At 34.7% G+C, this 72,089-nt stretch overlaps 5 protein-coding genes across 10 annotated transcripts; 2 read left to right on the forward strand and 3 right to left on the reverse strand.

Moving 5' to 3' along the window:
* Nucleotides 1–4,811: 4,811 nt before the first annotated feature.
* LOC101889683 (zinc finger C4H2 domain-containing protein) lies at nucleotides 4,812–21,479 on the reverse strand. 2 transcript variants are annotated; one of them, XR_009342111.1, is made up of 2 exons: nucleotides 20,124–21,479; nucleotides 4,812–6,163 (listed from the first exon to the last, which is right to left on the reverse strand). XR_009342111.1 is itself a non-coding variant. In XM_059122103.1 (2 exons), the coding sequence occupies exon 1, from the start codon at nucleotides 21,155–21,157 to the stop codon at nucleotides 20,231–20,233; it is 927 nt and encodes a 308-aa protein (XP_058978086.1). In that variant the 5' UTR covers nucleotides 21,158–21,479; the 3' UTR covers nucleotides 4,812–6,163; nucleotides 20,194–20,230. The 2 variants fall into 2 exon arrangements, 1 of the variants encoding a protein (XP_058978086.1); XM_059122103.1 differs by having other exon boundaries at nucleotides 20,194–21,479.
* A 4,649-nt stretch (nucleotides 21,480–26,128) lies between these two features.
* LOC101889856 (cytochrome c-2) lies at nucleotides 26,129–26,740 on the reverse strand. The gene has a single exon (XM_005179748.3). The coding sequence runs from the start codon at nucleotides 26,669–26,671 to the stop codon at nucleotides 26,345–26,347; it is 327 nt and encodes a 108-aa protein (XP_005179805.1). The 5' UTR covers nucleotides 26,672–26,740; the 3' UTR covers nucleotides 26,129–26,344.
* Nucleotides 26,741–28,150: 1,410 nt separating this feature from the next.
* LOC101890306 (intraflagellar transport protein 52 homolog) lies at nucleotides 28,151–30,052 on the forward strand. Its single transcript, XM_005179751.4, has 5 exons — nucleotides 28,151–28,418; nucleotides 28,544–28,761; nucleotides 28,826–29,253; nucleotides 29,310–29,558; nucleotides 29,663–30,052. Exons 1-5 carry the CDS (start codon nucleotides 28,306–28,308, stop codon nucleotides 29,951–29,953), a joined length of 1,299 nt encoding a protein of 432 aa, XP_005179808.3. The 5' UTR covers nucleotides 28,151–28,305; the 3' UTR covers nucleotides 29,954–30,052.
* A 596-nt stretch (nucleotides 30,053–30,648) lies between these two features.
* LOC101890478 (zinc finger protein 439) lies at nucleotides 30,649–33,259 on the forward strand. The gene is made up of 5 exons (XM_005179752.4): nucleotides 30,649–31,397; nucleotides 31,453–31,843; nucleotides 32,235–32,444; nucleotides 32,515–33,064; nucleotides 33,124–33,259. Exons 1-5 carry the CDS (start codon nucleotides 30,903–30,905, stop codon nucleotides 33,257–33,259), a joined length of 1,782 nt encoding a protein of 593 aa, XP_005179809.1. The 5' UTR covers nucleotides 30,649–30,902.
* Nucleotides 33,260–33,617: 358 nt separating this feature from the next.
* On the reverse strand, nucleotides 33,618–35,258 carry LOC101890024 (transcription factor MafK). 5 transcript variants are annotated; one of them, XM_059122104.1, is made up of 3 exons: nucleotides 35,155–35,258; nucleotides 34,816–34,866; nucleotides 33,618–34,192 (listed from the first exon to the last, which is right to left on the reverse strand). In XM_059122104.1, exons 2-3 carry the CDS (start codon nucleotides 34,834–34,836, stop codon nucleotides 33,827–33,829), a joined length of 387 nt encoding a protein of 128 aa, XP_058978087.1. In that variant the 5' UTR covers nucleotides 34,837–34,866; nucleotides 35,155–35,258; the 3' UTR covers nucleotides 33,618–33,826. The 5 variants fall into 5 exon arrangements, with proteins under 5 accessions (XP_058978087.1, XP_005179806.1, XP_011290983.1 ...); XM_005179749.4 differs by having other exon boundaries at nucleotides 34,834–35,103; nucleotides 35,155–35,247; XM_011292681.3 differs by having other exon boundaries at nucleotides 34,816–35,103; nucleotides 35,155–35,247.
* Nucleotides 35,259–72,089: the final 36,831 nt, after the last annotated feature.

A 72,089-nucleotide genomic window follows, 5' to 3' on the forward strand; every position in this document is an offset into this window, starting at 1 on the left:
TTATAAACATAAATACACGCCCAGAGAACCAAATGTCGGACGAGTTACGTCCCGGGCGTTGCCACTTATTTTTTGTTGAATTAAGCATAACACAAAAGTTCCAAATGATATCTAAAACTTTTGTTTTCGTATCCACATTCCCAGACAATCATTCGATGCAGCGTCAGCAACACCCTGTCGCTACATTGAATCACAAAATATTAAAAGCAAGAAATAAAATTCAGCCTTAAGGCCACAACCAAACACAAAACAGGAGTGTTTTAATTCTACAGTGGATAACTAGAGTGTTTTAATTCCACAGCAGATAACTGGCGCAGTCGAGGTGTTTTCATAAAGAACAAAACATAAAAGAACCGTTGAAAAAACTGCAAGAACATTAATAATTAATTAATTCAAAACCTTTTGATGAGTGAAAAATTTTGTTCTAAATAACAAAACATAAAATAACCGTTGAAAAAACTACAAGAGCATTAATAATTAATAAATTCAAAAACATTTTGATAAGTGAAAAGTTTTGTTCTAATGAACAAACCATACAAGAACCGTTGGAAAAACTACAAGAACATTAATAATTAATAAGTGCAAAAACATTTTAATAAGTGAAAAATTTTGTTCTAAAGAACAAAACATAAAATAACCGTTGGAAAAAATACAATAACATTAATAATTAATAAGTGCAAAAACATTTTAATAAGTGAAAAATTTTGTAATAATAAAATAAATGTTAATAAAATAAAAAGAAAGAAAAAATGAAAAAGTACGACATAAAATATATAAACATTTTGAAAGTCTATGTCTACACGCAGAAAAATATATGTTAGAAATATGTTTGGATCCAAACATATATTTGTTTGGGACTGGTTGCAAACAAATATATTTTTGGATGCAAACATAATTTGTTTCGGTGCAAACAAATATTAGTTTGCAACATTTTGTAACATAACTCAATTTTATTTGTTGGGTACCAACATATTTTATATGTTAGAACATATTTTTTTATGGGTGCGGAGAGGATTTTTTTCAAAGAGCTAAACAACAGAGCTCTCGATTACTTTTGAATTGGTGTTATAGGTGACTTAAAAGAAGACAGGAGGGTGAGAAGTCTGTTTTTGCGTTGATGATGTGTTGGCTTGGTTGGCCGCACAACAAAGCAGAACCGAAACATTTTTTGCTCTCTTCCAAATATAACTGTAAATAGAAGTTGTATGTATGCATGAACATTAGTAAGAAGTAACGTCTCAGCAACAACTAGAAAATACACATCGCACAACAACAACAACGAAAAAACTTTTTGCATGTTTTTTCGTTGCTGTTGTGCGGTGTGAATTTTCTAGTTGTTGCTGAGACGTTACTTCTTACTAATGTTCATGCATACATACATACATGCGTTTTTCGCATTAACACCGACATATATACAGAGGAGTCAATTTTTTTGTGTGTTGTTGTTGTAACGTTTTCTTTCTCAAGTAGGCATTTTTTGGTGCATGGACAATAGAAAAGAAATAAACGTCTCAGCAACAGTTTCCATCCCTCTTGCCGCGCACACACCACACATAGTTACAGCAGCGATCGGCAGTGTTTGCTTGGTGAGAGCAAAAGAGCGTAACATTGGCGCGAGTTACCTACAGCCACCAATAAACAACATTATTATTAAGTTCATTATTTTCAACCACAACCTCATTTATTAAAAACATCATTATTGTTAACACCATTATTATTAACATCATTATTATTAACATCATTATTATTAATATCATTATTATTAACATCATTATTAGTTACAACATTGTCATAAGCACCAAAGAGCTAACACCAATATTGTTGACATTATTTCGTCAGCAATAATTCTCCACTTCAACATCACAATAACAACACTAGTAATAAAACTATGACGGAAATAACCCAAAAAGAAATGTTTACTTTTACTGTACCCAATACAAATTTTTAGCTTAAGTATTTTTCTTGATAGCTCTAGATTTTATGTTCCTTTGTTCTTTGTTAACTCTAAGAAAAATCAATAATTGTAAAATCGCTTAAATATAAGAATTTTTTGAATAAAGCATTAGTTGTATTTGGCATCTAAAACAGAATAATTCTTGTTTTCTTATTTGTCGGCGGTACGGAAGTTAACTGGCGCAGTCGTACGGCCATTGTTGGTGCGGTCTTTCTCAAGTGAAAAAATATAATTAAATAAATGTATCCTTAAAAAAAAAAAAAAAAAACCAAAAAAAAAAAAAACAGTGACAAGTTAATTGTGGAAAAAACAGTGAACTATCCTTTAAAGGACATAAAATTTTTTTTTTTTTTGAGAAAAATTTGGTGAAGAAAAAATATATTAAATTAATTAGGCTTGACGGTATATCAAGTAATCCTTAAGGAGAAAAATCGTGCGCCAACAATCGGAAAAAAAAGAACCTACGTCCGTACAACCGAGAAAATCAAGTGCCAATACAATATAGTATTTTGTTGAAGGAATATCAACAATTTACTATAAGAAGAGAAGGAATATCTCTTAAATAAAAATATATATTTAAAATCAAAAATAATATTTTGTTGACGGAATATCAACAAACATAACCATCCAGAGAGAATTAATATCTTTTTGGTTGGAATAAATATTTAATAAAAATTGTTGAAGGAATATCAACAAATTATATCTTAAATAAAAAATATATATAAATTCATAAATAATATTTTGTTGAAGGAATATCAACAAATATTACCATCCGGAGAGAATGAATATCTTTTTGGTTGGAATAAATATTTAATGAAAATCGTTGAAGGAATATCAACAAATAATACGGTCATAGTGGATCAGATCAGAAAAAACAAGAAAAAAACCAACTAACAAAAACAAATAACAATACAGTGAAGATCAAAAAAAAAAAAAAGGAAAATCAACTAAAAATAACAATTAAAAAGTTAATAACATATAACAATAACAACAACCGTAACAAAAACGAAAAAAAAAAAACAACTAAAAAAAAAAAAAAAAAAAAAAAAAAAAAACAAAAACAAGCAACAATTAAAACAACAAACAACAACTACAAGTGAAGAACAAGAAATAGTCCTGAAGCAGTCCATATCTACAAGCAACTTATACAGGTCTCATCGGAGGAAAGAAGCAGATAAAAACCTTGGAAATCAACAATGAAATTATTTATTATGATAATACTAGGGTTCGTACCTGTACAATCCGACGTCACAATAACAAACATAACGCAGACTCAGGGACTTATACCACTACAACTAGGCGATGCTAAATTAATCACAGACTTTCAACATCTAATCCATGTTATTAACCTTAAAACATATAACGACAATATTAACACTATAAAGCAAACTTTGGATCGAATAGAGGAGGCAAGATTTACAGCATCACAACTTAGAACTACGAAACTGAAACTGAATAATCTCTCAGCCAAATTGGATATATTAACCCCAAATTATAGGAAAAAACGGGGACTTGTAAATGCCTTAGGATCAGCAATCAAATTCATAACGGGAAATATGGACTACAAAGATGCAGAAGAACTAAATAAAAACATTGACAATTTAACTAGAGGAAATACCCAAATAAAAACAACGCTTAAAAACCAAATGATGTTAAATAACAAAATGATAACAAGATTCGAAAACATTACCAATCACATAAATGAAGAACAAAACCTAATAGAACGTTCTATAATGATGATTCAAAACCAGACAAGAAATGCCATAAACCCCTCGGTTAATGCAATAATCCAAATGCAAAATTTACTTCAAATCAGTTTTAACATAGATATACTTACCGACCACCTTAATGATATCGCAGAATCAGTAGTATTAGCAAGGCTTAACACCGTCCCAAAATTAATATTAACTACTGACGAACTGAATGAAATACACAACATACTTAACAATGCAACGGACATTATATCACCAGAACATATATATGAATTACTACAACTGACAGCATATTATAACGACACAAACATAATATTTGACATACAAATTCCTATAATTTCTAATGAACTATTTAAATTATTACACATAATCAAAACCCCCATAAATAACACCTTAGAAATAATAACCGGTGAATACGCTTTAATAAACAATGATAACCTTTATCTTTTCGACAACCGATGCAAACAAATAGAACAAAAATTTTACTGCAACTATGAAACTCAATACGAAAGAAATAGAGATTGCCTAAAATCAATTTTGCTTAGAGAAGAAACGGTGGCATGTCACCTTAGAGACATAGGATTAACTACGGACATAATATATCCAGAACCAAATTACCTAGTGCTTATAAACCCTCCAATAGGAAACATAACCACAGTATGTAACAACGTAACTAAGAGTCTACCAATCAAGTCTTCCTCTGTTATTAATTTTAATGAATGCAAAATCTTATTTAATAATGTCTGGTATACAGATAAACCGAATATTCACCAAGAAAACATTAGCACAATAACCTTCCAAACTAGCTTCTCAAACAATATTACAACACTCTCCATAAGAGACGAACTAACATTACCCAAACTAGATCAATACAGATTCCAAAATAAAGCAAATATCGAATTTCTTCAAACAGACTCTGACAATTACAAAACAATTTCTTATTCCGCATTTGGTATAATTAGTTCTATAATCATAATATTATCAATAATATTAGTAATAAGAAAGCCTATAAAATTAATCTACTCCATAACCCACAACAATAATGAAGTTCTGGCCACAAATGATCCGAAGCCCCTTTGGCCCTCACTTCATTCTGGAGAGGGAGGAGTTACCTACAGCCACCAATAAACAACATTATTATTAAGTTCATTATTTTCAACCACAACCTCATTTATTAAAAACATCATTATTGTTAACACCATTATTATTAACATCATTATTATTAACATCATTATTATTAATATCATTATTATTAACATCATTATTAGTTACAACATTGTCATAAGCACCAAAGAGCTAACACCAATATTGTTGACATTATTTCGTCAGCAATAATTCTCCACTTCAACATCACAATAACAACACTAGTAATAAAACTATGACGGAAATAACCCAAAAAGAAATGTTTACTTTTACTGTACCCAATACAAATTTTTAGCTTAAGTATTTTTCTTGATAGCTCTAGATTTTATGTTCCTTTGTTCTTTGTTAACTCTAAGAAAAATCAATAATTGTAAAATCGCTTAAATATAAGAATTTTTTGAATAAAGCATTAGTTGTATTTGGCATCTAAAACAGAATAATTCTTGTTTTCTTATTTGTCGGCGGTACGGAAGTTAACTCGCGTGTCTCAAGTTGAGACACTCAACTTGTGCGCGGCAAGAGGGATGGAAACTGTTGCTGAGACGTTTATTTCTTTTCTATTGTCCATGCACCAAAAAATGCCAACAACAACACACAAAGAGCTGTTTGTATGTTTTTTTTTTGTTGCTGAGACGTTGCTTCTTACTAATGTTCATGCATACACACCGATTTGCTTGATGAGAACAAAAGAGCGTAACATTTGCGCGTGTCTCATGTTGGCATTCTGGTTGTGTTCTTTTTTTATTCTTTTTATTTGTTTTGTGCCTTCGCGTCGTGTCGCAAGTGTTGTAATAAATGTTGATACCAACTGTTTTGGGGGAAGACAAATTATTTGTCGAAGCGCCGGAGCCTTTAAATCTACAAAGCTTTATAAAAGCAGCCAAATTAGAGTTAAAAATTGATGCCTCAAGAAAAATAACAGCCTTAGTGTTTGGTGCAACCATTAAAGAAGACCAGTTTGAAAAAGTAATTCATCAATATATGTCAACGCCTACTTTTCATATTGAGTTGCAATTTGGAGGTAAGTACACTGGATTTACAGTCTGTTTCTTTATGTCGGAACAAAAAAAATTTCGTTTCAAAATAAAGAAACAGGCTGTTAATATTTTTTTCTTTTTTTAAATAATATATTTCTGTTTTTAAATAATATATTTAATTTTCATTTAGAGTCCGTTCGATCAGTGGCATCAGCATCGACAGTTAGTGGCACTCTATCGGAGTGTGAATCCGTAGGTGGTTTTGGGGATCTTACCCCAAAAACAAATGTTATTTCAACTTTAAAGACTGACATAGAGTCCATCAAGTCAATTCCGGCTGTCAACAAAATATGGAGAATTTTTATTGCGAAAAACGCCTGCAAAATAAAGATAGGGTGAATATTTCGAAGGCCCTTATTGACGAATGTCTAAAAGAAGACCCTAACAGATTGTAAGTAGTTTACTTTATTGAAAAAATAGTGATTGTAATAAAAGGAAAAATAATAAATTAATAAATAAAAATAATAACAAATATTAAGAATAATAATAATAAATTAAAAAATTAATATAAAATAAAAATTTTATGAAAACTGGCACGATATAAATTATAAACTTATTAACAAATGTTTATTTTATTTTATCAATAACAACAATATATTATTTATAAAAATTAAAACATAATAAATTAATATTAGAAACATAAGAATAATTTTAAGCATAATAAAAATTGTAATAATTAATATAATATTAATATCAGTAATAAAAAATTGTTAAAAATAATAATATTAAAATAAAAATTCTAATTATAAAAATATTAAAGAAAATAAAAAACTATGTTTCATTATAAATTATTTATTTTCTTTAATATTTTTATAATTAGAATTTTTATTTTAATATTATTATTTTTAACAATTTTTTATTACTGATATTAATATTATATTAATTATTACAATTAATTTTATATTATATATTATAATATGTATGAATTTCTTTTATGTTAAATAAAATGTGAATATCAAAAATTGATTTTAAAACTAGTTTGCATTATGGTTGAATTATATCTGCAGTAAGTATACAAATGGACCCAATCATAAATTTATGTTTGCACCCCAATATATATTATGTTTGGACCCAAACATAAATTATATCTAGGTCCAAACACAACTTATGTTTGCACTCAAACATAAGTTCGTTTCCTGTCAAACATACATTATGTTTGGATCTAAACATATAAGTTAACGGCTCACCCTAATAAACATCAAACTAAATATGCAAACCAACTAGTAAACATTCCCATCATTATGCTGCGCAAGCAGTCCGACAAATCAACAGGAATATGACACCAGGGCAGTCATCCGCCACAAACACGCGCACTAATACCAGCGCACCGCAAGTGATGACTCAGCGTAATAACGAGCACGACCAGGCTGCAGTATAATATTAGTTTTAAGTTGAAGGCATTCTTAATGGTAAATCCAACAAGAGAGGTGCATAGCACCGCAACATAAATGTTAGTAACAAAATAAAGAAACACCATAGCAGTGTGAAATAAACTTTAACTTCTAACATTAACTGGCGCCCAACAACTACAAGGATCAACACATCCTAGAACCCAACAACCACAAGGATTAAAACATCCCAACAGCCGGTACGAGAACCGTTCCTGAGTAGGAGTACGAAAAGGATGTTACGTAAGAACTAGCGGACTACCGGGATATAAGGAAAATGATCAAATTATTATTAGTAAGTTATTATAAATTTAACAAAAGTAAAAAAGAAGAAATGTTAAAATAAAATTAAACAAAATAAGGAATAACACAGAAAGTGAAAGTGTGAAATCTAATTTACAAAAAATCATATTTGTGCTAGAATACGTTTAACAAAAATAACAAAGTAAGAAGAAAGAAATGTTAGAGTAAGGTAAAACAAAAAATAAAGTGTGACATCTAAATTTACAAAAAAAATCATATTTGTGCGAAATTAACAAATGTAAGAAATATGAAATGTTAGATTAAGTTAAACAAAAAAATAGAGTGTGGCATCCAAATTTAAAGAGTCATATCCGTGCTGAAATAAGTTTAAAGAAATTTTGATAATAGATTTGTGACGAGAACTAGGATTTGGTGTTTCTTTTTCTCCTTTTTTTCGAGCGGCCAATGCCGGAAGATTTAAACAACTTAATAACAAGGGTCGAAGCTATGAGTGTTTCAGGACAGACATCTTCGCCTTCTGGGGCAGCTCCCGTAAGGTTTAATCCCTTTACGGAAAGTCAGACTAATGAGGTGAAACGAATAATAAGTGAGACGGTGGCAAACCTTCTCAAACAGGGGGAGGATGTTACCGCCACTAAAGATGTCGACATAGAAGGATCTGGGGATATCTCAGAAGGAGAGAGAATACCAGACATAGTGAAGACGTTAAGGGAATTCTCGGGCAAGCCAGGAGAATTTAGTTCGTGGAGGAAAGCTGTTGATAGGATCATGAACATTTATGAGTCACAAAGGGGAACAACCAAATACTTCACAATTCTACACACTGTTAGGCATAAAATTGTTGGTGAGGCCGACACGGCTTTGGAGTCTTATCGGACCCCATTAAATTGGAAAGCGATAAGAAAGTGTTTAGTGCTTCATTTTTCAGATAAGAGAGATATTTCGACCTTAGAGTATCAAATGACCGTCCTATCTCAGGGTGGGCAAACCATAACAGATTTTTACCAGAAGGTTTACCACCATTTGTCTTTGATTCTGGACAAGATTGATTGTCTGGATATAGGGAACGAGGCTTTGGATGTATTGACCCAAACATATAGGGACAAGGCTTTGGACACCTTTATTCGAGGACTTAATGGTAATCTTCCAAGCTTAATGAGTGTTACAAACCCGACAAGTTTGCCTCAGGCTCTAAATGCCTGTTTAAAATTAGGTAATCTAGGTGTGCGTATTCAACACGCTACCGAGAAAGGATCTAGACCAAACAGGATCCCCCAAACTAACCCTCCTAGACATTTTTACCCACAGCTGACGATTGGTGATAGGAATTTTCAAGGTGACCAAAGGTACAGAGGCCCTACTCAATATCGTTATCAGAATTTCCGAAGTGGAGAACAACAATACGGAGGGCCGGCGAACTTTTCGAATCGACCTCCAGTAGTGAATAATTTTGGACACCCCCAATACGGAGGATACAGACCCCCACTTCCTCCTAAACCTGCTGTACCAATGGACGTGGATCAATCAATACAGACTAGGCAGGTAAACTATCAGAATAGGCCACAGTTGAGTAATGCTTTTAACAATGTTCAGCCTAACTTTAAGAGAAATAATTCAGGAAATATTCATCAGCCGCAAAAGCAGCAGAGAGTGTTTAATGTTGAGGCCCAAATACGTGAAGATGCAGAGCCGGATGAAATGAATGGTTCTGATGAACAGGAATATGAGGTTTCCTATGACGAAGCGTACGAGGAGGATCTAGACGATCAGTTGGCAATTGTAGATGACGTTAATTTTTTAGACTAGCTTCAACGTTGCCATACCTCCCTTTCAGAATGAAAAATGGCAACGAACTTAAATTTCTTATAGACACCGGTTCGAACAAAAATTATATTAATGGCAAATTTATTAGAAACCCTCTAAAGAACCAGAAACCTTTCATGTTAAGTCCGTAGGCGGCATAGTTAGTATAGAGACCCATAGTTTTATTGACATTTTTAATTGCGGGATCGGAAAGTTAGAATTTTACATCCTTCCTGGTCTAGAGACCTTTGATGGGATAATAGGGAATGATACCCTGAAATCTTTGAATGCAGTGATTTACACTTGGAGATCCTATCTCACAATTCTGGATGGAAAGAAATTTCCTTTGAAAGAGCTGCAAATTGATGAGATTAATAACATGAATCTACGTTTAAATCATCTAAATCCCGAAGATGAAAAAGAAGTCAGGAATATTTTGGATGACCATCCAAACCTTTTTGCAGATCCCAATAAAAAACTCACTTATTCAACAATCGTACAAGCTGAAATTAATACGAGTAGTGATAGTCCAGTTTATTCAAAATCCTATCCGTATCCAATGGTACTGAAATCCGAAATTGACAAACAGATAGAAGAACTATTAAGGGACGGGATAATTCGCCCTTCCAGGTCCGCATATAATGCTCCAGTTTGGATAGTACCAAAAAAACCAGATGCTTCAGGTGTGAAAAAATACCGCATGGTTATTGACTATAGGAAACTTAATGAGATAACTAGACCTGACAGATACCCCATACCTGAAATTACAGAAATCTTGGCTAACTTAGGCGAACAGAAATACTTTTCCACCATAGATTTAAAGAGCGGATTCCATCAGATTCCACTTAGGGAATCCGATATTGAGAAAACAGCTTTTTCCGTCAAGAATGGAAAGTTCGAGTTCACAAGACTACCATTTGGACTACGTAACGCGTCTGCAATATTCCAAAGAGCTCTAGATGATATTCTTAGAGAGCATATAGGGAAACGGTGCTACGTCTACATTGATGACATTTTGATATTTGGTAGGACTAAAAAGGAACACATTGAAAATTTGAGGATAATATTCCGCACTTTGGAAGACTCTAATCTGAAAGTTCATTTGGACAAGAGTGAATTCTTAAAGGAAGAAATTGACTTCTTAGGGTTCAATGTAAAGGAAGGAGGTTTTTCTGCAAACCCAGACAGACTTAAGGCCATAGTTAATTTCCCTCAACCCAGAACAGTTCATGACTTGCGATCGTTCCTGGGTTTGACCGGACATTATCGGAGATTCATAAGGGGCTATGCTCAAATAGCCAAACCATTAACTTCCATGATGAGAGGCGATATAGGGAAAACCCCGAGAAACCAGTCAAAAAAAATCAGTGTCAATTTGAATTCCGAACAGATTGAAAGTTTCAAACAGCTCAAGAACTGTTTGGTATCGGAGGAAGTCGTTTTGAACTATCCCGACTTTGATAAGCCCTTTGAACTCACTACTGACGCCTCGAAATACGCTTTAGGAGCAGTTTTATCTCAAGGCAATAGACCTATCACATACCTTTCTAGAACTCTCAGTAGGGCAGAAGAGGAATATGCGACAAATGAGAAAGAAATGCTGGCGATAATTTGGGCTTTAAAGGAATTGAATTGTTACTTGTATGGAGCAAGAAGCATAAAGATATTTACCGACCATCAACCTTTGACATTTGCGCTAAGCAACAAGAACACAAATGTGAAGATGAAGAAGTGGAAGGCACAGTTAGAAGAATATAATTACGAGTTAATTTATAAACCAGGTAGCACGAATGTAGTCGCGGACGCGCTATCGAGACCACCGGTGACAGATGTTAACTCCCTAACGCCCACGGTTCACAGTGCCGAGGACTCATCGGAAGACCTAATTCCTTCCGCTGAGGTGCCAATAAATACCTTCAAAAATCAGATCATTATTGAGGAATCATCAGCTTCCTCATATGAATTTAACATTGTATTTCCCTCCTACCATAGACATATCATTAAAGAAACCAGTCTAGCGGAATCAGATCTGAAAGTCATATTAAAGAGATACTTAAATCCTACAGTAGTCAACGGCATCAAGACCTCAGAGCCAGTTATGCTTATGATTCAAGCACTGTACCCTCATCACTTCAGAAACATTAAAGTACGATTCGCTCGAACAATGGTTGAAGATGTTACTGATGAGGAGAGACAAAAACAAATCATTATTGAGACTCACAACAGAGCACATAGGAATAATGCCGAGAATAGGAGACAAATTTTAGAGAGCTATTACTTCCCTTCCATGACTAGGAAAATAAAGAATGTGATCAATATCTGTAAAGTATGTAAAGAAAATAAGTATGAGCGACATCCGAACGCTCCCAAACTTAATAAGACACCTATGCCAACTTATCCTGGGCATACAATCCACATAGATATCTTCTCTACAGACAAGTTTCGAGTTTTAACCGCAATAGACAAATTTACAAAATTCGCAGTAACCAGAATGATAAATGGCAAAGGCATTGAAGACATTAGGAAACCATTGAGAGAAATAATTTTCTACTTTGGGGTCCCGAAGTCAATTGTATTTGATAACGAGCGATCTTTCAATTCTCAGACCATTCGGTTTATGTTGGAAGACGAACTTGGCATGGAAATTTTTACGGCACCGCCTTATAAGAGCGAGGTTAATGGGCAAATAGAGAGATTCCATTCGACCTTATCGGAAATTATGCGTTGCAGTAAGTGTGAGCGACCCGATTACTCTTTTGAGGAGCTATTGCAAGATAGCGTTAACAAGTACAATCACACAATACATTCGTCAATTGGAAAGAAACCCGTAGATCTATTTTTTGGACGACCGACGACCTTTGGACCAGAGGACTACGAAAGGACTCGCCTTAACAACTACGAAAGACTCTTGAGGAAACAGGAAAATGATTTGGCAAATCATAATCGTATTAGGGAAGAACCAAAAGAATATCAAGAAGGTCAGAAAATATTTGTCAAACAGAACAAGAGATTAGGAACCAAATTATCTAAACGTTTCAAAGAAGAAGTTGTAAAGGAGAATAGGCACTCAACTGTCCTGACTCAATCAGGGAGAATAGTCCATAAGAGTCATATCAGAAACTGACTTACTTATTTACCGGGTTTCCAGTTCTTAATTACAGGTTGCCTAGGGGTCACAGAAATATTGGACTACTCTCAATCAGAAGTGGTTCTTATAGAGAGTGGAATAGGAAAAATACAAACAGGGACATTCAAAATTTTGCATGTTATTAACATCAAGGAATATCATGACACTCTAGAGAGGATCAAGGACGACTTGGCCAAAGGAATTCCAGACAACCACCCACTACTCCCCTTCCTACATAATGACATCACTACCCTATCTCACCTTATAAATCGGCTAATGCCTGAAGAGAGATCTAAAAGATCTCTTGATGAGATTGGAACGGCGTGGAAATGGCTGGCAGGTAGTCCAGACCATGATGACCTTATGCTTTTGAAAAACAAAATCAATGAGTTAACAGACAACAGCAATAACCAGTTAATAATCAACAGAGATCTAATAGAAAGAATGCAGGAGATAACGAATGCGACAAATAGTATTTCAAAAATTTTAAAGACTAGTGAGGACTTCCGTAATACCCTCATATTGCAGGCAAAGTACAAAGTTGAAATTTTAAAGGAGGAAATAACGAATATTAATTCGGCCATTCATTTAACAAAATCCAACATTGTAAACACATTTATTTTATCGGAAATAGAAATTAGGAAAATAGAAGAAATATTTAATCAAGATGAAATCCCGTTTCAAAACATTGAACAAGCTTTAAATTTCGCACGAATAAAAATTGTAAACAATAGTACTAATATAATTTACATTATAAGCATTCCCAAAACTGTAAAAGAAATTTGTAATGTCATAACCATAAGACCTGTAAAAAATCAAAATACTGTTTTAAATCTTGATTATAAGAAAATTGTAAAATGTGAAAGAGCAACATTTGGAATTAAAAGTCCTTGTCAAAAAATAAATGGTATTGAATTATGTCTAGAATCTAATGTAGCCAATATAACAAACAATACATGTATTCCTAAATTAGTAACTAATAGCCCACATAATTGTTCAATAGTAAATGCAGATCACATTAATAATTTAGAGGAAATAGAACCTGGATTAATTTTGATAAATAACATAAAAGAAAATATTGTCATAAATGGAAACGAAAAAAATGTAACAGGAACTTATTTAATAAGATTTAGTAATTCTACAATTAGGATAGGCAACAAAAATTTCACCGTCGAAGAAGCTGCTTACTCCAAACCGTTGCCTGCGCTACTAAAACACTCAGCTAGAAACAACTACACCGAAGAAATACTATCTCTACAACTACTAAAAACGTTGCACGTGAAAAGTAATAAAAGAATCGAGCGTCTAAATACTGAATTCAAGACCAGTTTATGTTTTAACATCAGTCTCATATTAGCATTGGTCATCCTCCTGATGGCAGTAAAAATGAGGCAAAGGCGCAAAACTAGTATGAAAATTATAAAAATGACCCCACATGAAGGAATGTCTAGACCTCAAATAGAAATGACTGTGTCAGAAAGCCAATTGGCAGCCGGCACAACAGAATCTGTTATCAAAACAAAACAACTAGCAAACCACAATATTAACTTGAATCAACGCGGCAGTCTTTATAATCTGCCATATTTCTAAACACATCAATCGAGACGCTTGATAATTCGAGAGGGAGGAGTTAACGGCTCACCCTAATAAACATCAAACTAAATATGCAAACCAACTAGTAAACATTCCCATCATTATGCTGCGCAAGCAGTCCGACAAATCAACAGGAATATGACACCAGGGCAGTCATCCGCCACAAACACGCGCACTAATACCAGCGCACCGCAAGTGATGACTCAGCGTAATAACGAGCACGACCAGGCTGCAGTATAATATTAGTTTTAAGTTGAAGGCATTCTTAATGGTAAATCCAACAAGAGAGGTGCATAGCACCGCAACATAAATGTTAGTAACAAAATAAAGAAACACCATAGCAGTGTGAAATAAACTTTAACTTCTAACATTAACTTATATTATGTTTGGACCCAAACATAAATTATGTTTGCACCCGAACAAAAAATATGTTTGGACCCAAACATTAATTATGTTTGGACCCAAACATTAATTATGTTTGGACCCAAACATTAATTATGTTTGGACCCAAACATTAATTATGTTTGGACCCAAACATTAATTATGTTTGGACCCAAACATAATTTGTTTGCAGCACCCAAACATATGTTATGTTTGGGAATGTTTGCAAACATATATTTGTTTGCTGCAAAATATGTTTGGGACATATGTTAGAGAGGCTTATATTTTTTTGCGTGTAGAAAAGGAAATATCGCATTTGATAAAAATAGAGAAATGGAGGAGGAAATTATCCAACAGTTGCAACAACAAATGGAGCAGCAGCAGCAACAACAATTAGAAGTCCAAATTCAACAACAACCACAAAATGAATGTCCACAGCAGCAACAAAATAATGGGTTAACACTGAATTTGTGTCCGAAAGATCTGCTCGACCAATTTCGCAAATTAACAGCACGAAATAATTACTTAGACTGACAGACCTATTTACTCCAGAATTTATAGATATCCAAAAGTACATGAAGAAGAAATCGAACGTCAAATCAGTGATATGTTGAAACAGGGAATTATAAAGGAGAGTTCATCCCCATATAACAGCCCACTTTGGATTGTACCTAAAAAAAAAGGACGACATGGGAACAAAAAGTGGCGTATAGTTATAGATTATAGGAACTTGAATGATAATACCATCGCCAACAAATATCCAATTCCTAATATAGAAAATATATTAGATAAATTGGGTAAAAGCTCAGTACTTTTATATGGAATAAAAACTTCCCATAAAGGAACAAATAAAAAGATTCATATGTATAAAAAAAAAAGAAATTCAGGAGTATTTCTGGCAAGGGGTGGAGGAGTTACGTCCCGGCCATTGCCACTTATTTTTTGTTGAATTAAGCATAACACAAAAGTTCCAAATGATATTTGAAACTTTTGGTTTTGTATCCACATTCCCAGACAATCATTCGATGCAGCGTCAGCAAAACACTGTCGCTACATTGAATCACAAAATATTAAAAGCAGATAACTGACGTGCGACACGTCTACTCAAAGTCTGAAGACTTTTTTCCCAAGTGTCTGACCGAACTCTGCCAATATGTCGGAAGAAGTTTTTCTCTTGTTGTAGAGTTTTTGTCCTGTGTTTGTGTGGTAACATTTGTTGTAAAGAAGCAAAGCGGAAATAAATGGGGTGAGTTTCTCACTATGCGTTCTTTTTTGTGTTTTTACATTGTGAATAAAATAAATGCGTAATTGTTGTCGTGCCCTATGGGAACGAATGAGCTCGCCAATTAATGTTCAAAGACCGTTGAAGGTTGACGGTGCCAGAAATATTTTTTTTAATCAAGAGAATGTATACACTTTTTTGGTACCAGATTTAAGTAAAATTTTCTGGTAATCTTTATATTTGTATTAAAAGAACATAATTCTATGTGTATATACACATACACAACAGTTATTACTGAAGAATAGTCGACTGTTATTATTACTATTTGCTTTTGTCATTACAGTATGACAGTTCTTGTTAATATTTACATCAGAATTCGCACCGAAAAATATTAGAAGGTCGGAAAACAGAAATGCGCACGATACTATATCCGAGTTCAGTCCGAAATCGTTCCGATCCCATGGATATCAAAGCGAATTTAGTCATACTTCGGTTGGAAATCGGCTAAAACTTCAGACTTTCATCCGACCCTTTAGACGCATGCCAACCACTCCAACCACATTACTTTCGGTCAGAGATCGGACCAAATACTCATTTAAAATCGGGAGTTGCATCCGACTTGCGGTTCGAAGTCGGACGGAACTAGGACAGTTTGGGTGTTTGCATTTATACATCTCGCTGACCCAAGATCCAATCTGGCACAAACACAAATCAACGCACTCTCCAATAAAAAAAGCGAGCTGGTACAATGCAACACATAGACCATGAACACACACACCGACCTGGAAAGCTAGACATAATTGACACACTAACCGACCGTTTGAACCCAAAATGTGGGACCTTGCGCAGACAAGCAAATTAGCTATTCGCTCGCCGTATGAAAGATGGACAGTGTCATTTTATAATCGGTATAACAATAATAAAGATTTAACTAGTAATTACATTTCTGTGAGAGAGACTTACTAGTTAAAACTTTAGGAAATGCTAAACTTCCATGTTAACAAATAAAGTCAGTCTTGAAATAAGAACTCGACGAAACACTTTGTTGTTTAACTTTACTATCGAGGTTCGGACAAACCTCTATCCTCGTAAACCAATCAGGCCCACCGTGCGATCTAACCCACCTCCAAGGTGCGGTCTCTCAAGAGGTCTCATTCCTAAGTGTGAAGTAGTGGCATTTACCGCCAACAGTCATTTTCTAGGCTCTAAATTACCTTGTAATTTAGAACCGATAAAACAGATCCCTCATCCTTGTGGGAAATCTGTACATTGACTATATAACGTAACATCGACATACCTTTGTTTCATTTAACTTGATTGTGAAGAATTTCTAATAGTTTGTTTAAAATGCATTCTAAAAAGATCAATATAATACATTTAATAATGTTTGGCAGACTTAGTGGAATTAAAATGTTGTGGTATGTTTTTTTTCGCAAAATATAAGTTATGTTATAATATGTTGAATAATGTTGAATATCACATAACCAGCAATGGGAAAAAACAATCAGGTTTTCTAGTTGTAATGAATATAATTAGAGGATGGCTCAGCATTTGAGTTTGGGACAGATAGATTCAAAGTTATAAATTTTTACAAATCTCTTTGTAAAACTGAAAGTACATACCGTTTTTTCGCCTACAACTTATACAAGTTTAATTATATGCGTAGATTTTCAAGTAATAATACTCTGATATCTATGTACAGAAGGAGTGCAATAATCAAATCAACTTTTCATGGATGATAATAAGGGGTTGTCTATGTAAAATATATATTACGCTACACTTTCATTATTTATTTATAAATATTTTTAAACGGTTTTATAGAGAGGGATTTTAAGGGTAAAATATTAGGATATTACCATGGAAATATAAAGTGTTTGTTTGGTTACTTAAGGTTCTCCCCTTTAATTATGATCGTATTCCTTGCGTTTTCAGTTTCATCATTATTTAAGATGGTTTAAAACATGCTTTAAAACAACGCGCTATAGAGCATGGTTTAAAATAACTCACATTTATAACATTGCTTTTAGGCCAATCTTTAACCAATTCGCCTTAAACCTATTGTAAGCAAATATGCTACAATATAGGCGATATGTTACGTCCTTCCCGCGTCATTTTCACAAATTGGATATTCAACAAATTCTTCATTTCTGCCACAAAGGCATTATTTTAACCGTTGAGTTTAGAATATGAGCTTTTTATTAAATAATACTATTGCTTTGCAATGCATAAATACCATTCAACTTATTTGCATGCATACACAGAAAGAATTTTTGTCGGTTGTAACATGAACTCATTTTATGGTCTTTGCAATTTCAACAATAAAAAATTTTATTAATGGAATAATCAATTTTATAATATTTTGTCAGATCTATATTGGTTGACGCTAATAGAATTGTGACTTCATAAGATGGAAAAATTTTAATCAGACAACGTATTTGGTCCTACGCAATAACTTTCACATAATGTGGAATAATCAAGCAATAGTATAAACTTCGCACGTCGGACATCCTAAATATATCCAAAATATCTAGTGTTTTACGTTGGGTCTCTTAAAGATATTTTCGTAGAACTTTTCTTCCGTCATATTATTTAATTATTTGTACTTTTGATGACTTTCACTATCCAATATAGTAATTATTTTTTATATAAAAGTACAATGGAGATTATTAAATTTTCAAGTTGGGTCTTATAAATTAATATATCTGCCTGTTTATTTTACACAAATTTTTGTTTTCATCAAATACTTTAAATTTACTTTCCCTTTTCATTTTATTACAATTCATTTCTTTCAGATTAAACATCAAGGGACAAAAAGTTCCCCCAATTGGATAAGTTGTTATAAAGGACATAAACTTTACGGATTATTTCAGTTTTGGCCAATACAACGGCACACAACTTCCTCCAGAGGAGGAGCACTAATTTTTTTAGATACCATATTTTGGTAAATCTTTAACCGAAGATGATTTCGGATACATCGATATTTCGCTTCCAAATAGTGGAATAATATTTTTTGAGTTACGCATGGTTGCAGAGACAAACAAATAATTTTAATCCAGAGATACCTTGGTGATATTAATAATGCTAAAAAATAGCTTCGCCTGAAAATAGGCAATAACAAATTGTCGAAAATGTTGTACAAAAAAACAGTATTGCTCAGACGCTATTTGTGTTTCAAAGCATGAAGTGCGATTCATTTGATTTTTTTCTGATGGGCAAAGGAAGTGTCTAAAGTGGAGTTTCATTTCATTTATAACATCCTCATTATATCGATCATTATCAAGAAATAGTATTTCTAATGTTATGTAATGTCCAAGTTTGAATTGAAGTTACTGCGGATCTTAAAAGAATGCAGGGGGATCCCCCTTGAATCCGGGTGGAAGTGTAAGTTGAAGGAACAATAATGTAGGTAAAGTATCAGGGAAGAGATGCCTGAGTCGTGAGGGTATCGGGCACGTAAAAAGAATCCGAATTGGATTAGTCACAGACATGGAAGAATAAACAAGAAAGTAATAATTTTAATAAATTTTCAACATCTGATAATACGATTTCTACTGAAAATAATGAGATGTTTTCTGCATTAATGATCAGTAACGATTTTCCACCTAGAAACGCTTTTGCAGGCGATTAAACTTATGTGAATAATAAGATATGGTGGCCCTTATATTGTGTATATTGAGACTATACACAAAAATAACTTTAGACAACCTTTAAGCATTGTCTCCCAACATATATACTCATAGGACATTTTCTACTTCCTTTATTAGGTATTTTATTTAAATTTATGTATTCTGTTAATAGTTATAATTGATCTCCTATTTTCTTTTTATGACACTTCATTTCTTTTCGGCTAAACATCAAGGGGCAGGAAAGAACCCAAAATGCATAAGTTACAATACAAAGCATCTACTTTTCGGGTGAATTCAGTTTTTGCCAATACAAAGGCACATAGCTTCTCCAAGGGAGGAACAATAAATTTTTATGTTCCATATTTTGGTAAATCTCCAATCAAATATGTTTTTGGATACTTTGATATTTTACTTCCTAATAATGGAATAATATTTTTTTTTTTTCATTTACAGTTGATGTACAGACAAACATATAACTTCAATCCAGAGATTCCATTGTGTTATGAATAAAACAGTTTCGCCTTAAAATAGGCAACAAAAATTGTCGAAAATGTAGGAAAACACTCTTTTGCTCATACCTATATCCTTTGTTAGATCCTGTGAAATCGCAGCGTGTAAATTTGATTTGTATGTATGTGTTTAAAATATTATGACTAATCCCATTGTCGAGCCAATGCAGACATTTTAGTATTTCATCCCCTTGTTTGGTTGTACATAAAAAGAATGCTTGGCAAGATGTAATGTTAAAAATATTATAACATAGGAAAATATATGAATACTATTTTATATAAAATAAATATAAAAAAACGGCAAGAAAATCGGTAAAATACTTAATAGAAAATTCACATAATTTTTGTTTTCACTTAAGCTTACCTAACAATGCTTTAACCCTTGCTTGTAAAAGGAAAACATTTGCATATACACAGAGACTCAGTCCACTTACATTTGCTTCATTCATGTTATCCTTAAAATACGGCATATTAATTGGTTTTCTTTTTGGGCTTCTTGGGATTGCGAGAACGTGATTTGGCTTTACACAGCGGGCATATGGGAGCATTACGATGAATTTGTTGATGACACGACAGGCAGGACTTCATTGGGGGTGGTTGTTGTCGTAGATTTACATTGAAATCCGAACGAAATGTGGGATGATGACCCAAACCAATAGATGGCGTTTGTTGTAGACGACTCGAGGGCGGGGGAGGAGGTGGAGGAGCTGAAAAATCACTTTTACCAAGGCGTACGGCAGAAGCAGGACTTTGAGCACTTCCCGGTGGAGCTGGTGGCATAAACGCATGACCGCCTGTGGGTGGTGGTGGCCCTGATGTTGGCCCACTTGGCGTCGAGGGTGGCAGTGCTGCTACTGCAGACTCTGGCATCAATGGATGTCTAGGGTGTGGCCTAGCCAGCGCTGAAGACTGTGATGCATTTTGGGCCGCAACTTTTAGGAAATTACTCTGAAACCGGTCCTTTGATATTGGACTACCTTCTTCCTCGTGCAAATCTCTCAATGGACTCAGACCCAAATATTCACGCCGCATGTGGTCTATTTGATACTTCAATGCTAAATAATCTTCATAATGACGATTAGCCATGTCCACCGAACGTGTCTGATTATCCTTGGTCTGTTTTATGATATTTTCCATGTCATTAATATCGGCATGTATCTGTCGCAACTCCTCGACATGCGACATCTTTTCTTCCAACAAATGTTCCAATTCTTTGCGATATTCATCCAGGCACTTTTCTTCATCGTCACTCAACTTCACCTCTCGAATAATGCGTACCTTTAGCTTCTCTAATGATATCGTTTTATCGCGTATATCTTTAATAGCTTCCAACTTTGCATAATAATGGCGTTCATTGGTGCTGGGTGGTAAATCAGTGGATGAGGCTGTGGTGGCCATCTTTTCTGTATGTATATCGCACGATTTTGCTTGATTACTTCGTTTTGTTACACATACACACAAGCTAGAAGGCAGCTAGGTATTTGATGAATATCTTCCTCAGAGGTGGTTTTCTTTTTTAATTTTAAAATTATTTATTTATATTTTCGAATTTTGTGAAACAAATAATTAATTTTGTAAATATTTGATATTATTTTCTTATTATTTGAACAAAATTGCACAATTAGGCAGTAACAACCCCAAGTTAACAATGAATTTATTCGCAGCCTTCTACTGATTGTCTCCTTCTGCTTGCTTTGCGCTGCAAATTCGATAGCAAGTTACACGCCGATAACCATGCATCGATTTCTTACTTATCAAAATAAGTGGCCTGGCGAAACATCATTTTTTTATATGCCTATCTATTTAAGTATTTTTTCTGATAAGAATTTGAGACAATTGCCAGTGTAATTCTATAATAATTTAAAATAATAACAATACATACATTTGTTGTTAAAAAAGTAACACTAATATAATATAAAACCTCTATTATGAATCTAAACAAAGCATAAAAACGCACTATTACCAGATATTTTCAACTTATCAGCTTTGAATAAAATATCTGAAAACAAAAAACATAAATTCTTTGGTTTCAGAGTAAGAAATATTCAGAAAACAGTTAGTTTGCTGCTCTATTTAATTTCATTGCCTTATTAAATTCGTTTGTAATAAAATTCACTTTATTATTACTTTCAACAAATCTTCAGCACTTTCAGTAAGCTTCTAATAATTATACTATTGGTCTGTTCAAGAAACTGGAAGAATCTACTAATTTTGCAATTTTTTTCGACATCATAGGGAAAGTCGATTATCGTAGTAAAAACTTTAACATTCTAGCAGTTCTGGAACAGACAATATGTTAGCCAATATACACAATTTTCTTATCAATTTATAATTATTATTACTTTACTATTACTTTTTGTTAGACACTATTTTAAACAGATAGTGCGATTTAAAGTCTTTATACTTTTTTGTGAGTCCAACATTTTTTTAAAACAAAGAAGGTAAAGTCATTTTAAAAAAGCATTCCCATCCCTGCATTTTCGGTAATTTAAATTGACACATTTCACAACATAAAAACAGGTTCCCATCTCTGATTTGTGTATGTACAAATTTTGGCAATGAGATGTTGTCAAATAAATAATTTTTAAAAAAAAATTGTATACATATGATTGCATGACTTTACATCCTTGATTCTACCATGAATTTTACTAAGTAGATGGACTTTTTGAAGCCCAGTCGAGGTCAACATTTGCATGAAATAACAATATCCTTAAATAAAAAAGCAATATATCAATCGTATTGAAATCAAAATTTAGGTGTTCACATGGCTCAATAAGAAAGGTTGCTCAACTTCAAAGAAACTAGAAAAATGAAACTTTGTGCTTTTAAATATGCAACAGTCGGCTTTGTTTATTTTTAATTTTTTTTATTATCAAAATTCTTATATTGGGTAAAACCCGCGAAATAAGAATGGAATTTCGGGGTTATTCCACGAGATGGAATACAATAGAAAATACAATAATTTGAAATTTCAAATTCGGTTGCAAAATAAATTTATATTTTCCACGTTAATGGGGGCAAAAGATTGTAAAATTTTGAGATAAAACTGTTATAAAACTCCTACTATTTTAGATTCAATTCCATTCCATTCTTGTTTCGCGGGTTTTCCCCAATAGCAGTGCCTTTGATTTAATTTCACCATGGGTGTACATAACTTAAAGTGTCGCACTGCCGCCATTAGTAACAAATGAAAGCTTTCTCTTTGCTCTTCTGCATTCACATAGGCTTAATAGCATTCACTTTCCTTTAAGAGATTTGCCATTATATGATGTAAACAATATTTAAACCGAACTCACCACTATGTGATGTCTTCGTTACGCATGTTATGTGACATGTGTAATATCAGCCAATATATGATGGATTTTGGAGCGATTTGGATGCGATTTGATATTTTAGTCCATCAGAGCTGTAATATGCACTCCATAGCCATCATGTTCCACGAAAGATGTAGGACACAGCCTAGAAATGTCTTGCCAAATAGATCGGTTCAGATTGAATGTAAATGAATTTATGGTTGAATTTCGGATCATAAGTTGTAACAAGGGCAATATACACATAGGATAATTTATTATTTTATATTAAAAATGCAAATAATTGTTTACTCTCTTCCAAAGTACCATGGAAAAGATGCAATCAAAATGTAAAATAGAAGTTGTAACCTTCAATCAGTCGTTATAATTGAACTTTATTTTGGCATCAAACATTTTGCTGGGAATATACATTTTATACTACCCATTAAAATAAGTAACAAAATGTGTAAATATAGAATAATTAACACATCTAATGCGATGAAACAATTGTATTACAAACAATTATTAATAGAAAGCTAAATGCATGACCTTGTACATTATTTGCAAATTAAATTATTGAAATATGACCTATGTGTATATCATAATAGACTTTCTTATTCATTTTTTTACTTTATTTAACACATCATTTTGCAGACTGGTGTTATTATTTGATATTTGTCACCGTAGTCGGCTTCTGCAAAGTTTATCTTATCTATATTTGTTGTAAAATTGTTAGTTGTATTTATATGCCACATTGCAGTATTGGAGAATTGTTTGGTAATCAATGATATAATCATTTGGAAATATTTAGAACATAATTCGTTATAGTTCCATTAAGCTCTATTAAGTTATTAATCCAAAGGTGTTGCCCAATTAGAAAATGAACTTACTTCTGTGTGACAAAAGCAAAAGAAAACACATTTTATGTTTGACTCCAAACAAATTGGAATTGTGTCTTTACTTCGCATTCCCTTTCGTATCGTCATACCAAAAACAGACCCCTAGTTTTTAAAAGTTATGTAGAATACAAACAAAAAAAGTACAAATAACTTCTTTTTGGAGACGCAGGGTTTAAAGAACTAATTAGTATAGCCTTTATGTTAAGAATCAAAAATTATTTCCTACGCGATAAAAGTAAAAAAAATGTTAAGTTCGGGGCAGAATTTTTGGGAAATTAAAAGATTTTAAAATATGACCAAAATTTCAAAAGCCTTTTTTTACCTTCTAAAATTGTTACAATTTTGAATTATATTGCAGCACGGATCGAATACTTTGTGCTAAGATGCAAAATTTCAAGTGGGATGTCAAAATTGAAAAAAATGTAATTCAAAATGAAATTATACCCTTAAAAATACATAAAATCTAGCTCAATGTACCTAAAATCGCGCTGTTAAAGTTGGCGTACACGATCCAAATCGGTAGGAACTGTTAAAAAACCTACAACCGGGTGGTGGCTTTTTATGGGAGCTATGCAAAATTGTGGACCAAAATAACTCATTTTTAGTTTCATAAGCTTGCAGACAAACTTGTAGGCGTTTGGGTCATTGAACGATTTTAATCGATGGACAAGAGAACATGCGTGAATTGTATTATAAAATCTTAAATATATACATACCTATTTCGATGACTTACACACCTATTGACAACTTATTACATGGCGCAGATTGACTGGTCCGATATAAATATAATTTCTGGTGAAAAAGGCTAAAATTGCTTTAATTCTTCAATTTACGTATGGAACCGATGGACAAAAAAACATACATGAATTGTCTTATAAAACATTAAATATATACATGCCTATTTTGATGACTTACAAACGTATTGACAAACATATTATGTGGCGGAGATTGCCTAGTCCGATATAAATATAATTTCTGGTAAAGAAGACTAAAATTGCGTTAATTCTTCAAATTATTTTCTTCCACTCTTAGACGAAAACTTTTTCACATTGAAACCTACAGCTCAATGCGTATTTTGAATGTTTTTTTTCTATATTTATTACAGAGAGATTGACTTATTTAGGGTAAATATATTTTATGATCTAAGAACCATGGATCACAAAGTAGCAAATGTAACTCAAGTATAGATTTTTCAATAATAGTTTCCTTTCTTTTATAGAAAGTAAACATTGTTATTATTTGTAGATTGAATGTAATTTAATTCAAAACATAAAGATTAAAGTCATTATTTCAAAAGTAATGATACAGTTATCTTCGAAATGCTTATATAATTCTTATTTTCAAAATTTTCAAGAATATGCATTCAGCCTTCTGAAAATAAATAATTTACATTCTGAATATAGACGCGCTATATGATGCAATGTCTGGCTAATAAAAGTTTTTCCATGAAAAAGCACATACACACACTAAACCAGATGCTTTCTTTATTGCGCAACTCAGCGAAAAATTTGTTTATACCTACATGTTATCTGGAGGAACCAAATATTCATAGGTATTTCTGACCATATACAAAATCTTTGAGGAAATGGTACTTATGCTTTGCAATTATGAAATAACAAAGGAAATCATGAAATAATGTCATACTTTCTTCCCTCCATCGAGAATTAACGTTAGAACAATGTAAGCGTAAAATATTCCATAACGCTTAGCACCAGTAAGCTTTTTAATCGTGTACGATTTTTTATTGTTGTTGCTTGGCAAACAACTGTATTTGTGAAAATAATCAATAACGACGTCACAACAGCCAGTCACCAGACAATCAACCTTCACTAACAATTTCACCAGTTTAATGAATAAAAATCATACATAATGCCCATGATGCTTCCATTTCATCTAAACTGTTTATGTAAACATCTCGTAGTTTCTTCCAGGTTGTTGTTGTTAGGTCGCCTTCACACGTGACGTTGTATAGTCGTCTATGAATTTGAACTTCAAACTTACGGAAATATTTTTTGATATGCGTTGAGGGTGATAATACATCCATGTGTGTGTGTCTATAACACTTTTTGGAACGAGGGAGGGTAGTCGATAGCGACGGCGGGTAGCGCACCACCACAACACGAGTCACACTTTCATTACGTAAATGTCAAAGATAAGCTAGCAAAATGAAAAACCCCGACTTTTTGTGTTTGGTAAATGTGAGGTAATAATGATTCGTTTTATTCTATTGATTTATGTTGCTAATACATTGCTCTCCAGCATACTTCGTTTCACAATAATTTAAATTTACATTAACTAAAGTAATGTTTATTTAAAATTTAGGTATTAACATAAAGAATTGATTTAGGTTTAGTTATACATAAATTATAATTTGTGGCGATGAAACGGGATGGAAATTAAGCGGTAGCGGATTTCAGGTAGGCAATGAGGTCAGCGCGATCTCCAGGCTTCTTCAAACCAGCAAAGATCATCTTTGTGCCTGGGATGTATTTCTTGGGGTTTTCCAAGTATTCGAACAAGGTATCTTCATTCCAGGTGATGCCCTTGGATTTGTTGGCATCTGTGTAGGCGAATCCAGCGGCTTGACCAGTCTTGCGGCCGAACAAACCATGCAAATTGGGGCCTACTTTGTGTTTACCGCCAGCTTCGACAGTGTGGCATTGAGCACAACGTTGGACGAAGAGTTTCTTGCCCTTTTCAACATCACCAGCTGGAACACCCATGTTTTTGAATTTGATTTAGATTTGCACAGCGCGGACTCTTGAACACAAATGAATGACTAAAAATACTCAGGTACATGTGTATTCTAGGGATAGTTAAGTCGACTTTCGATTAATCGACTTTTAGTACTCAAAGTTCTGTCAGTTGTAGTCGACTATGGACTGTGTTTAAAACCGATTACTTCACTGTTCATAATCGATTATGTGACTTTGATGTAAATAATAGCATGTTTCCATTGGAAACCGAACAACGTTGTTCGCTCTCAGAATTAAGTACACGAATTAACCCGTTCATACGGCACGATTCGTAATTCATAGTAAAATAATTCCTTTTTTCAAAAATTTTGTTTGTTGATTTTAATGGGAATTTATACGAAAATCCATGAAATTCTCACTAATATGAATAGAAGAAATTATTGTTTTCCTCCCAAAGATTTATTATATCATTAATTTTACAATTTTCATTCACGATTTCAACTTTTTGTGTAAATGTTGACATTTTGAACACATTTTTGTGTTTTTCCATTTTTAAATTCTGCTGGAGAGACACTTGTCAAACATTTTTTCTGCCGATAGAAACATTTTGAAAATGTTGCCTCTTTTGTTTGCGTTTTCTGTGGAAATTTTAACTCGTGGACAAAATGCGTACCTCGAATGAGAGAGAAAACAAAATTTACTTTCGTTTGAATGAACATACCCCATTCAACATTGTAGTTTTCATTCATAATTTTCAGTCTTCCCAAAAATTTTTAAAATTTCATCAAATTTTTCTATTTTTAATTTTTAAATGTCATAATTTATTTTTTCGATAAATACTCTCATTTGTTAGGGATGGGACATATTTTTTCGTTGTTCTGAGAGTGATTTGATTTGAACAACGTACAAATATGAGTGTTCGCTCAGGAAATTTTGTGTGAAGAATTAGGTAGTTTTTTCATAGTTAAGGGTCAAACAACGAATAGAGAGCGAATCAAGTGCAGTGGAAACGCCACATAACAGATCAAACTGAATAATCGACACTCATAATGAAATTGGATCTAGATTATTTCTTCCTTTGAAATGTTTACCAAAAAAATAAGTATTGGCTAAAAATACTCAACTACACGTCTTTTTTCTTCACAAGTGACACACCGAAAAAAAAATGGTGCACTTCACATGCTGATATTACAAAATCGTTGCCAGATTCGATGCAATAGGTCGTGTTTACATCAAATGTCTTTAGTTAAAAAAACGAATAATAAAAAAATCTTGTACGTCAAGAACTGGAGGTTAAATTAAGAAGAATGTTTTAAATATTACTGTTTTTATTTTATTTGGATGTAAAACAGATCAATGGATTGATTTTAATTTTGTGGGAGAAATTGACAAAAACTCTGAGCACAAGAATATAATAGTTCTGCAATTTTTCCGATAACATAAAGGGAAAATCGAATATCGTAATAAAAAACTTTTACATGCTTGCAATTCTGGCACAGAGCATTTACTACTTTCAGTTGAGTCGCTAAGCCGTTATTACACAATTCTGGAATTAACCAATGACCGTTGCATAGCAACTGGGTTTTTATGGCATGCGAGAATTTACTGACAAGTGCACATTTACATGAAATTTTCATTAACAATCTTTGTTTATTTACAAAATGTCCTCAAAAAATGTGATTTGTTTTGATATTTCAAAAAATGAACGATTCCAAATAACCGACAACTATAAAATGTTACATCGCAAATTGAAATCGCAATACATTATAGAACAGTGAGTATTAAAGACTATGTTTTTGCTAAAAGACCAGTTCATTGCAATCCATTAAAAATGTTTATTATATTTCTGTTCCCCAGAAAAGAAAGATTTTGTTCATATTGTATTGTTGTTTTTTTCAGGAATGATATGGAATTGAAACCGGAAATCTTGGCCAAAGTGAAAATATTTATTTTGGCTGGGCCCCAAGATCGTTTTACCGAAGAGGAGTTTGAAGTACTAAAGTCCTTTGTGGATAATGGTGGCAGTTTATGGGTACTACTTGGTGAGGGAGGCGAAAATGAATTCAATACAAATGTGAACTTCTTTTTGGAACAATATGGCATATACATAAATAGTGGTAAGAATGATTATAATTCATTACAAAATATCATTCGTTTAATTGAATTGAAATCAATTTTCAGACAATGTTATACGTCCACATTACTACAAGAATTTCCATCCAAAGGAGTGCTCGATTGGAGGTGGTGTGGTCTGCGAATCAATGTGGAGGCATATACTAAAGCAACCGGCCGATAAAGTTGACTATGATTTTAGTGATGAAAAATATAAGCTACATTTCCAATATCCTTATGGGTCAACGCTAAATGTCTCTGATCCGGCAAATGTTTTACTTACAACCGGCCCGGTAGTGTATCCCTTTAATCGGCCATTGGCTGGATATTATTGTAACGAGGCGAAGGGTAAAATTTTGGCCATTGGTTCGGGTTATATGTTTCATGATAAATATTTGACCAGCTATAAGACAAATGATGTCATTTTGGAATACATACTCAAATTGTTGGCTACCAATGACATACAATTTAATCATTTGGATTTTAATGATGTTGAGGTAAGTGGTGTTATCATTTTAAAAAAATATGTTAATACCTCCTATTACGATTCCAGCTAAATGATAACAAAACATTTACGGATATTGGTTTTATTGCCGACTTACCAAAAGCCTGTCTGATTGATTCCATCGGCTCTGAAATACCGGCTGATTTTAAGAAAATGTTCGACATGTCCTTGTGTTCTTTGAGCAATCGTTTGCTCAAGGATGTCATCAATACCTATCAACAGTTAAATGTTAAATATGAACCATTGAAAATTATAAAACCCCAATTTGAAATCCCATTGCCAGCTTTGCAATTGGCGGTATGTTTTTTAAATGCTTTAATTTTATTTAAAACACAATTTAATTGATTAGAAGGATATAATTACAAAAAATTACTAATAATTTACACAATTTTTGATTTTAGACTTTTCCGCCGATTTTTAGTGAACCCGCTGCGCCACCTTTGGAACTCTACGATTTGGATGAGATATTCAGTCCGCCGCGTTCTCAGCTAGCAAATATGACTGGCCAATGTTTACAGGCTCTACAATCGTCCAAGAACCCCCGCAAACCACCAAATCTCAAAGAATTGGAAAATTACATAAAAGAATGTGCTCGCATCACGGCAATTATCAACGAACAACATGATATGTCACCCCGGGAAATTTTAAATGTGGTGGCCCATCAAATCGTCACCTATCGACCATATGAATAGAATTAAGTTAAAATTATTGTTACTGTTTGAATTGGGCATTAGTTTGGATGTGTTAATGAATTATAAATTTAATGAAGAATGGAAATACATCGATTTAAACACCCCAGTCCTACACCTAAATAAATGTTTTCTTGTGATTTGGTGCCTGGTAGGAATCGTTTGTTGGTTCTAAATGAAAAATGTTTAAAATATGAATAAACCTGAAAGTTTTCTAATGAATATGCAATGAAATATGTATTCGAAAGAGATGAATCAAGATTTTCTTATTGATACCTCTTTATGTTACTCAAGTCTGCAGTAGTATGTTTTATTACTATTTCATTTGATCGGAATTATGTCGTAAATTGTTGAAGAATTTTAGGAAAATTTTCGCTAGGAAAAGTAGTGCAGTTGCAAATTTTCAGTAATGCTGCATTCAAGAGCTTGTATAACCTTTTGTTGTAAAGCTTTTGTGGTATGAAGTGGCATGCCAGGGGTTTCTCTTTGCAAATACTTAATGGATATAAATGTGGGACACTACACTTCTACCTACAACTTTGATTACATTTTTGCAGCTATTTGAAATCAGTGTAACTAATGCCCGTATGGATTTTTATATGGCGGCTGCCACCAAACGGGAGTCATCGTAGACAAGGACTAGGCGTATAATCAATGAAATGATCGAAGGAATGGCTTTTGACCTCAATGTCTGTATGGATTGTACAGGCAGAATAGATTGGTTGCTATAGTCAACCTTTTTCTTTGTTTCCAAACTTTTAAACAGCTTTTGCTGCACTGAGTCTTTTTGAAATACTCGTTAAATCAAATGCCTTCATAAATGTAAACAATCCTGGCAAAACACCTGTAAATGGATCCTGCGCACAATATATACCGCATGTTCTTGCATTTATCCCAAGGATACGACACATAAATCTTAAACACAACTTGTTTTTAAATAAACAAATAAAATATGCCACCAGTTAAAAAATATAAAGGGAAATTTTGTCGTGTTTGTCTCAAAGAAATACGTAGCTCCGTTTCGAAAGCCCATCACCTGCTGCAGCCACCAGAACCAGTAATACAATTGAGGAATGGTCTCAAGGCTTCCACATATTTACATTGCTATTACTATTGCATACGTCAGGGTGGCACAACAGATCATTTTAATGCTGACAGCCTTATGGACTATGCCTACATTTGTGTAAAATGCCGAGTGCATTTGTGTCGAACAATTGGGTTTATAGTGCAATCACAAAAAAATGAAGATTTTCTAATGTCAATGTATGAAAATAGTACCCACGATGGCAGTGCCAATGATTTGGATGATGAATTGTGGGCCGACAATAAAACAGCTGATAATACAACAATTGATCTGGAATATGAATTATTTGGCACAACTAAATCCGATGAGGAAGAAAATGATAATGACGATTATAAGCAAAGTAATGTAGGACAGGAAGATGAGGTATTTATTTATAGTTTATATTCAAAATAATAATATTTATATTCCATACTTTTAGAACAATTTGCTTTCGGAATATATGAATCCAAATGATTACACAATGAAGGTTTACCAAGAATCCCTCGATAATTTGTTAGATATTGATTCAGGATCGGATATAAATGCAGTTTTTAATATAACTTCAAATTCCAAAGAAAGTGGAGCAACAAAAGTTAGGTCGACTGAAAAAGATGAAAATAATTTAAAAAAATCTAAAAACATTGTCTTGGATTTCGAAGAGATCCTCATAGAGGTGGAAAATGAAGAAACTACTTCCATAAAGTCTTCTAAGAAGTCAGCCAATCCCAGTAATGGAACAAAAATGATAAGGAAATTTAATTTTAAATGTGAATCATGCTGTAAAGTTTTCAAATTGGAACGTGAGCTACATGATCATTATAACACCCATGGTGAGTAGAGGGACCATAATAGATTTTTGGGAGACCCATATAAGTAAAACTATTTCTAGAAGAACTACTGCGAATATTTGTAAATTGGATCTTCTATGATTAGAAGATGGGTCTATTCTTGTTTTGATATATGACTGGTCGACTTCTGAGAAATAGCTTTCGGAGATCCATATAAGGAAAAATATTTTAAGAAAATCTACTCCTGGTCTTTTACACAAAGATCTTTTTGGTTTTTATTCAATACAGATAAATTCTATGGATCTTCTAGGGATAGAAGATTTTTCCAGGGGTATTTACATACAAAGGGTCAGTTTCCGTTGATACTGTATGAGTCTTGGGACTAAAAATATTATGCCAGCAAATGTTTAAAATGAACTTGTAATATTTTCAGACGTACACGAGTTGAAATTTGCTTGTGACACCTGCAAAACGTACTTTATGTCAGAGGATGCCCTTTTGGTCCATGAGGATGTTGTACATAACAATAAAAACTACGAGGATTGTGAAAAATGTGGAAAATTTATTCCTTCCAGAGATAAACAAACACATGTGGAAAAAGAACACGACAACAAAAAGGCCAAACACGAATGTAAATCTTGTGGTATGATCGGGATAAGCTTTAATTTAATTTTTTTTCCTATGGAAATAAAACATCTCACATTTTCTTTTAGATCGCAGCTTTTTAACAAAGTCCGCCCTTGTTAAACACCAAGAGACTGTACACGGCTCTACCAAATTGAATCGTCATGAATGTCTGGAGTGTGATCGTTTTTTCTTCACAACGAGAAACCTCAAAAAGCACACACAAACTGCTCACAATGCTCAAAATAGAACTCATCTAGACGAGGAGTTTTTATGTGATATTTGTTCAAAAACTTTAACAAGCAAATGGAATTTAAAATTGCACATGCAGAGACATACTGGAGATGTATTGAAATGTTCCTATTGCGACAAAGAATTTGTAACGGCCAAGGATTTGAGAATACATACACGTTTTCATACCAGGGAATTTCCATTTAAATGTGATAAATGCCAGCGTACATTTGCTATTAAAACCCATTTCGATCATCATCGTAAACAACACGAAGGTGTTCGCTACAAGTGTCAAGTATGTGATAAAGATTTCGGTCACATCTTCAGTTTGCGACAGCATTCATTTAAGCACCGTGGTTATCCCTTTAGCTGCAAATTGTGTGAAAAAGGATTTCCGTCAATTTTTAAGTATGACGAATATGAAATTATTTTTTTTCTGTAATCAAACCTATTTTGTTATATTTTAGATTACGAGTTCATTTGAAAACAAGACATCGCAAGATTTTTAATGGGGCATATACAGATGAAAAGGCAGCTGAATATATTACACGAAATAAAATTAAAAAGATGTATCCTCAGGTTGAAATTCCAGCTAGGATTTAGAATGGAAGAAAATATCTAGTTACTAAGACTATTGTATATGATGTAATCGTAAAAATATAGAATGGAAGAAAATATCTAGTTACTAAGACTATTGTATATGATGTAATCGTAAAAATATATTTAGACAGTATGCAGAAAGCTCATAAGCTTGATTATCTCTGGAAGAGTCCAAATATATATATAAAAAAGGCCTATAAATATTGTTTTTTTCTGAAGTAGTTATTTGAGATGTTTATACAAATAATTCGTAAATAACGCGTTTTATAAAGACAGGGCTGCTTTAAATAAGGTCAAAAAATACTAAACTGAAAATCAGGCAATATACACTGTTGTAAAATCCCACACAAAGACACTTTCGTTTGTTTTTAAATTATTGTAGATACAATTATTTTATATATTTTTGTATATAACTTATTTTACAGAGGACGTATACAATGCAAGTGTAGTTGTGCTAACTACACTTTCATTAAAACTAACATTACATTATAGAAATAAAACTATAGGAAAAAACTTGTACTTCAATCACCGCTTCACTGTGGAAGCAACCAAAAAGGAAAATAAAACGGTCTAACACGTTTCCAATTCCTGTGGTATTGGAATATCATTGTGGGCCGCAAATTGTAACAGGGCAGCATATTTCTTTTTCCAATTTTCAATTTCACGACTACATTGTTCATTTTCCTCATGCATTTGTTCCAATTCGGTCCATTCATGACTTTTTTCCGTTTCTAAAACATCTTTTTGCTCGATACGTTTGATGCGACAACTGGCAGCGTAGCCACGGTTTTTAAGAGTACGACGACGTTGTTTCATGCGTACAATCTCTTCACGATTTAATCCGCGCATTTTTAGAGTACGATTTAAATCGCGCACGGAAATGGAAACCAATTCATCATCACTGATATCAGGAATGGGACATGGTGATAGTGGGGCCTGTGTTAAAAAAAGTTAAAGAAAATGAAATGTTAATTAATATTATTGATTAACAAATAGTTTATGGTGCTTGGCAATTTTCTTTGTTTGATTAGAAAAATGTAGAAAATATAGTTTGATTTTTTTTCGATAAAAAATCTCCATAGAAGGTAATTTACAGATCATTTCTAGAGGAATTACCGTTATGGTTTTTTATAAAATACCCAACTAGATGTTATCCTACATTAATTCTGTAGAATAAATTTTCCCCTGAAGATAAAACTTTTGTTGGACTTCAGAGATTTCTTTAGGGACTTAATGGGCAGGTGTTTTGTAGATAAAAGATATCAAAGGGCCTCTATAAATATAAGACCTTAATAGAGGACTTTTACATGTAGATAGAAGACTTTCACCTATGTTTTCATGATATCTAATAGAAAATCTTTCTCAAGATCTCACGTTCAGTGAATCTTCTATATAATGTCTAAACATAAAATAGATTGTATGTTCCATGGAAAATACAAAATTTCACTCGTAATAAACAACAAATTGCCAAACACCTTGTAGTTTAACTACAAAACAAACATGCATTCCTTTATAACGCATTTCATTTGTTACTCGATCGATCAAAATATTGCATTTACATAAAGATCTTCAGTTACCATTGTTGATTGTTTTAGATTGAGACTCCTTGACTGATGTAATTGATCCATTGTGAAAAAGATGCGAAGTCCCAACAAAATGTATGTATAATACAATTACAATTGTTGGGAGAGATACGTTTTGATTTTTTTTTGCAAGTTGTGATGATTTGCCCAATTTTTGTTCCAGAAAATGATACACACATATACGACACAGATTGGGATGTCGTCACCGTTGAGTTGATTGAAGAAGAAAGAGATTAATAATATTTTGTTATTAATCTTTTTTGCCTACGTAATAAATAGTTAATATTTTCTAAATAAAAAATAAATGATAAATACCGTAAAAATGAAGAAAAAACAACGACACAACACTGATTTCACAAAACAATAACACAGAGTTTCTATTACTACGGCAATATGGCGTCAGATTAGTGGTGGTAGTAGTTGTGAAAAATCGATAAAATTATCGATATTTCAACATCGATAGGCAGCGTTGCTTTATTGTATCGAAAAACATGTTGGTAGAAGCAATATGGTACATGGTACAATAAAAAGGTAAGGTAGAGCTACCAGCTGATTACAATTTTTTTCTAAGTGTGCCCAATTTTATCTTTGTATTTAAAATAAAAACAGAATATTTTCAAAATTGTAAGACGCGCATTAAAGCTATTCGCCAGTTTTACTATGGAATTAAAGATAGAACTGTTTAGATCATGTTTTTGATAGGAAATCCAGGCAGTTAATTCATTTTTCTGCTATTTAACTGATTTTAAAAATGAAGAAAAATATTGAATAAATGTAAAATGACAGGAAGCGGGAATACCCTCAGGCCTGTATTTTTGTTATTTTACGTAGCTGTTCTACCTCCTTATTGTACGATGGGCCTATATAAGGTCGGCCAGTAATGCTATGTTCTCATTACAATTTCAATCACGTTGTTCGCTCTCAAAATTAGGTACATGGTAGAAAAATACAAGTAGATGCATCAACGTTTGGGAACATTGATATGTCAAAAAAATTTAAATGTGTTTTCAAATATAAGCAGATTTTTAAATGTTTTCTTATACGACGTCATTCGCAGGTCATTATAATTCGCGGTTTTTCAACAATTTTCACAAATTTAAATAATTTTTCATTCAACATTTTCAATTCCAAATTGTTTTGACAGTTCATTGTCCCAGCAGCTGTGTCGATGCGTCTACCTATATTCTTCTACCATGATTAGGTACACGAATTAACCCGTTCATACGGCACGATTATTAATTCATAGTACAATAATTAATTTTTTCAAAAAATTTGCTTGTGGATTTTAATGGAAATTTATATGAAAGTACATGTTATTCTCACTAATATGAATAGAAGAAATGATTTTTTCCCAAAGATTTTTTATATCATTGATTTTAAAATTTTTATTCGCGTTTTCAATTTTTTGCGTAAATGTTGACATTTTGAACATATTTTTGTATTTTTTTATTTTAAAATTCTGAACATTTTTTTGCCGATAAAAACATTTTGAAAATATTGCCTCTTTTGATTACAGTTTTCTGTGGAAATTTCAACTCGTGGACAAAATGCGTACCTCGAATGAGAGAGAAAACAAAATTTACTTTCGTTTGAATGTACATACGCCATTCAACATTGTAGTTTTTATTCATAATTTTCAGTTTTCCCAAAATTTTTCATTAAATGTTTCTTTTATTTTTTCGATAAATGCTCTCATTTGTTAAGGATGTCATATTTTTTCGTTGTTCTGAGAGTGGTTTGATTCGAACAATGTACAACGAATAGAGAACGAATCAAGTGCAGTGGAAACGCCACATTGTGCTACTTCCGTATATGGAAAGTTGTGTACATGGTAAAATTAAGGAGGTAAAGTCATTTCAATATGTAAACACAGGTTCCCATCTCTGATTTCTGTTTATTCAATGGATTTACAAATATAAATTTTGATAAACGAATAATTTTGAAAGAATTGTAAACAATCATATTTCTTTTTTTAATTCTACCATGATTGTACACTACATATTACATATTACCCAATATAATAATCACAAAACTATTATATTAGGGAAAATCCACAAAACTTGAATGGAATATTGCGGTCTCTTCACAAAATTGAATCCAAGATAGTAGCGCAAAATTGTTTTATCCCGAAATTGCACATTTTGTTGCAGGTTCGGGAACAGACCAACTGTCAACCACAGCATGTTAACTTCGCATAAATATTTGTCTATTCACAAAAGCTCTTATACTATATAATGCGCATATGTATATTCCTAATAATCGGAATTTGCATCGATCATGTTTTTGGCAGTTTTCAGCGTATTGTGAAATAGTACGATAAACTACAATGCGTTGAGATATTATCATAATAAGAGTTGAGCCGACATTTTGTATGATAACATGCATATTGTTATATATAGTTATTTTTAAATACAGTAATAAATCGTGGCACAATCAGAGAGGTAGTTTAATTTCAAAGGAACTACTGCACTACAGTCTTATAATGACAAGGAGACTTTTAAAACACGTTGATTTGTTTATTGGAAAAAACCAAGAAACATGAATGTGTGGGGTTATTCTACAAAATTGAATCCAAGATAGATATTATTGTTTAATCTCAAAATTGTATGCCCATAACGTGGAAAATATTCACTTTGTAACAATCATGGTGCAATGGAAAAAGTAATCTCGTGCAATCATACGACTACAATTTTCCATTTGATGTCCCTTCATTGTCAAATTTATGTTTTCTAGTTATTTCGCACCTAATATCTTGCTATAATCACGATTTTTTTACCCTCCACCATAGTATGGAGGGTATATTAAGTTTGTCATTCGGTTTGTAACACCTCGAAATATACATTTTAGACCCCACAAAGTATATATATATATATATATAGTATATATAAAATGCTATGTCGATTTAGCGATGTCCGTCCGTCTGTAGAAAATACTCTAGCTTCCGAACGGAATGAAGTAGGTTGATAAGATTTTACTCAAATGTATGTTGTCTGCACGACTTTTGGTATTGAAAATAGGCCATGTAGGTTCACGTTTTGGTATAGCACCCATATAACGGTACCTCCCGATATTCGGTATTTTGATGATTTTAGTGACATTATTTGCCGGAAATGTTTCAAATTTGCTAGTTAAAGTTCGTATTGTATACTACAGCATAAGACATTAAATTGCCTGTGCAGCTCCACGTCTTCTTATAGCCCCCATATAACGGAACGTCCCCATATTCGGTATTTTGATGATTTTAGCGACATCATTCACTGGAACTGTTTCAAATTTTGTATTTGAAGTTCGTAATGGATACGACAGCCTAAGACAGAAAAGTGTCTGTGCAGGTCCACGTCTTCGTATAGCCCCCATATAGCGGTACCTCCCAATATTCGGTATTTTAATGCATTCTGTCTGTGCAGGTCCACGTGTTGGTAAAGCCCCCATACAATAGTACCTCTCTATATTCGATTTTTTGATGATGAAGGTCCACGTCCTCGTATAGACCCATATATAATGGCTACATTCGGTATTTTTAAGATTTGAACAGAACTTTCAACGGATTTTATTTTTTGAAAATTGTCAAATTCGTTCCAAATGGTTGACGGTATTCAAGTTTGGCCCGGCCAGACAACGGACATTAAATACAATACAGATATTTTCCTTTTAGTACACAATCCATATAGCAGATATTAGGTGCGTCTGTTTACCCTAAAATTTGTAACAGGAAAAGTAACCAGACACAACTATTGAAAAACTCTTCAGCTCTTGAATCTGGTTGTATGACACACAAAGACTGGCTTAAAATAAAACGTCATTCGAATGCTACACAAGGTCGATTTCGTTGAAAAAGGGTTGCCATATTTGATTTAGCAAATTAGACTACCTCTATTGTTTTTCCATCGTGATGTGATGAAAGTAGATGTAAGTTTAATTGCAAAATTTCACATAAATATATAAATTACACTTTATCTAGATTATTTGTTTACTTCTTTTCCAAATAAAAAATAAAACTATTGTATTGTGTTTGTTTCGTTTTACATAAATTGCATTTATTTGTTGTTTTAATATACTCATACTCATAAGTAGCGGAAAGCTACTTTAACGCTCAGCGTGTATATCGGATACATGTCACCACTATTAGTTCCTGAAGTGTGGAAATATTTAATTCTGCTTTCCTACATGCTTTTAAACTGTCGGATTTTCTCTATGTTCTTATTTAAAGATGATTGCATTCCAAGCTTTATTCTTGGATATTCCATAGTGCTTATTTCCAATTGTTATATATCTGTCGGCGGTTAAGTCCAAAACAGCCAACCATGCCAGATGCCATGTTTTTCACTTTCAAAGCGTTGTAGTAAATCATAGTTAAGTCCACCATATGAATATGTATTCCACTGCTGGGAATCGCATAATTCTTGGGACGTTTCTCCATCATTATTGCACACACCCATCAATGATAAGCCGGGCTTTTTTGTCTGGGCATGCAGCGTCACCAGGCATAAGTAAAATATAAACAAAATGGAAAAATATTTGTATAATTTTTCTATGAATGCCGCGATTTGAAAACGTTCGATTTGATAGCGATATTCTGTCTCCACTTCCATGTTAATTTATTTTCGTTTGTATTTTGTTGAACTTGACTCGAGTCTGTTGTTATTGGTATTGTTTGTGGTACAATTGCCGGCATTTGTATTTATAGGTGGAAGTACACACCATCTAATTATCTCTGTTAGTGGAAAGCTTTGCCGGTTACTGTTTGTCAATGGGCTTTTGCGATTTGTTGTGCTTGTGGGCGATAGCAACAATTATCGCAAAAAGTATTAATACAGCAAATTGAAAATAATTGAATTATAATAATTTTCTCTTTGATCTCATCCTTCTTAGAATTTGGAGTATTTTGCATAAACTCACATAAAGTGGGACCTAAAATGTGTTTCTAATATATGTATATATGAGGTGAGATTTAGACTATCGACATCTTATAACAGAATTTTATAACAAATAATTTTGTAGAATATTTTGACCTGCTACGATCATGATATCATAATAATATATTGAAAAAAGAACCGAAAATACCCCTTTGATCTCTTTCAAGAAATGTGTAAAAATACAGGTAGACGCATGGCTCAATAAGAAAGGTTGCTCAACTCCAAAGAACCAAGAAAAATGCAACTATGTGCTGGAGTCTTATAGTGTGAAGTAGACTTTTAATTTAATTTAATTTTTTTTAACAAAATTCTTATATTGAAAAAAATTGTGTTTAGGGGGTAGCTTTGTTCTACCTTCTGTAATTGTTCCACGAGAAGACGCATCAACGCTTCGGAACATTGATATGTCAAAAAATTTTAAATGTTTTTTTCAAATATAAGTAGATTTTTATATGTTTTCTTATACGGCGTCATTCGGAGGTTATTATAAATCGCGTTTTTTAACATTTTTTATAAATTTAAATAATTTTTCATTCAACATTCTCAATTTCAAAATTGGTTTGACAGTTTATTGTCCCAGCAGCTGTGTCGATGCGTCTACCTATATTCTTCTACCATGGACACTGTCAACACTTTGTCTACAAGTTTTATTTTTCTCAGAATAAGAAGAAGCATAAACAATGACAGCTGATAAACTCTGATTCTTTTAATTGTTTTGACGGCACTGACAAGTCTTTGCATCACAAGAGTGATACAATTTTAAAACAAAAACGTAAACAAGCCAAATTGTAAAGCAAGGTCCATTTATTAGGACGTGTAAAGGGCGAATTGCCTTAAAAACAGCTGTTTTACTTCTTCGAACTGTCAACAGTTCTTCTGCAAAATAGAGTTACTCGAGAGAGGAACTCTTTCACTGAGTGTTTGCAAATTCTTCCTGGACAAATTTCTTCTTGCAATCATTTGCTAATCTTCTCCTTCCGATGCACATTTAAAAAATATTTATTTTAGTAATCAAAAGCCTAATAGTATAGTCTTACGGCTTATTTTAAATTTGTGTGTACTTCATTTCTTTTTATTCCTTCGTTTTTCATAAATCAGCTGAGAATAAAACTCTCAGAATGAAACTACTAGACAATTACTTCAGGAAAATAACCAGACAGGTCTATTGCATAATGACAGCTTGTCATTTTTTTCGGCGAATTCCAAATATAAACAAATGTATTTTGACAGAATGGGTGAAATCAGCTGGGCTAATCGGACGACCTATTTAATGGGCCTTGTTATAAAGGACTTATAAAATAACAACCAGTTTTATACGAAAAAATTATTTAGGAAGGAGCAGAAAACAATTGTGGTGGAAGTCGTGATTCTTATCATGTGGAATACATACTGTGAAGTCTGCTAAAAATGTTGGACAGTCTTTTAAAGATTTTTCGACAATGGAATTTCTTTTGCCGAAATTAGAAAAAAATGTATATTTGAAACAGTATTTTCTCAAAAATGTTGTTAGAAGCTGCTAGCAGTACAAAATGAGGAAGGCCTACAGATGCCTCAATAATATATAAGCTAATTATGAAGTTCTTCCGAAATTTTAAATAAATCTTCTATTTATATCCAGATATTACGTCAACTTTTAGTGAAGCAGTGGGTAAAACATTGAGAACCGAAAAAAACATTGAGAATTGAAAAAAACATTGAGAATTGAAAAAAACATTGAGAATTGAAAAAAGCATTACTTGTCTTTACATGGCCGGTAGTAGTAATTCACCATCGAAGTTTCTTACAGGGTGTGTAAGTAAACATAGCATAGGTCACGAACTCATAAGAAGTTACTGAGAAAAGTCAGATTTGCTCTCTCTCTCTCTTTCTTGAGAGAAAAATTTGCTAAAAGTAACCCAGCAGTCCGCTGGCCATTACAAATTAATACCCATCCAAATGTATGCTATTTTGTCAATATGAAAAAAAGAAATAACAGTGGTTAATAGCACACAAGTAGCATCCGATTTAGATGAGTCGTAGTTGGTCTGTTCCAGAACTGCCAGAATGTAAAAACTTTTACAACGATAACCGATTTTCCCTTTATGATATCGAAAAAATTTCAAACATTTTAAACTCAAAAGAACAAAACAAAATATAATAAAATGTTTCCATCGCATTTGCATCTGAATCGGATGTCGATAGATTTCGACCCATCTAGCCTTCGCTTACAGTACCCAATCAACATTCGCCTACATTGTCGGTATATTTCGGACTCGTGTGACATCCTAGGCCATCGCTGTGTAAATGTAAGTAGAAATTGTATACAGGCTTTGGATGGGAAGATAACAGCTAATCTATCAAAACAACTTTGGGGCCATGAAGTGCATGTTATTATCAAATAAATTCGAATTCGCCGCTATTAAATGTATAAATCAAATATAATAAATAAATATATAAGATCTTCGATGGGCCATGGTGTTAAAGGTGATACAGGCACACGCATAATTTTACGCTCAACTGTTGACACCAAGCCGTTATCTCCATATAAGCATATTTTCCGGCAAAAAAGCTTTCACAAAATATTTCACGACTATGCATGCTCCTAGTATTTTCGTTAATGACAATTGTTTAACCGTTTTCATGGTATTGTGAAATTGTCCAACCACATATATAGAGCACAATGTGTGAAGAAAATGCCAATATATAACAAATACCAAATTTTGTGCTGCTTATCAAGGCTGTCGGCCGAAAGGCGTGCCTTTTGCTTGCAATTGTAAACAAAAAGGTATTCTCTTTGGCTAAAATAAACAACAAAATTAAACATGCAAAATTATGACCGATAAACAATTGTTTGATTTTTTAAGAATATTATTCGGGTACTTTAACAGAGCTTAACAAGTAATTAAGAATTTTTTTCAAGGATCAGATCTATTAACGGGTATTTTTCCTAAAGACTCTCAAATCAAATAAACAAGGCACAATAAAATAAAGGTAACCTCATTACAAATGTGCATCCCCAGCTCTGCATTTTTTGTACTTTACCTTGTCAATTGTCAATGCATAAAAATCTGTTCCCATCTCTAATTTTATGTGTATACAATGGATTTATCAATATAGATTTTGACAATTATATGTTGTCAAATGTATACATTTGAAAAAATTGTAAAGATATGATAAGATGACTTTATCATCTTAGTTCTACCATGGCTTGACAACATCACATTGTCAAAATACAATATATTTATAAATCCACTCTAAATACAGAAATCAGAGATGGAAACCTAGTTTTTGTGCAGTGAAATTTAACAAGGTAAATTACAAAACAAAAAAAAAAAAAAAAAATGCAGAGATAGCTATGCTTATTTGAAATGCATTACCTTCTTAATTTTACCATGCCAAGGCTCAAAAGGTGGATTTTATTAAAGGATTTGCAGATCAAAAGTCTTGGATTTTAAGAGTACCCTTAGATTAATTATCATATATGTTCAAGGGGTCAGTCAGATTTAGACACCTGATTTTTTAGAAAGGCAAAAGTCATGCAATTATATGTTTACAATTTTTTTCAGAATTATTCATTTGAAAACTTCTCATTGTCAAAAGGTGTATTTATAAATCCATTGTATATACAGAGTCAAAGTCAAACGCCATAATTTTTACATTTTCTTTTAATTTTATTGAATGTAAGCAAAAATGTCGGAAATAGCATCAAATTTTAGAATTAGTTAAGATTTGTTCGAATTTGTCACTTTTGGTCACGAATTACTGCCTTCAAACGGCCAATGAAACCGTCACACGCTGCCCGAATGTTGCTCTGCGGTATTTTGTCCCATTCCCGGCGAAGCGCTTGCTTGAGGTGATCGACAATTTTGTATTTTTTAGTGCCAACCTTGCTTTCCAAAATACTCCATACACAATAGTCCAACGGATTGGTATTCGAAGATTTTGGTGGCCATTGTGCGCTGGAAATGAAGTGAGGAACCTCATTTTGTAACCATCCTTGGGTAGCGCGTGCTGAGTGCGATAGTGCTGAGTCCTGTTGAAATGTCCAAGGTCTGCGGCCCAAAATGTTTGCGTGCCCAATGCTTTAATGTGCACCTTCGGTTGGCCACCAGAACTCAAGCTGTGGCCATGGTGATAGTGTGGGCCGCCATGAAGCCGATGGTCGCTGTTATCAGAATAAATGCCGAATATTATAGAATATTTTCGTAATAATATTCGGCATTTATTCTGATGAGAGCGACCATCGGCTGTCAAGGCGGCCCACACTATCACCATGGTGATCGACACAGCTTGAGTTCTGGTGGTCAACCGGAGGTGCACATTTTCAGTTGACTTCTTTGGCAACTAAACAAGATTATTTTGTTTGTTTACTGGACAACGAATGTTTTCTCATCGAAGAAAACCAAATTCGGCAGTTCACCACTTTCGGCCTAGCGAAGCAACTCTTTAGCTCTTTTGAGTCTATTTATACCCTACACCACAAGGTGGTCAGGGTATTATGTCTTTGTGCATTTGTTTGTAACAGGCAAAAGGAAACGAGATAGACCCATAGTTCCTTTTGATTATATGCATAGAATCACATTCTGAGTCGATTTATGCTTGTCTGTCCGTCCCTCTGTCCGTCTGTCCATGTATTTTTGTAAACAAAGTACAGTTCGCATTTATTGCTTTATCCAGATGAAATTTTGCACAAATCATTTGCTTGGCCCAAAGACGAACCCTATTGAAATTGGAGAGAATCGATCAAAATTTAGATATAGCCCCCATATATAACTTCGGCCGATTTTCCTTTTATTGTGCACCAAACGTGTAATATCAGTCCGAATTGTATGGAATTTTGGACGTACAATCAGATTGGACCTGAAAATAAGTATGCCAAATTTGATCGAAATCGGTTCAGATATAGCTATAGCTCCCAAATATAGTCTTCATCCGATTTGCTATTTTTGTCCTCCGCAGCCGTAATATGCACCCTGTAACATCAATATTTGGGGAAATGTATCAAATACAGCTCAGGAATACATTTGCTAAATTTTATCGAGATCGGTTCAGATTTGGATATAGCTCCCATATATAACTTCGTCCGACTTACCTTTGATTGTGCACCAAACGTCTAACATTTGGCCAAATTGCATGAAATTTGGCACTTACGACCGAATTGAGTCTAGAAGCTGGTATGTCAAATTTGGTGAAGATCGGTTCAGTTATAGCTATAGCTCCCATATATACTGTTCATCCGATTTGTCATATTTGTTACCCATAGCCGTAATATGTACTCCAACGAGTGCATACCCACGATATTCAGGGAAATATATCAAATACAGCTCAAAAATATCTTTGCCAAATTTTATCGAGGTCGGTTCCGATTTGGATATAGCTCCCATATATATTTTTATCAGATTTCAAATTAATTGTGCACCAAATGGACAATACAAGTCCGAATTTAAAAGATACAAATGCTTCGGCATATTTAGTTCTTTGAACTTTAAGTTATAATTACAATCAAAGCGTGTATGATTGAATTCACCCAAAAAAAAACTTTTAATTGTTATGCGCAGCTCTACTAATTTAGCAAAGTGGTGTAGGGTATCATAAAGTCGGCCCCGCCCGACTTTAAGACTTTCTCTACTGGTTTCTTTCTGTTGCGGTGTAAGTTCTTGCACTTTTTGGAATTTCAATGACTTTACCTCGAAAGAGTGTAAAACAGAGAGATATTTGCGAAACAGGGATCTTTTTAATACAGCTCAGATAAGAAAATGTGATGAGCAGGCCTTCGAGTCATTAGAAATAAATAATGTAGCATGAACTCTCCCATAGCATGTTTCAGGCATGTCTCTCTTTTACACTTAATGCAAAGTTAGGTTAAGTTATATAATAAGTGGTTCAAAGAAAGACACCACCTCTTTCATTTCATTTTATGAGACCAAACGTCCGGCTTTACAAATCATATATCAAATCATGTATCTCCTAAAGGGTATAAATTTCGGGGGAAGTTTTCTTCAGAAAAGGGCAAATTAAAATCAATAACAAATAGGCCGCTATCATTTAGTCCAAAACTATATGACAGAAAATACTTGTTCGAATTTTATAATTACAGGAGATAGCTACCATCAACCATCGCCTTTGCTGTTCAATGTGTTGAAATATAGATTCCGTGATGTGTTCAAATTACCTTTTGTATTCATTCATATCTAAAAAATGGCGACTTTCCTGGAATTTCAATATAAGCTTTTTTGTTTTTAAAAAGCTTTGAACAATGTTTTGCACAATTCTGCTCAATTGCGATAATTAAGCACGATAAGGGGTGCTGCCAACCAATATTTTTAAAAACAATAATTAAATCAAATATAAAATCAAGCATCTAAATTCCGTCTTGATATTGTCCGAAAATTGTGTCTTAAATTATTTTCTGTTCATAGAATCTAAGACTATTCCAAACTTAGTGAGACCAATTAAGTTGAGATAAATTAAGAATTTTTAATTTTTCAACATGTCTTGGAGGAAAGCACCCCTCAATAACAAAAAGCACCCAATAACAAATATAAATTCTCGACTACTTGTCGGTTGCAAATCAGTTCCAGCGCGCATTTCACCCACAGCAAATACAATTTATTACAAATACGCAACATTCTGATTTGCCAGACCTACCTCAACACAATGGATGTCTCAACAAATCTAATTTTCTTTGTGTTATTATATTTTTGTTGGAATAACTTTCAAATAGCTGCGTTTGGAGTAGAGAGCAATAACACAAGCACATTTTATGTTCAAATTGTTGCTAAAAATTATTGCAGAAATGTGAATGACCCACCGCCTTCGAACGAGCTTTATCGTTTTCACTTGAAACCCCGTCACATGGAATTATCGGATTATTGGCAATACTATGTTAATACATGGCTAATACATATCATCTCTTCCGTGACTTATTTAGGATTGGTTGTCTTTAATTGAAGTACATTTTTCTTTAAAAAGAAAATTAAAATAATAAGTATATTTCTGTGATTAGTTATTTATATTTAGAGAATAAGTTTTGTACAATAAATAAATGAATGTTGAAATTCATGTTTATATGGAAATTAAAAAAAAAAAAAACAGTAAAGAAAGTCTTAAAGTCGGGCGGGGCCGACTTCATGATACCCTACACCACTTTTCAAATTTAGTAGAGCTGCGCATAACAAAAGTTTTTATGGGAGAATTTAATCATACACGCTATGATTATAATTATAATTTAAGGTTCAAAGAACTAAATATGCCGAAGCATTTGTATCTTTTAAATTCGGACTTGTGTTGCACATTTGGTGCACAATTAATTTGAAATCGGATAAACATATATATGGGAGCTATATCTAAATCGGAACCGATCTCGATAAAATTTGACATAGATATTTCTGAGCTGTATTTGATATATTTCCCTGAATATCGTTGTTACGGAGTGCATATTACGGCTGTGGGTAACAAATATGACAAATCGGATGAACAGTATATATGGGAGCTATAGCTATATCTGAACCGATCTTCACCAAATTTGACATACTAGCTTCTAGACTCAATTCGGTCGTAAGTGCCAAATTTCATCCAATTTGGGCAAATATTAGACGTTTGGTGCACAATCCAAGGTAAATCGGACGAAGTTATATATGGGAGCTATATCCAAATCTGAACCTATCTCAATAAAATTTAGCAAATGTATTTCTGAGCTGTATTTGATATTGTTGTTACCGAGTTCATATTACGGCTGCGGAGGACAAAAATAACAAATCGGATGAACAATATATATGGAAGCTATAGCTATATCTGAACCGATTTCTATCAAATGGCATACTTATTTTCAGGTCCAATCTGATTGTACGTGCAAAATTCCATACTATTCGGACTGATATTACACGTTTGGTGCACAATAAATGGCAAATCGGACGAAGATATATATGGGAGCTATATCTAAATTTAGACCGATTATCTCCAATTTCAATAGGGTTCGTCCTTGGGCCAAACAAATGATTTGTGCAAAATTTCATCTGGATAGGGTAATAAATGCGAACTGTACTTTGTTTACAAAAATACATGGACAGACGGACGGACGGACGGACATGCATAAATCGACTCAGAATGTGATTCTATGCAGATCATCAAAAGGAACTATGGGTCTATCTCGTTTCCTTTTGCCTGTTACAAACAAATGCACAAAGACATAATACCCTGACCACCTTGTGGTGTAGGCTATAAAAAAGAAATAGATATAAAAGAAAATAGCCGATGAAACCCCACAATCTTTCCACCGGATCACTCTTAAAATTCTATCCTGCTTTGTCTGTATTCTTATGAAGTTCAATAACAGCAACCTTTCGTTAAAGTTAAGTTTTGCATCCTTAAGAACTTTCAGGCTTCATTCAAGCTTTACGTTTGCCGCTTGTAGTTCCATCATTTACCGCTTTGCTTTATCTAATAACTGGGCATATTTATGACAACAAAATAACAAAAATATATATTCTTTTTTCTTCAACATATTTTATTTATTTCTATATGTACATATTTCTTATGACTACCTTAGGAGCTAATAGAGCGACCGTTAAACTTTATTACCGCTCTGCAACGACTTGGCATTAAATCGACCAAAAATTGGCATCTTTCATTGGGAATACTTTCCCATGCCGCCACAATCCTTTTCAACGGGTCATCAGCAATCGGTGTGTTATTAAGTGTTATTCTAAGCTCCCGCCACATATTCTCCATGGGATTTAAATCTGGTGATTGTGCTGGCCATTTCAGAACCTTTACCTTATTCTCTTCGAACCATTGTTTTGTGTCTTTCGATGTGTGTTTTGGATCATTGTTTTGTTGGAACACCCACTGCAATGGCATATCCCACTTGGCATAGGGCATCATAATGTCATTCAAAATTTTCCTATAAACGCTGGAATCTATTTGACTATCTTCAATTCGAAATATTGGTCCTTTGCCGTAGTAAGAGAAACAACCCCATAAAAAAATGCTTTTGCCATTCTCTAGAGGTATTCTTGTTTCACTTGACCACAAAATTCTCCTCCATCTAATTGCCGGCCAATGGGCGTGTCGTATGGCGAATTCCAATCGTTTCCATTTGTTTCGAGACGAAATACATGAAACTCTGCGGACAACTTTCTTTAGTACGGAAATATCATTTGGCAGGTTGTAGTTCTTAGTTAAACTATGTAAAATTCTACGTTTTAAAATTTGTATCCTTTTAGTTCTAGTCGATAACTTATTTTTCAATTTTTTCGTATAATTCACCATTTTGTGGGGATATATATTTTTTTTGTTGAAAATTAATAACTTTGAAATCGATTTGATTTATTGAGAATTGGTATTTGCCAAGATTGTTGTGATTTTGTTGGCCGGTTATTTTGTGCCGGCTTTTATATTTAGTGAAAGCTACCACTTATTAACTAACAGAATGAAAGCTTTAACATACAGATATATCTGTTCAAAAAAAGTTAACATTAGAATGTTAACTTGTGGCCATACATTTCTGTATTGAAATAAAAGCTTGTAGAGATAATTTTCATGAAGAAACATGCCCGTGCTTGTTTGGCGATTTAATTTGTTTATCAATAATATCATGTATTGGTGTTGAAACTAGCCGACTGTTTTTATACAATGCCGTGTGTCATCCGCTATCTACAAAGTCTCTGTTTGGGGGAATACTTTTGTGACGTTCAAAATACGCTTGGCACCTTCCCTTTATTTAATAAAGGCCAATAAAAATAGTCTGTAATTTAAAAGAATATTTTTTTTCAAAATTTTGGATGTAAAAAAAGACTTATTTTTTTTTTAAAGACCTACAGACTAATAATCGTGGATTTTTTAAGAATATTTTTTTTCAAAGACCAATAAACGTGGATTTTTTTAGGAATATTTTTTCAAAGACCAATATTCGTGGATTTTTTAATAATATTTTTTCAAACACCAATAATCGTTGATTTTTTAAGAATATTTTTTCAAAGACCAATAATCGTGGATTTTTTAGTAATATTTTTTCAAACACCAAAAACCGTGCATTTTTTAGGAATATTTTTTTAAAATTTTTTCAAATATCAAAAATCGTGGAATTTTAAAGAATATTTTTTCAAAGACCAATAATCGTGGATTTTTTAGGAATATTTTTTCAAAGACCAATAATCGTGGATTTTTTTAGGAATATTTTTCATAGACCAATAATTGTAGGTTTTTTAAGAATATTTTTTCAAAGACCAATAATCGTGGATTTTTTACGAATATTATTTCAAATACCAAAAATCTTGGATTTTTAAGAATATTTTTTCAAACACCAATAATCGTGGATTTTTTTAAAAATCTTTTTTTCAAAGACCAATAATCGTGGATTTCTTAAGAATATTTTTTCAAAGACCAATAATCGTGGATTTCTTTAGAATATTTTTTCAAACACCAATAATCGTTCGAATAATCGTGGATTTTTTAAAAATATTTTTTCAAATACCAATATTCGTGGATTTTTTAAGAATATTTTTTCAAACACCAATAATCGTTTTTTTTTCACAGTCAGATAATCGTGGATTTTTTAAGAATATTTTTTCAAACGCCAATAATCGCTTTTTTTCAAAGTCAGATAATCGTGGATTTTTGAAGATTATTTTTTCAAATACCAATAATCGTGGATTTTTTAGGAATATTTTTTCAAAGACCGATAACCGTGGATTTTTTATGAATATTTTTTCAAAGACCAATAATCGTGGATTTTTAAAGAATTATTTTTCAAATACCAATAATCGTGGATTTTTGAAGAATTATTTTTCAAATGCCAATAATCGTGGATTTTTAAAGAATTATTTTTTAAATACCAATAATCGTGGATTTTTAAAGAATTATTTTTCAAATACCAATAATCGTGGATTTTTAAAGAATTATTTTTCAAATACCAATAATCGTGGATTTTTAAAGAATTATTTTTCAAATACCAATAATCGTGGATTTTTAAAGAATTGTTTTTCAAATACCAATAATCGTGGATTTTTAAAGAATTATTTTTCAAATATCAATAATCGTGGATTTTTAAAGAATTATTTTTCAAATACCAATAATCGTGGATTTTTAAAGAATTATTTTTCAAATACCAATAATCGTGGATTTTTAAAGAATTATTATTATTATTATAATTATAATAATCGTGGATTTTTAAAGAATTATTTTTCAAATACCAATAATCGTGGATTTTTAAAGAATTATTTTTCAAATACCAATAATCGTGGATTTTTAAAGAATTTTTTTTCAAATACCAATAATCGTGGATTTTTAAAGAATTCTTTTTCAAATACCAATAATCGTGGATTTTTAAAGAAATATTTTTCAAATACCAATAATCGCGGATTTTTAAAGAAATATTTTTCAAATACCAATAATCTTGGATTTTTAAAGAATTATTTTTCAAATACCAATAATCATGGATTTTTAAAGAATTATTTTTCAAATACCAATTATCGTGCATTTTTAAAGAATTATTTTTCAAACACCAATAATCGTGGATTTTTTAGGATAATTTTTTCAAACACCAATTATCGTGGATTTTTAAAGAATTATTTTTCAAACACCAATAATCGTGGACTTTTAAAGACCAATGATCGTGGATTTTTGAAGAATATTTTTTCAAGGACCAATAATCGTGGATTTTTTAGGAATATTTTTCAAAAAATATAATCGTGGATTTTTTTGAAGAATATTTTTTCAAGGACCAATAATCGTGGATTTTTTAGGAATATTTTTCAAAAAATATAATCGTGGATTTTTTTGGGAATATTTTTTCAAATACCAATAATCGTGGATATTTTAGGAATATTTTTTTAAACACCAATAATCGTGGATTTTTTAGGAATATTTTTTTCCAACACCAACTATCGTAAATTTTTAAAGAATTATTTTTCAAAGACTAATAATCATGAATTTTTAAAAAATACATTTTCAGGAACTCGTAGTTTTTTTAAGAACATATTTTCATGGGCTGGTGGAGTTTTTAATGAATATTTTTAAAGAATTTGTAGTTTTTTAAAGAGTGTATTTTCTCGGACTAGTGGTGTTTTTAAAGAATATTTTTTAAGGAACTCGTCGATTTTTTGAAGAATATATTTTGATGGACAAGTGGAATTTTTAAAGAATATGTTTCCAAAAAATTCTTAAAAAAATCCACTTTTGAAGATCTCCAAAAATTCTTTAAAAAATCCACGTTCGAAAATCTCCAAAAATTCTTTAAAAAATCTACTTTAATGGTCTCCAAAATTTTTTTAAAAAATTCAAATTTGAAAGTCTCCAAAAATTCTTTACAAAGTCCATGGTCTCCAAAAAGTTTATAAAATAATTAACGTTTGAAGATCTTAAAAAAAATCTTTAAAAATCCACGTTTGAATATTTCAAAAAATTCTTTAAAATTCCACGTTTGAAAATCTCCAAAAATTCTTTAAAAAATCCACGTTTCAAGATCTCCAAAAATTCTTTAAAACATCCGCGTTTGAAGATCTCCAAAAATTCTTTAAAAAATCCACGTTTCAAGATCTCCAAAAATTCTTTAAAACATCCGCGTTTGAAGATCTCCAAAAATTCTTTAAAAAATCCACGTTTGAAGATCTCCAAAAATTCTTTAAAAAAAAAAAAACGTTTGAACATCTCAAAAATCAATATTTGGAGGTCTTATAAGGGTCTCCAAAAATTATTTAAAAAATCCAAGCCTCCAATTTCCATCCAATTTTTTACAACATCAATATTTGAAGATCTCGTTTAAAGATCTCTAAAAATGTCATTCTTTTTACAGAGGTCTCCAAAACTCCATTAAAATATCTACGCTCTCCTTCTGGAGACTTAAAAAAATCGTAAAAGCAATTTCCAAAAATTCGAAACAATTTAAAAAAAAACTTAATTAATTTAAAAAAAACTTAAAAAACTTAATAACTTAAACGGATATTTGGAGAAAAATTTGTTATGGATTTGTGGTGTTTTTATAAAAATGTTTGTTAATGGATATATTTTTAAACATAAGAATGAAGAATTTCCAAAGGATAATCAGCGATTTACAGCGTTTTCGACAAGTTGCAAAATATTTAGACAAAAGTATTTCATGTTTAACAAATATAATTTTCAGGAACTTATGTTTTATTTCTCTTTCATGTTGTTTCAGAATATTTAATAACTATATTTTTTTAAATTATATTTACATAGAAATTTCCTATAACTATCTTAGGATGTAATAGAGCGACCGTTGAACTTAATTACCGCCCTGCAACGACTTGGCATTAAATCCACCAAAAATTGACAACTCTCAATTGGAATACTTTCCCATGCCGCCACTATCCTAGACCACGGGTCATCAGTACTAGGTGTGTTATTCAGTGCTATTCTAAGCTCTCGCCACATATTCTCCATGGGATTTAAATCTGGTGATTGGGCGGGCCATTTCAAAACTGTAACATTATTCTGTTCAAACCACTGTTTTACCTCCTTCGAAGTGTGTTTGGGATCATTGGTTTGTTGGAACACCCATCGCGCTGGCATATCATAGTCTGCATAGGGTTTCATGACGTCATTTAAGATATTTTTATAATTTGTCGAATCTATTTGATCAGCCTCGATCCGAAATAAAGGTCCTTTACCGTAGTATGAGAAGCAACCCCATATCAAATTAGTTTCACCATTATCTGGCATTGAAATTTTTGTTTCACTTGACCATAAAATTTTCCTCCACCTGTTGTCTGGCCAATGGGCATGTTCTAAGGCGAATTTCAATCTTCTCCTTTGGTTTCGTGACGAAATTTTTGAACGTTTTCGGGTAATTTTCTTTAGTACAGAAATGTCGGTCATTAGAACGTAGTTCTTTCGTATACCATTTAAAAGTCTGCGTTTTAAAATTCGCAACTTTTCTGTTTTTGTTAATGGCATATTTTTGCGTTGAGTTTTCGACATTCGAACAGAAATAATCGCTTTTATTGGAAAAATAATAAACTCTTTTTGTTGAGGAAAAGTTAATGGAATTTTTTCACTCCGTCCACTCTGCACTATTTTGTACTTGTCCAGGTTGTATTGTTATTTGATTTTGTTAGCCATGTCGGCTTTTATATTTACGGAAAGCTATTAATTATCGCTAACAGAAAGCTAAGTTTAACAGAAGTATAAATGTATCTGAAAGTTTGTGGACGAAAGTTAATGTTGTCTTTCGATACGCAAGCACTCATTTCTATATCTAAAGAAAGCTTCTATAGATTTTTTTGATGAAGAGGCATGCCTATGCATGCTTGTCATTATCAGCAATGAAGTCGCTTATCACCAATTAGATTGTTGTTAATCGTTGCTGACGATTTATTTTTCAACACAGTGTATTATCTATTATCTACCAGGTCACAGTTTTGGGGAATACTTTTGTGACGTAAAAACTTGTTGGTAATGAACGAGGCTAGTTCAGTGTGCATTTTTTTTAAGCTTAACCAGTAAACAAAGTCTTAAAGTCGGGCGGAGCCGACTTTATGATACCTTACACCACTTTGCTAATTTAGTAGATCTGCGCATAACAATTAAAATTTTTTATGGGAGAATTCAATCATACACCCTATGATTATAATTATAATTTAAAGTTCAAAGGACTAAATATGCCGAAGCATTTGTATCTTTTAAATTCGGACTTGTATTGCCCATTTGGTGTTCAATTAATCTGCAATCGGATAATATATATGATAGCTATATCCAAATCGGAACCGATTTCGATAAAATTTGGCAAAGATATTTCTGAGCTGTATTTGATATATTTCCCTGAATATCGTTGTTACGGAGTGCATATTACGGCTGTGGGTAACAAATACGACAAAATGGATGAAAATTATATATGGGTACTATAGCTATATCTGAACCGATCTTCACCAAATTTGACATACTAGCTTCTAGATTCAATTCGGCCGTAAGAGCCAAATTCCATTCCATTTGGACAAATATTAGACGTTTGGTGCACAAAGAAGGGTAAATCGGACGAAGTTGTATATGGGAGCTATATCCAAATCTGAACCGATCTCGATAAAATTTAACAAAGGTATTTCTGAGCTGCATTTGATATATTTCCCCAAATATTGTTGTTACAGAGTGCATATTACGGCTGCGGAGGACAAAAAAAAAAACAAATCGGATGAACAATATATATGGGAGCTATAGCTATATCTGAACCGATTTCGATAAAATTTGGCATACTTATTTTTAGGCCTAATTTGGTTGTATGTGCCTATGTGCCATTCCATACTATTCGGGATAATATTACACGTTTGGTGCACAATAAAAAGCCAATCGGACGAATATATATATGGGAGCTATATCTAAATTTTGACCGATTATCTCCAATTTCAATAGGGTTCGACCTTGGGCCAAACAAATGATATGAGCGAAATTTCATCTGGATAGGGCAATAAATGCGAACTGTACTTTGTTTACAAGAATACATGGACAGACGGACGGACGGACAGACGGACATAAATCAACTCAGAAAGTGATTCTATGCAGATCATCAAAAGGAACTATGGGCCTATCTCGTTTCCTTTTGCCTGTTACAAACAAATGCACAAAGACATAATACCCTGACCACCTTGTGGTGTATGGTATAAAAAGGGGTTTTTATACCCTACAACACTATGTGTTGGGGGTATTATAAGTTTGATTGGGCCAAAAATTATGTGACACCTCGAAATACTCGTTTTACACATAGGAAAGTATATATGGATCTTCCTATCCATCGAACTTCAAATATCAAATTTGAAACGTTTCCGGTGAATTATGTGTCTTAAATCGCCAAAACGCCGAAAATAGGAAGGCACCATTATATGGGGGCTATACCAAAACGTGGACCTACATGGCCTATTTTCAATACCAAAAGTCCTGCAGATATAATATACATTTGAGTAAAATTTTATCAACCTACTTCATTTCGTTCGGAAGCTAGAGAGATTTCCACAGACGAATAGACGGTCGGACAGTGGAAAGCGGAAAGTGGTGAACTATCGAATTAGGTTTTCTCCGATAGGAAAACATTCGTTGTCCAGCATGTCATGACGATGATCACTCTCCGCTCGTATTAATCGACCTTGGCATCAGAATAAATGCCGAATATTATCGCAAAATATTCTGGAGCGCACGCAAACATTTTAGCCGCAGAAATTGGACATTCCAACAGGACTCAGCACCATCGCACTCAGCACGCGCCACCCAAGAATGGTTACAAAATGAGGTTTCTCGCTTCATTTCCAGCGCACCAAAATCTCCGAATACCAATCCGTTGGACTATTGTGTCTGGAGTATTTTGGAAAACAAGGTTGGCACTAAAAAATACCGAAGTGTCGATCACCTCAAGTAAGGGCTTCGCCGGGAATGGGCCAAAATACCGCAGAGCAACATTTGGGCAACGTGTGACGGTTTCATTGGCCGTTTGAAGGCCATAATTCATCCCAAAGGTGACCGGTTCGAACAAATCTAAACTTATTCTAAAATTTGATTCTATTTTCGACAATTTTTGTTTTCATTCAATAAAATTTAAAAATATACATATATAAATATTATGGCATTTGGCTTTGTTGCAGTTTTTTTTATCTCACCCTGTAGATCTGCACTTTTTTGTATTTTTGTTAAATATTTTTATTAAATATCAAGGAAACAAATATTCAAGGAATATATATTTGATTTCTTTGTCGATTAAAACACGTGTCTAAACACCTTTGCTTACAACTGACATTTACAGCATCGTCTACCCCATTCTACAACCTAACATACAATTTGTTTTATGTTTGCATCTCAAATCAAAAATCAGCATCAAAATTTAAAAAAACAAAATTAACTTTGAAAGAAAAAATCAGTTAATATGGTGGGTTACACAGACTAAATAAAACAACAATGCGAATAATCACCACAGACAGTGGCAAAACCACGACCGCCAAAAACTCATTCTCAATCATCCTTGGGGTCACAGATTGAAACATGAAAAACGATACATCCTTCAAAAAAAGGCAGGATTCGAAATACCCATGAAATAAACGACAAAAAATAAATGTCAAAGAATCCAGCCACACATAAATTGGCAGCAGCTAAAAACCAAATACAAAAACAAACAATAACCTCCGTGGCGACTAAGAAAATTTTGCAGCTTTAACAGCGTGAAAAACCAAATTATAACACTTGAACAAATAACTGTCATCCTCATCATTTTTCAGATGGTGTTATGAATATTTAATCGTATCGAAAAATGAAAATTTGAATCGAAAAAGGAAGAAGAGAAACCTGAGATGAGTTCGTGCAGCAAAAACGAGGAAGAGTAGAATTAAATTTGCAAAAGAAATTTAAAACAACAATTTTCATGATAATGTTTAAGGTATTCAAATTGTACGCATAGGATTTTCAATACGACAATTTTATCATTTCTTTTCAATACACTTTAACATGCCTCCTTAGTCCTGAAACTTTCCACTTCAAATTAATCGATTAAATCGATGTAATTTAATGTGAAAATTCTTAAGGATTATTTATGCAGGACATGCTTCCCAATGCTGTCTGTTATTCAATTCATTCAATCACTTTGTTTAACCATTAGACAGAGGTTCGAATTGTTATGATTGGTCGGTCTTCCAAAGCAAAGCATGGAAAAACAGGCACACACACCCACACAATTAAATTATTTTAGACAGATTTTTTCCGTTTGTTCCAAGTCAACTTTCTTGGAACAACAATAAATGAAGTGACATTTATTGACTTATGTTTGTCACGAATAAAAATTAGTGTTAACAAAAAGTGACAGTGCTTTGTCTTAAATAATAGAGAGGGGGGAGAGAAGGTGTTAAATATGTTTTGTATTTGGGTGTACAAAACAAAATAAGGTGTTCTATTGACCATAGAACACCTCGAGGGGTTCTAATGACCATAGACCATCTTGAGGTTTTCTAATGACCATAGAACACCTTGAGGTGTTCTAAAGACCATAGAACACCTTGTGGTGTTCTAAAGACCATAGAACACCTTGTGGTGTTCTAAAGACCATAGAACACCTTGTGGTGTTCTAAAGACCATAGAACACCTTGAGGTGTTCTAAAGACCATAGAACACCTTGAGGTGTTCTAAAGACCATAGAACACCTTGAGGTGTTCTAAAGACCATAGAACACCTTGAGGTGTTCTAAAGACCATAGAACACCTTGAGGTGTTCTAAAGACCATAGAACACCTTGAGGTGTTCTAAAGACCATAGAACACCTTGAGGTATTCTAAAGACCATAGAACACCTTGAGGTGTTCTAAAGACCATACAACACAATGAGTTGTTCTATTGACCATAGAACAGCTTGATGTTTTCTAAACACCTTGAGGTGTTCTAATGACCGTAGAACACCTTGACCATAGAACCCCTAAGGTGTTCTAATGGCCATAGAAACCCTTGAGGTGTTCTAAAGACCATAGAACACCTTGAGGTTTTCTAAAGACCATACAACACAATGAGGTGTTCTATTGACCATAGAACAGCTTGATGTTTTCGAAACACCTAAAGGTGTTCTAAAGCCCATAGAACACCTTGAGGTTTTCTAATGACCTTAGAACACCTTGAGGTTTTCTAATGACCTTAGAACACCTTGATATGTTCTAATGACTATAGAGCACCTTGAGGTGTTCTAATGACCATAGAACAGCTTGAAGTGTTCTAAACACCTTGAGGTGTTCTAATGACCGTAGAACACCTTGACCATACAACCCCTTGAGGTGTTCTAATGGCCATAGAACCCCTTGAGTTGTTCTATGGAGACGACTTCGAACTTGTCGTCTATGGAGACGCCTTCGAACTTGTCGTCTATGGAGACGCCTTCGAACTTGTCGTCTATGGAGACGATTTCGAACTTGTCGTTTATGCAGACGACTTCGAACATGTTGTCTATGCAGACGACTTCGAACATGTCGTCTATGGAGACGACTTCGAACTTGTCGTCTATGGAGACGACTTCGAACTTGTCGTCTATGGAGACGACTTCGAACTTGTTGTCTATGGAGACGACTTCGAACATGTTGTCTATGGAGACGACTTCGAACATGTTGTCCATGGAGACGACTTCGAACATGTCGTCTATGGAGGCGACTTCGAACATGTTGTCTATGGAGACGACTTCGAACATGTCGTCTATGGAGACTTGTCGACTTCGAACTTGTCGTCTATGGAGACTTGTCGACTTCGAACATGTCGTCAATGAAGACGACTTCGAACATGTTGTCTATGGAGACGACTTCGAACATGTCGTCTATGGAGACGACTTCGAACATGTCGTCAATGAAGACGACTTCGAACTTGTTGTCTATGGAGACGAATAAAGCGGTTGTAACGTAATTAATCAAATTTAAATAAAAGTGAATTTATAGTTAAATATAAATAAAAGTGTTCTTTGATTTAACAGGCACCGGGTTAGTGCTTTAAAATATATTTTTTTGAAGTGAACAATTGAAAATCCTTAACTGGCGACTTCGAACTTGTCGTTTATGGAGACGACTTCGAACTTGTTGTCTATGGAGACGACTTCGAACTTGTCGTCTATGGAGACGACTTCGAACTTGATGTCTATGGAGACGACTTCGACCTTGTCGTCTATGAAGACTTGTCTATGGGGACGACTTCGAACTTGTTGTCTATGGAGACGACTTCGAACTTGTCGTCTATGGAGACGACTTCGAACTTGATGTCTATGGAGACGACTTCGACCTTGTCGTCTATGAAGACTTGTCTATGGGGACGACTTCGAACTTGTTGTCTATGCAGACGACTTCGAACATGTTGTCTATGGAGACGACTTCGAACATGTTGTCTATGGAGACGACTTCGAACGTGTCGTCTATGGAGACGACTTCGAACTTGTCGTTTATGGAGACAACTTCGAACTTGTTGTCTATGGAGACGACTTCGAACTTGTTTTCTATGGAGAGGACTTCGAACATGTCGTCTATGGAGACGACTTCGAACTTGTTGTCTATGGAGACGACTTCGAACATGTCGTCAATGGAGACGACTTCGAACTTGTCGTCTATGGAGACGACTTCGAACTTGTCGTCTATGGAGACTACTTCGAACATGTTGTCTATGGAGACGACTTCGAACATGTCGTCTATGGAGACGACTTCGAACTTGTCGTCTATGGAGACGACTTCGAACTTGTCGTCTGTGGAGACGACTTCAAAGTTGTTGTCTATGGAGACGACTTCGATCTTGTTGTCTATGGAGACGACTTCGAACATGTTGTCTATGCAGACGACTTGGAACATGTTGTCTATGGAGACGACTTCGAACATGTCGTCTATGGAGACGACTTCGAACTTGTCGTCAATGTAGACTTATCGACTTCGAACATGTCGCCAATGGAGACGACTTCGAACTTGCTGTCTATGGAGACGACTTCGAACTTGTTGTCTATGGAGACAACTTCGAATTTGTTGTCTATGGAGACGACTTCGAACTTGTCGTCTATGGAGACGTCATCGAACATGTCGTCTATAGTGACGACTTCGAACTTGTCGTCCATGGAGACGATTTTGAACTTGTCGTCTATGGAGACGACTTCGAAATTGTCGTCTGTAGAGACGACTTCGAACATGTCGTCTATAGTGACAACTTCGAACTTGTCGTCCATGGAGACGATTTTGAACTTGTCGTCTATGGAGACGACTTCGAAATTGTCGTCCATGGAGACGACTTCGAACATGTTGTCTATGGAGACGACTTCGAACTTGTCGCCAATGTGGACGACTTCGAACATGTCGTCTATGGAGACGACTTCGAACTTGTCGTCCATGGAGACGACTTTAAACTTGTCGTCCATTGAGACGACTTCGAACTTGTCGTCTATGAAGACGACTTCGAACTTGTTGTCTATGGAGACGACTTCGAACTTGTTGTCTATGGTGACGACTTCGAACTTGTCGTCTATGGAGACGACTTAGAACTTGTCGTTTATGGAGACAACTTAGAACTTGTCGTTTATGGAGACAACTTCGAACTTGTCGTCTGTGGAGACGACTTCGAACTTGTTGTCTATGGAGACGACTTCGAACTTGTTGTTGATGGAGACGACTTCGAATTTGTCGTCTATGAAGACGACTTCGAACTTGTTGTCTTTGGAGACGACTTCGAACTTGTTGTCTATGGAGACGACTTCGAACATGTCGTCTTTGGAGACGACTTCGAACTTGTCGTCCATGGAGACGACTTCGAACTTGTCGTCCATGGAGACGACTTCTAACTTGTCGTCTATGGAGACGACTTCGAACTTGTCGTCTATGTAGACGACTTCGAACTTGTTGTCTATGGAGACGACTTCGCACATGTCGTCAACGGAGACCACTTCGAACTTGTTGTCTATGGAGACTACTTCGAACTTGTCGTCTTGGAGACGACTTCGAACTTGTCGTCTATGGAGACGACTTCGAACATGTCGTCTATGGAGACGACTTTGAACTTGTCGTCCATGGAGACGACTTCGAACTTGTTGTCTATGGAGACGACTTCGAACTTGTTGTCTATGCAGACGTCTTCGAACATGTAGTCGGAGACGTCTTCGAACTTGTTGTCTATGGAGACAACTTCAAACATGTCGTCTGAGGAGACGACTTCGAACTTGTCGTCTGTGGAGACGATTTCGAACTTGTTGTCTATGGAGACGACTTCGAACTTGTTGTCTATGGCGACGACTTCGAACTTGTTGTCTATGGAGACGACTTCGAATATGTCGTCTGTGAAGACGACTTCGAACATGTCGTCTATGGAGACGACTTTGAACTTGTCGTCCATGGAGACGACTTTTAACTTGTCGTCTATGGAGACGACTTCGAACTTGTTGTCTATAATGACGACTTCGAACTTGTCGTCTTGGAGACGACTTCGAACTTGTTGTCTATGAAGACGACTACGAACATGTCGTCTATGGAGACGACTTCAAACTTGTCGTGTGTGGAGACGACTTCGACCATGTTGTCTATTGAGACGACTTCGAACATGTCGTCTATGGAGACGACTTCGAACTTGTCGACTATGGAGACGACTTCGAACTTGTCGTCTGTGGAGACGACTTCGAACTTGTCGCTTATGGAGACGACTTCGAACTTGTCGTCAATGGAGGCGACTTCGAACATGTCGTCTATGGAGACGACTTCGAACTTGTCGTCTATGGAGACGACTTCGAAATTGTTGTCAATGGTGACGTCTTCGAACATGTCGTCAATGTAGACGACTTCGAACATGTCGTCTATGGAGACGACTTCGAACTTGTTGTCTATGGAGACGACTTCGAAAATGTCGTTAATGGAGACGACATCGAACTTGTCGGCAATGGATGCGACTTCGAACATGTCGTCTATGGAGACGACTTCAAACTTGTCGTGTGTGGAGACGACTTCGACCATGTTGTCTATGGAGACGACTTCGAACATGTCTTCTATGGAGACGACTTCGAACTTGTCGACAATGGAGACGACTTCGAACTTGTCGTCTGTGGAGACGACTTCGAACTTGTCGACTATGGAGACGACTTCGAACTTGTCGTCTGTGGAGACGACTTCGAACTTGTCGCTTATGGAGACGACTTCGAACTTGTCGTCTATGGAGACGACTTCGAACTTGTTGTTAATGGAGACGACTTCGAACTTGTCGACTATGGAGACGACTTCGAACTTGTCGTCTGTGGAGACGACTTCGAACTTGTCATCAATGGAGACGACTTCGAACATGTCGTCTATGGAGACGACTTCGAACTTGTCGTCTATGGAGACGACTTCGAACATGTCGTCTATGGAGACGTCTTCGAACATGTCGTCAATGTAGACGACTTCGAACATGTCGTCTATGGAGACGACTTCGAACTTTTCGTCCCTGGAGACGACTTCGAAATTGTCGTCTTTTGAGATTACTCCGAACTTGTCGTCTATGTAGTCAATGGAGACAACTTCGAACATGTCGTCTATGGAGACGACTTCGAACTTGTCGTCTATGGACACGACTTCGAACATGTCCTCTATGGAGACGACTTCGAACTTGTTGTCTATGGAGACGACTTCGAACTTGTTGTCTATGGAGACGACTTCGAACTTGTCGTCTATGGAGACGACTTCGAACATGTCGTTTATCAAGACGACTTCGAACTTGTCGTCTATGGAGACGACTTCGAACTTGTCGTCTATGGAGACGACTTCGAACATGTCGTCTACGGAGACGACTACGAACATGTCGTCTATGGAGACGACTTCGAACTTGTTGTCTATGGAGACGACTTCGAACATGTTGTCCATGGAGACGACTTCGAACTTGTCGGCTGTGAAGACGACTTCGAACTTGTTGTCTATGATGACGACTTCGAACTTGTCGTCTTGGAGACGACTTCGAACTTGTTGTCTATGGAGACGACTTCGAACATGCCGCCTATGTAGACGACTTCGGATTTGTCGTCTATGGAGACGACTTCGAACTTGTTGTCTATGGAGACGACTTCGAACATGTTGTCTATGGAGACGACGTCGAACATGTCGTCTAGGGAGACGACTTCGAACATGTCGTCTTTGGAGACGACTTCGACCATGTTGTCTATGGAGACGACTTCGAACATGTCGTCTATGGAGACAACTTCGAACTTGTCGACTATGGAGACGACTTCGAACTTGTCGTCTGTAGAGACGACTTCGAACTTGTCGTCTATGGAGACGACTTCGAACTTGTCGTCTATGGAGACGACTTCGAACTTGTTGCCTATGGAGACGACTTCGAACATGTCGTCTATGGTGACGACTTCGAACATGTCGTTAATGGAGACGACATCGAACTTGTCGTCAATGGAGACGACTTCGAACATGTCGTCTATGGAGACGACTTCGAACTTGTCGTCTGTGGAGACGACTTGGACCATGTTGTCTATGGAGACGACTTCGAACATGTCGTCTATGGAGACGACTTCGAACATGACGTCCATGGAGACGACTTCGAACATGTTGTCTATGGAGACGACTTCGAACTTGTCGTCCATGGAGACGACTTCGAAAATGTCGTCTATATAGACAACTTCGAACTTGTTGTCTATGGAGACGACTTCGAACTTGTTGTCTGTGGAGACGACTTCGTACATGTCCTCTACGGACGTCTTCGAACTTGTTGTCTATGGAGACGACTTTGAACTTGTCGTCTGTGGAGACGACTTCGAACTTGTTGTCTATGGAGACGACCTCGAAAATGTCGTCTATATAGACAACTTCGATATGTCGTCAATGGAGACGACTTCGAACTTGTCGTCTGTGGAGACGACTTCGAACTTGTTGTCTATGGAGACGACTTCGAACTTGTTGTCGATGGAGACGACTTCGAACATGTCGTCTATGGAGACGACTTCGAACTCTTCGTTTATGGAGACGACTTCGAACTTGTCGTCTGTGGAGACGACTTCGAACTTGTCGTTTATGGAGACGACTTCGAACTTGTTGTCTATGGAGACGACTTCGAACATGTCGTCTATGGAGACGACTTCGAACTTGTTGTCTATGGAGACGACTTCGAACTTGTCGTCTGTGGAGACGACTTCGAACTTGTCGTTTATGGAGACGACTTCGAATATGTCGTCTATGGAGACGACTTCGAACTTGTCGTTTATGGAGACGACTTCGAACTTGTCGTTTTTGGAGACGACTTCGAACTTGTTGTCTATGGAGACGACTTCGAACTTGTTGTCTATGGAGACGACTTCGAACTTGTCTAAATTTTGACCGATGATCTACAAATTCAATAGGATTCGTTGTCGGGCCAAACAAATGACTTGTGCAAAATTTCATCTCAATCGAACAATAAATGCGACCTGCATTTTGTTTACAAAAATACAGGGATGGACGGACAGGCAGACGGACATGCATAAATCGACTTAAAATGTGATTCTATGCTGATCACCAAAAGGAACTAAGGGTCTATCTCGTTTCCTTCTCCATGTTACAAACAAATGCACAAAGACATAATACCCTTACCACAATGTGGTGTAGGGTATAAAAACAAAATAATGATTTTCCTTGGAATTTCCTTATTCCACCCCCTTATGGAGAATGCCCTCCTCTTTCGTGTATTGCCGCAAAGTGAAATTCAAACAAACATTATTGAAATATAATCAAAATTTAATTTATATCTAATTCGTTTTCATATTTCTCTGACTTTCGTTTTTGGCAAACAACAAAATTCGCATTGAAACAAAATATTTGTTTGTTTATAAATTTTCAGCGAAGTTGGCCCTCCTGCTGATGAGTGGGGCCACATTAGGGGCTGCTGCATGCTCTCGGAGCCTAAATATATTTGTAATTCTTATTTTGGTCGGTTGGTTGATTTTGTGCAAACGTCATGACATTTTTCTGTGAACAACGACAGATGCCAAAACCCTACCCACCGAAAAAAAAGCGAAACGAAGCGAGTGAAAGAAAACTGATGCTGGCGTTGGTGCTGGTCTGTTCACTTGTCAGCAACTCTGCTTCTGCTGCTTGCCGCCACCGAGCGAGCGAACGAACGAACACTAACTAATCGCCAAGCAACCAGCAAATTCAAATTTTGGAGACTGCGAACCAAGCGTATAACCTTGGCCTTTTTCCCCATGAATTGTTTTACATAAATTACTGGCTCCTATACGGTTTCATGCTTCATTTCCAATGTTATGCTCTCTTCATTTTTCTGGCAGGTTTTGTTGCTTTGTACGGTTTTCTTCTGCTACGTTTTTTGGGGTCATTTAAAGAAGTGAATGTTCGCTGTTCGGGGGAATCCTTAAAGTGGTTTTATTAAATATTTAATGATTCCATTTCACAATTTACTTTGAATTGATGATGACATAGGGGAGGGTGGGATGTGTAATCCGAAGAGGAATATTGAAATTCATTGAGTTGTTGTAAGTTATTAAACGTTATCCGTTTTGCGATTTCTAATGAAAGTTTCAATATAATACGTTCGATGAAAACCATAATGATTGATTGTTATTCATACGAGCGGGTGTGTAAAAGACTTCGTTGGCTAAATTTTGGGTTGGAGAGGATTGAAAATTAGATATTTAAAGTAAATTTTATTTATTTATCATCAATTCCCCCCTCAAATTAATATATTTTTCAAAAATTCTCTAAATTAAAAAAAAACAATGGTTAAACAAAACTATTCGAAATAAAATAAAAAGTCAACATCAACTGAAAGTTAAATTAGAACACCAAAAAATTTTTTTTTGCCTTTTATCATCAGGCTTATGGCTAACGTAACAATAAAAAAGTGAATGCACTAATCCCCGAAATGCAACAAAAAAATACCAACTGAGAATGACTAAAAAGTTTCCGACAAGTTGCCGCTTTTAATTACCCCGGTATATTTTTTGTGCTGCTGCTACCTCCTGTATGATATGCGTGAGAAACCCAGCAGTTGTTACAAAACTGTGCTGGTGATTAGCTCACAGTTTTATTTTGAATTTTGTTTTTTTTTTTCACTACCGAAAATTATGAAACTAAAATCGATGCCAACAAATTTCAATAATTGGTCATGACGTGAGAAAAATAACATCACAGAAGGTAGTTTTATTGGGGTCATATCGAGGTAATTCTATTCAATTATTAACAAAAATCGATTTGAAAAAGGAGGTGAGGTCGGGATGGGGCAACGATGTTTTTTTTTCATAGGAAACAATTTCTCTATGGAAGTTGGAATACCTCAGGGTATTCTATGGTCCATAGAACACGTCAAGGTGGTCTATCATCAATAGAACACCCCCTGGTGTTCTATGGTAAATTTAACACCTAATGGTGTCTTATGGTCAATGGAACACCTCATGGTGTTCCATGGTCAATAGAACACCTCATGATCAATTGAACACCTCATGGTGTTCTATGGTCAATTGAACACCTCATGGGTTCCATGGTCAATAGAACACCTCATGGGGTTCTATGGTCAATAGAACACCTCATGGTGTTCTATGGTCAATAGAATATTTCAGGGTATTTTATGGTCAATAGAACATTTTAGGGTGTTTTATGGTCAATAGAAAACCTCATGGTGTTCTACGGTCAATAGATAACCTCAGAGTGTTCAATGGAACACTTCATGGTTTTATATGGTTAATAGGGACTTCATGGTGTTATATGGTCCATAGAACACCTCATGGCATTCTATGGTCAATGGAACACCTCATGGTGTTCTGTGGTCTATTGAACACCTCATGGTGTTCTATGGTCAATTGAACATCTCATGGTGTTCTATTGTCAATAGAACACCTCATGGTGTTCTATGGTCAATAGAACACCTCATGTTGTTCTATGGTCAATAGAACACCTCATGTTGTTCTATGGTCAATAGAACACCTCATGTTGTTCTATGGTCAATAGAACACCTCATGTTGTTCTATGGTCAATAGAACACCTCATGTTGTTCTATGGTCAATAGAACACCTCATGGTGTTCTATGATCAATAGAACGCCTCATGGTGTTCTATGGTCAATAGAACACCTCATATTGTTCTATGGTCAATAGAACACCTCATGGTGTTCTATGGTCAATACAACACCTCATGGTGTTCTGTGGTCAATAGAACACCCCATGGTGTTCTATGGTCAATAAAATACCTCATGGTGTTCTACGGTCAATTGAACACCTCATGGTGTTCTACGGTCAATAGAACACCCAATGGTGTTCTATGGTCAATAGAACACCTCATGGTGTTCTATGGTCAATAGAACACCTCATGGTGTTCTATGGTCAATAGAACACCTCATGGTGTTCTATGGTCAATAGAACACCTCATGGTGTTCTATGGTCAATAGAACACCTCATGGTGTTCTATGGTCAATAGAACACCTCATGGTGTTCTATGGTCAATAGAACACCTCATGGTGTTCTATGGTCAATAGAACACCTCATGGTGTTCTATGGTCAATAGAACACCTCATGGTGTTCTATGGTCAATAGAACACCTCATGGTGTTCTATGGTCAATAGAACACCTCATGGTGTTCTATGGTCAATAGAACACCTCATGGTGTTCTATGGTCAATAGAACACCTCATGGTGTTCTATGGTCAATAGAACACCTCATGGTGTTCTATGGTCAATAGAACACCTCATGGTGTTCTATGGTCAATAGAACACCTCATGGTGTTCTATGGTCAATAGAACACCTCATGGTGTTCTATGGTCAATAGAACACCTCATGGTGTTCTATGGTCAATAGAACACCTCATGGTGTTCTATGGTCAATAGAACACCTCATGGTGTTCTATGGTCAATAGAACACCTCATGGTGTTCTATGGTCAATAGAACACCTCATGGTGTTCTATGGTCAATAGAACACCTCATGGTGTTCTATGGTCAATAGAACACCTCATGGTGTTCTATGGTCAATAGAACACCTCATGGTGTTCTATGGTCAATAGAACACCTCATGGTGTTCTATGGTCAATAGAACACCTCATGGTGTTCTATGGTCAATAGAACAATCTCATGGTGTTCTATGGTCAATAGAACACCTCATGGTGTTCTATGGTCAGTAGAACACCTCATGGTGTTCTATGGTCAATTAAACACCTCATGGTTTTCTATAGAACACTTCGTGGTGTTTTATGGTAAATAAAGCATCTCAAGGTGTTCTATGGTCAATAGCACACCTCATGGTGTTCTATGGTCATCAGAACACCTCATGGTGTTCTATGGTCAATAGAACACCTCATGGTGTTCTATGATCAATAGAACGCCTCATGGTGTTCTATGGTCAATAGAACACCTCATATTGTTCTATGGTCAATAGAACACCTCATGGTGTTCTATGGTCAATACAACACCTCATGGTGTTCTGTGGTCAATAGAACACCCCATGGTGTTCTATGGTCAATAAAATACCTCATGGTGTTCTACGGTCAATTGAACACCTCATGGTGTTCTACGGTCAATAGAACACCCCATGGTGTTCTATGGTCAATAGAACACCTCATGGTGTTCTATGGTCAATAGAACACCTCATGGTGTTCTATGGTCAATAGAACACCTCATGGTGTTCTATGGTCAATAGAACACCTCATGGTGTTCTATGGTCAATAGAACACCTCATGGTGTTCTATGGTCAATAGAACACCTCATGGTGTTCTATGGTCAATAGAACACCTCATGGTGTTCTATGGTCAATAGAACACCTCATGGTGTTCTATGGTCAATAGAACACCTCATGGTGTTCTATGGTCAATAGAACACCTCATGGTGTTCTATGGTCAATAGAACACCTCATGGTGTTCTATGGTCAATAGAACACCTCATGGTGTTCTGTGGTCAATAGAACACCTCATGGTGTTCTATGGTCAATAGAACACCTCATGGTGTTCTATGGTCAATAGAACAATCTCATGGTGTTCTATGGTCAATAGAACACCTCATGGTGTTCTATGGTCAATAGAACACCTCATGGTGTTCTATGGTCAATAGAACACCTCATGGTGTTCTATGGTCAATAGAACACCTCAGGTGTTCTATGATCTATAGAACATCTCAGGGTGTTCTACGGTTAGTAGAACATCTCAGAGTTTTCTATGGTCAATAGAACACCTCATGGTGTTCTATGGTCAATAGAACACCTCATGGTGTTCTATGGTCAATAGAACACCTCATGGTGTTTTATGGTCAATAGAACACCTCATGGTGTTCTATGGTCAATAGAACACCTCATGGTGTTCTATGGTCAATAGAACACCTCATGGTGTTCTATGGTCAATAGAACACCTCATGGTGTTCTATGGTCAATAGAACACCTCATGGTGTTCTATGGTCAATAGAACACCTCATGGTGTTCTATGGTCAATAGAACACCTCATGGTGTTCTATGGTCAATAGAACACCTCATGGTGTTCTATGGTCAATAGAACAATCTCATGGTGTTCTATGGTCAATAGAACACCTCATGGTGTTCTATGGTCAGTAGAACACCTCATGGTGTTCTATGGTCAATTAAACACCTCATGGTTTTCTATAGAACACTTCGTGGTGTTTTATGGTAAATAAAGCATCTCAAGGTGTTCTATGGTCAATAGCACACCTCATGGTGTTCTATGGTCATCAGAACACCTCATGGTGTTCTATGGTCAATAGCACACCTCATGGTGTTCTATGGTCATCAGAACACCTCAGGGTGTTCTATGGTCAACAGAACACCTGAGGGTGTTCTATGGTCAATAGAGAACCTCAGGGTGTTCTATGGGTCTCAAGGTGTTCTATTGAAAATATGGTTCTATAACGAGGTGTTCTATGGGTAGTATTACACCTCGTGGTGTTCTATGGGTAATATAAAACCTCGTGGTGTTATATGGGTAATAGAACACCTTATGTTAAATAGAACACCACAGTTTGTTCTATTCTATTGAACCTCATAGTGTTCAAAAGAACACCTCAAGGTGTTCTATGGTCAATAGTTCACCTTAGGGTGTTCTATGTTCAATGGAACACCTTAGGGTGTTCTATCTTAAATGGAACACCTTAGGGTGTTCTATGGTCAATGGAACACTATGAGGTGACAAATTGACCATAGAACACCAAGAGGTGTTGAAAAGTTAAAATTTTTGTAACGCCCTTCGTTAGTTTTTCTTTATGTCTACACACTTTTTTCCTTGAGTGTAAAATTAAATTATTTGGAAAATTTCTTTGCTTGATTTCCTTGCGCAATAACAATCAACAATTCATCCAAAGCCGTTTCATTGCATCCATTTCGCATCCAGTGAATTGGAGGAGAGCTGCCTGCCTCGATGCTTAGCTGGCTGGCTCGCTGAATGACTGACTGACTGACTCCTGGTGCAATTCAAGCGTGTTTATGTTAGTAATTAAAACAAATACCTCAACATCAACGAACATGCTTTGGCACAAAAATGAGAAATAGATTGTAATTAAAATTGAGATTTACCTCACGTTCACTTTTTTTTGCCTTTTTGGCTGCCTCCTCTCCATGGTCTCTCCGCGATGAAACTAGAATGCAAACAGAACTATTCAGGTATGTTAGTGGTTAGTAAGAGGGGCCCGTGCAGAGATCATTTCGCCAGAAATGCAAGAAATTAAAAATGAAATGATGTCGAAATCATCAACGGGGCCAACCCGAAAGAGAACGTGTCTAAAAAGGCATTTCGCAAGGCTAAGACTGGCGATGCTGCTGATGATGAACGGCGGAGCCTGTGTGCGTGAGTGCACTGATGCAAGTAAGCAAAGAATCCGGGGAATCTGATTTTATTTTTATTTGCAAAGCAGACATTTTTCTAACGTTTTTAGTTGTGCCTAGCGAAGCCTTCAGAAGAGAACACACACAGCAAATGACCAAAACGGGATGTTGTTGTATAACTGTGTCCTTTTTCATTTATTTTGTTTTTTTTTCTTTGGTTTGCAATTTTGTATATTTTTTTTTTGTGCTCCAGTACCGGATATGAAGGTTGGGATTTAATGATGCATGTGTGCAAACATGTGGGTGATTCGTGTTGTTGTTGTTGCTGTCGCTGATGCTGCTTGTCACCAATTACATGTAAATTTCATTTTAATGTTTATTTGCATGTCGGCATTACAATTTGCAAGGATTCTGGGAAAATATACAAGCATATGAACACATGTACATTTAAATGTATTAATGGGGAAATACATCTGTACCCTACAATTTAAATCCGGGTTACAGTAAGAAAATTACGTGATGTATTCCATTCGTCAAATATTGAAAAATGAGCTCGGGGTAAAGCCATTAAAATTCAAAAAAGTGCAAGAACTTACACCGCAACAGAAAGAAAATAGGCTCAAAAGAGCTAAAGAGTTGCTTTGCTTGGCCGAAAGTGGTGAACTGCCGAATTTGGTTTTCTCCGATGAAAAAATATACGTTGTCCAGCAGTTTATAAACAAACAAAATGATCGGGTTTACTTGCCAAAGAGGTTAGCTGAAAATGTGCACCTTCGGTTGGCCACCAGAACCCAAGCGCTGGCCATGGTGATGGTGTGGGCCGCCATAGCATCAGAATAAATGCCGAATATTATCGCGAAAATATTCTGGAGGGTGTATTAAAGCCTTTTTTGGCCGCAGATCTTGGACATTCCATGAGGACTCAGCACGCGCCACCCAAGAATGGTTACAAAATGAGGTTCCTCTCTTCATTTTCAGCGCACAATTACCACCAAACCTCTGGATCCGTTGTACTATTGTGTCTCTTCAGATATTTATTCCAAAGTCGACAATTCTGCTTTTGAGTCAAAAAAAAAAATCGATCTTCGCCAGATTTCTAAGCACATTCCCCCAACATTCTGCGTTGGGTTGGACGGTAGGCTTCAATTTTTGCACCAGTAAAATTTCTTAAAATTATTCA

The sequence above is a fragment of the Musca domestica genome, unplaced genomic scaffold (genome assembly GCF_030504385.1).
Source record: "Musca domestica strain aabys unplaced genomic scaffold, Musca_domestica.polishedcontigs.V.1.1 2, whole genome shotgun sequence".
Classification (NCBI taxonomy): domain Eukaryota; kingdom Metazoa; phylum Arthropoda; class Insecta; order Diptera; family Muscidae; genus Musca; species Musca domestica.

What these genes read in the sequence shown, in the direction of transcription:
- LOC101890478 (XM_005179752.4), top strand. Translation starts at nt 30,903, where the DNA reads ATGCCACCAGTTAAAAAATATAAAGGGAAATTTTGTCGTGTTTGTCTC. An exon ending in TGATCATTATAACACCCATG is followed by an intron (nt 31,844 to 32,234) that starts GTGAGTAGAGGG and finishes TAATATTTTCAG; the next exon opens with ACGTACACGAGTTGAAATTT. An exon ending in ACACGAATGTAAATCTTGTG is followed by an intron (nt 32,445 to 32,514) that starts GTATGATCGGGA and finishes ATTTTCTTTTAG; the next exon opens with ATCGCAGCTTTTTAACAAAG.
- LOC101889856 (XM_005179748.3), bottom strand. Translation starts at nt 26,671, where the DNA reads ATGGGTGTTCCAGCTGGTGATGTTGAAAAGGGCAAGAAACTCTTCGTC.
- LOC101890306 (XM_005179751.4), top strand. Translation starts at nt 28,306, where the DNA reads ATGTCCTCAAAAAATGTGATTTGTTTTGATATTTCAAAAAATGAACGA. An exon ending in TGGATTTTAATGATGTTGAG is followed by an intron (nt 29,254 to 29,309) that starts GTAAGTGGTGTT and finishes TTACGATTCCAG; the next exon opens with CTAAATGATAACAAAACATT. An exon ending in TGCCAGCTTTGCAATTGGCG is followed by an intron (nt 29,559 to 29,662) that starts GTATGTTTTTTA and finishes TTTTGATTTTAG; the next exon opens with ACTTTTCCGCCGATTTTTAG.
- LOC101890024 (XM_011292681.3), bottom strand. Translation starts at nt 34,884, where the DNA reads ATGGATCAATTACATCAGTCAAGGAGTCTCAATCTAAAACAATCAACA. An exon ending in TGGTAACTGAAGATCTTTAT is followed by an intron (nt 34,193 to 34,815) that starts GTAAATGCAATA and finishes TTTTTAACACAG; the next exon opens with GCCCCACTATCACCATGTCC.
- LOC101889683 (XM_059122103.1), bottom strand. Translation starts at nt 21,157, where the DNA reads ATGGCCACCACAGCCTCATCCACTGATTTACCACCCAGCACCAATGAA.